The sequence below is a fragment of the Carcharhinus amblyrhynchos genome, chromosome 30 (assembly GCF_965287045.1).
Source record: "Carcharhinus amblyrhynchos chromosome 30, sCarAmb.v2.hapA, whole genome shotgun sequence".
NCBI lineage: Eukaryota > Metazoa > Chordata > Chondrichthyes > Carcharhiniformes > Carcharhinidae > Carcharhinus > Carcharhinus amblyrhynchos.
Window position 1 is genome coordinate 30,917,721 of NC_137353.1, and position 72,089 is coordinate 30,989,809.

Genomic DNA, 72,089 nt, shown 5'->3' on the forward strand with positions numbered 1-72,089 from the left:
CTCTCACCCACACAAACACACACTCACCCACTCCCATACACTCACCTACACACACCCACACACACACCCACACAGACACACACATACACACACCCACTCACTCCCATACACTCATTCCCACACATACGCACACACACACAGACAGACACACACACACACACACACACACTCCCACACACACAGTCACCGAGTTCCACACTCACCCACTCACATACACTTACCCACACACAAACAGTCACCCACTCCCATATACTCACCCACATACACGCACACACACACACACACAATCACCCACTCACACACACACAATCACCCACTCTCTCTCTCTCACACACACACACACACACACACACACACACACAAACACACTCATTCCTACACACAGTCACATACACACACACAGACTCACCCACCTCCACCCCATCCCCACACACATACACTCACCCACTCTTACACACACACACTCACACACTTCCACAACATAACAACTCATTCTCTCTCTCATACCCCTGGGCAATGAATTTTTACATCCATACCCCTGCCAACATGACTGCATCCAGCCTCTTCTGGCCTGGAACAACTCTCTGTTTCCCTTAACTGCTCAACCTAGAACAGGTCTCTCGATCCTTGGCCCAAGTCAGAGTGGACCTCTCTCTCCTCCACTCCTCTCTCTTCTTCTCCTGCTTTCTTCCTATCACCTCTGCTCCTGGAATCCACTTGTTACCACCAGTTCTTTCAATCACAGACTGATTCCCTTCCATATGTGTTGCTGACAGACTTGTCCATGAGTCTATCAGGCGGGAGAGGAACAGCCTGTAATTGGAGAAGCACTTTCTTTAAGAATCTTCCACTGCAAGCTATAGGCAGATTGAAAAATACCTCCAAAAGGCCGCATTGGGTGACTTTGCAGGTCGCCTCCAGCCTCTGGGCCAGAGGGTGGACAAGCTAGAAGGTCAAGGGCAGCAGATACCTGAGAATATCACGATCTGGAGGTTCCCTTCTGAGACACTCGCCATGCTGACTTGAAAATATCTCGCCGTTCCTTCACTGGGTCAAAAATCCTGGAACTCCACCCCTAACAGCACTGTGGGTGTACCTACACCACATGGACTGCAATGGTTCAAGAAGGCAGCTCACCTCCACCTTCTCAAGGGGCAATTAGGGATGGATAATAAATGCTGGCCTAGCCAGCGACATACCATGAGTGAATTAAAAAAAATAGATTTTACCTGCGGAGCTTGGAGGAAGAAGAATGGAATAAATAAAGGCAAAATATTGCAGATGCTGGAAAAAACAGAAAATGCTGGAAAATCTCAGCAGGTCTGTAGAGGGAGAATACAGCCGACGTTTCGAGTCAGGATGACCTTGCTCAATGAAATGGAATAAAATTGCTTCACTCCATTAACTGCTTGATCATCCTAGGGAAATATATTTGGATGTGGAGGCCAAAAACCTTCCACTTCGCCTGCTCCCAGAATGGAAATCTTCATTGGCCTTTAGCGGGATTTTGCCATCGCCCTCAAGCGAGGCCATAAAACCCCGCCCGTTGGGTCCAATTCTTAGCACCGACCGTCCCACGACTCCCCATTGTTTAGTGACAGTTGAGATCAACAGGCTAGTTGCATTGTAAGAGATCGGAGTACTGCTAGACACATGTCAGTATTGATACTGTAAGGTTTGCTTGAGATGGGCAGGGCACAGTTTGGAGACAATGTGCAGGTTAGGTTGATTGGTCAGGCTAAGAAATTGCCCCTTCGTGTCCGGGGTAGCCTATGTTAGAGGGGATTAGTGGGTATAATATGTAGGGATATGGGGGTAGGGCCTGGGTGGGATTGTGTTCGGTGCAGACACGATGGGCCGAAGGGCCTCTTTCTGCACTGTAGGGTTCTGTGATTCTATGAAAATTGAACAGTGGCCAGAATTTTATGAGCCCCCCCCGGCCAGTTCCGGGGGCGGGTGAGGCTCGGAGAGCAGCGTTCTCTGTTGGCCTGAGGCGGGACCGTGCGATCCTCGGGTGGACGAGCCAGTAAAATTCCGCCCAGTGTGTTAACTGTACCATGCACAAGCTGTACACAATGTCACTTGTATCTTAATGCAATGAATGTGGAAAAGCACTTGATCACAGCACGGAAAATACTATCAGTGGACTAGATCATTCTTTATTACAAAGGATAAGGCAAAGTGCTTAATATCATTACTGAGGGAAAGATAACAGCACCATCTAGTGAATGCTAATTACTTTATTTAAGGGATGATATCCCTGGAGCGCAGGAATGTTGTATTAATTGGCCTCTCTGAATGACAACTTTATATTATTTGGGCTGAATTAGGCCGGGAGATTACCCGAGGTTGAATACACAAACTGGCTAATATCAATCACTCGCAGATCCTCGAAAGTAAACAACATGTCCGCGTTGACAGCACCATCACTCTTTCAAGGTGATCTCCTCTGCGAAAGAACCCTCCTCGCGTCTCTCTCTCTCTCGACCTGACGTGAAGCGTGCCGCCACTCTCTCAAATTTACCCTGATGTGACAGGGTCAAGTTATTAAAATTCAAAGTGAACCAGAACTGGGCCAGCTGCGAGGGTAGCCCACCCCTTCCAAGCCCCAGTTCCCTCTCTCCCTACCTTTTCTACTAATTTTCCTCAACTTTATTTCAACACGGCAAGAGACAGCACATAGCAGAGTGGTTAGCACTGCTGCCTCACCACGCTGGGGACCCGGGTTCGATTCCCGGCTTGGGTCACTGTGTCTGCAGAGTCTGCGCTCTCTCCCCGTGTCTGCGTGGGTTTCCTCCGGGTGCTCCGGTTTCCTCCCACACTCCAAAGATGCGCGGGTTAGGTTTATTGGCCGTGATAAATTGCCCCTCAGGGTCAGGTGGATAGCAGGGTTAAAACATGGGGATGTGGGGATAGGGGTGGCTGGGGTTGTGGTTGGTGCAGGCTCGATGACCAAATGGCCTCCTCCTGCACTGTAGGGTTTCTATGATACTATGGAATTAGGTTTCCTCTTGTTCTAATAAGCACACACACTCTGCACACACCGTTTCTCTACCCTGCAGCCTCACTTTATTTAGGTCAAGGGGTAGATTCGCAATTCAGATTGGTGCTATCAATCATCCAAACATACAGGAGCAGAAGTAGGCCATTCAGCCCCTCGAGCCTGCTGTGCCATTCAACAAGATCACGGCTGATCTATTGGTGCTCAGTTCTACACTCCCAATCTGCACCCCTCCCCCCTCCACCCCGATAACCTTTGCATTCCCTTGCCTGATGGGAACGGATCGCCAATTTTCACGTCCAGTCTATCAGTCCCGCCTGATCCCAGTTCGCAAGTTGAAAGCGCACTCTCAAGATTCTTCGACGTGGTGGTTAGCACTGCTGCCTCACCGCCCCAGGGACCCAGGTTCGATTCCAGCCTTGGGTGACTGTTTGTGTGGTGCTTGCTAATTCTCCCTGCGTCTGAGTCGATTTCCTCCGGGTGCTCTGGTTTCCTCCCACAGTCCAAAAGATACGCAATTGGCCGTGCTAAATTGCCCCTTTGTGTCCCAAGATGTATCAGTTGGGGGCATAGTGGGGTAAATACATGGGGTTAGGGCCTGGGTAAGATGCTCTGTCAGAGAGTCAGTGCAGACTGGATGTGCCGAATAGCCTCCTTCAGCACTGTAGGGTTCCATGATTTTCACTTTCACCACCGCACGGAGATCTTTGCCCCTTCACCCCGTCACCCCTTCAGTCAATGGGAGTTTAAACCAAAGCATGGTGTTGCCCTCACTCTTCCCAGCAATTTGTGGAGTGAAGCTCCGACCTCACGCGGGGCTGGGATTCTCCAGTGGAGCGAACGGAACGGCAAATTCTCCGTTCCCGCCTGCAGCGGGCCATCCACGGATGAGACCGGAGGATCTCGCCCGAGATACTCACAGCCACACAAACGCGGCTCCCTCTACACTTCTCGTTAAGAGCTGTTTCCACTCTGTGTTGGTACATTCCAGGGCTACAAGAACACATGGGGCTGTTAAGGTGGGCAAGGATCCCTCGTGCAAAGCAGTTGGCCACCGCCGCAGAAAGTTTGCAGCAACTTTTAAATGCGGAAGGCAGAAATAGACTTTCACAGTAGCCGATAATCGTGATAATGTAGGCAGCAAAATGAAAGCAGGCACAAAAGTATTAGCACTCACATCACAGCACCAAGAAAGGAGGTGATAACACCACAGTCAACACTGGGTTGGGAAGATAGCATTGAATGAATATTTCATCAGTGTATTTTGTGATTTCCTCCCTTTAGCAGCTTTTCATTTGATCATTTTATTTTATATCCTATTCACCAGGTATTCAAATGCATAATGCTCAGTTGAAACTGAAAATTTTGATCCTTGGCGTAGTTTATTCCACGCACGAGAAAAGGCAGATTATCTAACACTGGGCCCCCGATGTGAGGAAATTGGCTGCCATTTTCCTGTTACTGCGGCTGTGAGTGTATTTCAAGAGCACTTCATTGGTTTCGAAGAGATATTAGAGCGTTTGGGGAAAGGGATAAGACGTGTACCAGCTTCCTTCATTCTTCAATGCCTGGATTACAAACAAATGCCTTTTAAAGTGCCATAAACCCACCAAACACTATTACTGTTCTTCTTAAAGTTAATAAGTTTATTTATTAGTTATAAGTAGGCTTACGTTCACACTGCAATGAAGGTACTGTGAAAATCCCCTCATTAATAATCCCAAACTTTCACCTGGTCAAACACTGTCTTTCTTTATTTGCTCTGTTCAAATCTAGCATTTAGATTTCGGAGAGTTCAGCTGAATGAGTCATGAGACCACACGATGAGCACTAGTGATTGTTGTGTCTGAACTCCAAATTGTTCATAACTTTTTTGCTCTGGACCATTGTTACCTTGTGTACACTGAAGTCAGGAGCCGAGAAACAAAGTTTAAGTTTAAAGTTACACATCAATATCACAAGTTATATTAGCACTTGCAATGAAGTGAGAATCCTCTAGTTGCCACATTCTGGCATCTGTTTGGGTACACTGCAGGAGAATTTAGCATAGCCAATGCACCTAACCAGCACATCTTTTAGACCACGGGAGGAAATCGGAGCACCCGGAGGAAACCCATGCCAGGAATTGAACTCAAGTCCCTGGCGCCTTGAGCAATGGGCAGAATTTTACATTCCCGCCCGTCTAGAGACAGGAAATCGCCGTCGGAGGTTACCAGGCCTTTTGATGGTCCGTTAAATTGTCTATCCCACCGGCAGTGATTCCCGCAGTGAGCGGGATGGGAAAATCTACCCCATTATTTTTCTGTCATCCCCAGGACTTTCCCAGAGTCCTTCACAGCCAATGGGTCTCTCTGAAAGGGGATCCAGTGTTGTCATTACAGAGGCAAAGGAAACAGGTCCGTCATGCACAGGATGATCCCGCCAACAGTAAATTAATGAATGGTCAGGAATTTCCACAAGGCAGAAGCAGCTCACCTTGAACTGCTGGTGGGATCTTCTGGTCCCACCGCAGTCAATGGGATTTTCTATTAATTCCCACTGATAAGATCCACGTTGGGGGTACTCCATTAGTGGGACAAGAGGACCCGTCGGCATAACCGGCAGGAGAATTCAGGCCGATACTTCTGACAATTCAGACCCGCATTGATTGCGTTTAACACAGCCTAGATTATGCACAGAATTCATTATTAAGCTTCAGTGAAGAAATGTTTGGAGCAATGTTAATGTGTGGCTGTTTGTTTTCAACAAGATTTGTATCTAATTCAGTTTTGAAAGCTGCAATTGAATCTGCCTCCACCATGTTCTCAGGCAATGCATTCCAGACCTTGACCACTCACTGCGTAGAAACATCGTTCCTCATGTCACCTTTAGTTCATCTGTCAGTCACTTTAATTCACTGTCCTTTGGTTCTTGTTCCTTCCGCCAATGGGAACAGTTTCACTCGAACTAGTCCCATGATGTTGAACTCCAACAATACTCGAGAACCTTGACACCATCCAGCCCACTTGATTGTTACCCCTTCCACGAACGTTCACTCCCGTTACCACCCACAAACAGTGGCAGCAGTGTGTACCATCTACAAGATGCACTGCAGGAACTCACCAAGATTCCTTTGGCAACACCTTCCAAATGCATGACCATAAGGTGGAGCGGCCATGCCAAATTGTACCTTAGTGTCAAGGGGACTAGCTAGGGTAAATGCATGGGATAGGGCCTGGGTGGGATTGTGGCCAGTACGGGCTCGATGAGCCGAATGGCATCCTTCGGCACTGTAGGATTCTATGATACCATCTAGAAAGACAAGAACAGTACATAGGAACACCACCACCTGGAGTTTCCCCACCAAGTCATTACCAATCCTGACTTGGAAATTTATTACCGTTTCTTCATTGTCGCTGGGTCAAAATCCTGGAACTCCCTTCCTAATAGCATTGTGGATGTACCTACATCTTAGACACTGCAGCAGATCAAGAATGCAGCTCACCACTATCTTCTCAAGGGCAGTTAAGCATGGGCAAAAAATATGGGCCTAGCCACCAACACCCATAGCCTATAAATGAACAATAGAAGATGCCCTCCCTCAATACTGCATTGGACTGTAGGCTTCGGTGAGGCAGAGCAGACTTGATGGACTGAATGGCCTAATTTTGCTCCTATATCTTATGGTCTTAAGTTAAGAGCTAGCAAGTGAGTGTGCGACCAACCATTCCAAGCTAATACTTGCCACAGTAATGAGAGGGAATGCTCCACACATAAGCTTCACCACTGAGGGAGATTCTGTTTGTGATTCAAAGGGGTGGAAATCAGGCAGGACAGGGGTTTACCTTTGAGGTAACATTGTTAAATTGTCAGTGGGGGGAGAAGGGGGTGACAGTGAGTTCCAGATCTATGGTCACTGGGGTGCAAAGTGTCTGAGGGTGAGAGTTCCACAGTGAGCATCAAGACTGCAAGAAACTACAAAAAGGTCATGAATGTAGCCCATTCCATCACGCAAACCAGCCTCCCATCCATTGATTCTTTCTACACTTCCACTGCCTCGGAAAAGCAGTCAGCATAATTAAGGACCCCCACTCACTCTGGACATTCTGTCTTCAGCCTTCTTCCATCGGGAAAAAGATACAAAAGTCTGATATTACGTACTAACCGACTCAAGAACAGCTCCTTCCCTACTGCTGTCAGGTTTTTAAATGGACTTACCTCACATTAAGTTGATCTTTCTCTATAGCCTAGCTATGACTGTAACACTACATTCTGCACACTCTCCTTTCCTTCTCTATGAATGGTATGCTTTGTACAGCACACAAGAAACAATACTTTTCACTGTATATCAATACATGTGACAATAATAAATCAAATCAAATCAAATCAAGAAGATGGAAGGTAAACTGTAGACAACCAGAGAATTTTAGGCTGATATTTTATCATTGCCATACCAGCCATCCATTGACCTCAGTGAGATTAGTCAACTCATTGGGCACTAATTGGCCCTGGATTAATGGGCAGTTCCCTCGTCAGGCCTAGGGCTGACCAGAAACTGACTGCAACATGCACACCCAAGGCCATCCAAAGAATTTCACCATCTGAAAACCATCAGCTCCCTGTTGTCAGGTACAGCTGAGCAATAAATAGCCCTTTGAGATGGTCACATGCTGTAAATGGAGCAGCAACTTTAATAAATGGCCAAGACTTTCTGTAGTTTACTTTGAGCTCGATGTCAGAGGGTGTCTGTTTTAGCATTAACCTTGATTGGATGGGGTTAGTGTGTGACATGCGTAATGATCCTGCCGTCTGGTTTGATGGATGGTCTGGCTTGCCCTTGTGCATCCTGATGAAGTACTTTGTCACCACCGCTCCATCAGCACATTGAACACTCCCCATGTTGTTCACTGTCCCTCTAACAGAGCAGCAAGGTTCTTTCTCTACTTTGCCAGATCCGTTAGCTTAAAAGTTTAAAGTTTACTTATTAGTGTCACAAGTTGGCTTACATTAACACCACAATGAAATTACTGTGAAAATCCTCTAGTCGCCACGCTCCGGCGCCTGTTCGGGTACACTGAGGGAGAGTTTAGCATGGCTAATGAACTTAACCAGCACATCTTTTGGAGAGTAGGAGAAAACCAGAGCACCCGGAGGAAACCCACGCAGACACGGAGAGAAGGTGCAGTGTCTGCACAGACAGTGACCCAAGGCGGGAATCGAACCCGGGTCCCTGGGGCTGCGAGGCAGCAATGCTAATCACTGTGCCACCGTGGTCCCACTGTGTCACTCCACCCAACAGCTGATGGTACAGCCAGCTATCAGGCTGCAGTGGTTCAAGAGGGCAACTCACCCCCACCTTCTCAAGGGAAATTAGGGACAGGCAATAAATGTCAGCTTCGTCAGCGACACCAACAACCCGTCAGAGAAGGGGGAAAGTCACCAATTACAATAGAAAAATGGCTTCATTTATGTTTGACTTGGTACATTGGGAAGGAAATGAAGAAATCGTCATCTGATAATGGCCTCAGCACCCTCTCTGTTACGGAGGTGAAGATCACTATCCAGGGGGAATCAGTATGTTGAATTTGATGATCATAATGAATGGCGGAGCAGGCTCGAAGGGCCAGGTGGCCTACTCCTGCTTCGAGTTTCTATGTTTCGGTGTGATAACTGACAGCGGACAAACCTGTCGCTGAGGTTCCCTCTTCCACGTCACAAATTGCAGTGAATCTAAGGTCACGGAGTTCCAATGGCCCTGTACAAAGTAATGCTTCCAGCTCTGGAGTGTGTGGGAGGGAAGTATTAAAAAAAAATTGCTGGAAATGCACAAGGCGAGGGAAGCAGACTGACACTGAGGTAAAACCTCCGAGAAAGATCGACATGGAGATCGAATGCTGCACTTCAGACAGATAAGGCTGCTCAAAAAACAAATCAAATTCTAAATTTCATTACAAGAGGTATGGAACATTAAATCCACAGCGGCTACGAGGAACGATACAAAGGAAGGCTTGAAAAATGGAATCTATTAGCTAGAACATCACAGATTATGGAATGATTGAATGGAAGGATTTTGAATGAAGAAAGAATGGAATAGGTTAGATAGGAACAGACTGTTTCCAGTAGTTAATATGACAAGAAGGAGAGGCTGGATAGAGTGGGACTTCTTTCTTTGGAGCTTAGGGGTTATCTTATAGAGGTCAATAAAATAATGCGGGGTATAAATCAACTAGATAATAACATCTTTTCCCAAAGGTAGGGGAGTCTGAAACTAGGGGATATAGATTAAAGGTGGAAGGAGGTAGATACAAAAGGGTCCAAAAGGGCAATTTTTTCACACAGAGGGTGGTGAGTGTCTAGAATGAGCTGCCAGAGGTAGTAGTAGAGGCGGACACAATTTTGTCTTATAAAAAGCATTTAGACAGTTAGTATCATAGAAACCCTACAGTACAGAAAGAGCCATTTGGCCCATCGAGTCTGCACCGACTGCAATCCCACCCAGGCCCTACCCCCCTATCCCTATATATTTACCCACTAATCCCTCTAACCTGTGCACCTCAGGACACTGAGGGTAATTTTAGTATGGCCAATCAACCTAGCCCACACATCTTTTGGACGGTGGGGGGAAACCGGAGCACCCGGAGGAAACCCACGCAGACATGAGGAGAATGTGCAAACTCCACACAGACAGTGACCCAAGCCGGGAATCGAACCGGGGTCCCCGGAGCTGTGAAGCAGCAGTGTTAACCATTGTGCTACCGTGCTGCCCCTTAGTTAGATTGTTAGATGGGTAAGATGGGTATAGAGGGAAATGGGCCAAATGTGGGCAACTGGGACTAGCTTAGTGGTTAAAAAAAAGGGCAGCATGGGCAAGTTGGGTCGAAGGGCCTGTTGCCATGCTGTAAACTTCTATAACTCTATGACTCTATTAAATGTGAACAATTTAGAACAGAAAGTGAGAGAAACATCTTTACACAGAGGGATGAGAGATGGTGGAATTCACTTTGGGTTAATATTAACTCTGGGTTAACTATTTATCTATTGAGGCTAGGTTGGGAAGGTGGAAGAAGGAAGAGAGGGGTCAAGGAGTATTGGAGCAGCGTAATTAGAGAGAGCGTGCACAGATCCCAGAGAGAGATTTAGAGAAAATGGACCACCCAGAATCAGACAGGATTCAACTTCACGCAGTTAGATAACTCCTCGCTGCGGACACTAATGGGAAAACCTTACTCCTCTGTCATAGACAGCTGAGAGCCACAACGTGCCGACATAGCCGAGGAAAGAGGGGGCCTCTGAGCCCAGAGGAGATAGAAAGATCAGAGATTACAAAGACATTACACTTATAAGTACGCGATTATTATCAGCGTGGAAAGGCAAGGTCCCTGCGGTCCGACAATGATGTATTAAAATTTAACATCTGGAATTCCAGCTGATCTCTCTCTCTCTTCCAGAATGTGAGCAGAATGTAGGCTTGAGTGCCAGGCTGCCCGCCTGCGGGTAGAAGTGACTTTTGGAAGGCAATGCTTGCGAACACAATGTGAGGATGAAGACCCGCCCAAGATATGTGGGTTAGGTTGATTGGCTATGCTAAATTAACCCAAGTGTCGGGGGTAAGTATGGGGGGTTATGGGAATAGGGCAGGATTGTGCTTAATGTAGACTCAATGGGCCGAATGGCCCTCCTTCTGCACTGTAGGGATTCTATGATTCTATAATTCTATAACTATTGAAGATAAAATTTACCCATCTCGCCTGCCCCGGCAAGCTTGGCGGGTGGGACAGAAATTTGGTGGACCATTCAAAGGTCTGTTGAGTTGAGGTGGGTATTTCCTACTTTGGGGCAGAGAATCCCACCCAATGATGTCTTCATGAACATATTAATGAGGAGCAGGAATAAACCACTGGTTCCCTTGGACCTGCTCCAGTCACCTGGAGCTTATGTGTTTCTTTAGGTCACCTGAGGCTTTGGGCTGTGTTCTGTTTAGCAGGAAGAAATTCCAATTGTCAAATAATAAGGCGACAGACCAAAAAAATGTTGATGAGGAAATGGGGTGCAAAAGACTCACAAGGCCTGAGAGAGAAGAAAGAAATTTTGCATCTCAGAAACACATTGAAATTTATTTTAGAACAGCAGTCTCCAAACTCCGACCGGGATGTGGTCACTGCAGGCCAGGTGTGGTCCACAGGCCATAGTTTGGAGACCCCTGTTTTAGAATATTAATTACTTTGAAGTGTAACCATTGTTATGTAGAAGGCCTGGGGAAGAAATTCTAAAAGAATTACTCCCCGGGCTCAGTTTCTATCTGAGAACTCCTGTCAAAGTTATGTTGTGGAGGTATCGTTGTGTGAGGGTGTGTCTATTAACATATTGCATCAAATTGGCCTTCCAGTTTAGGCTGGCATTCCGATCCTGTGCCATGAAGGTTGGTTTGGAAAATAATCCTTTATTTTATTTGATTTGATTTATTATTGTCACGTGTATTAATGTGAAGTATTGTTTCTTGCTCACTATATAGACAAAAGATACTGTTCATAGAGAAGGAAAGGAGAAAGTGCAGAATGTAGTCTTACTGTCATAGCTAGGATGTAGAGAAAGATCAACTTATTGTGAGGTAGGTCCGTTCAAAAGTCTGGCGGCAACAGGGCAGAAGCTATTCTTGAGTTAGTTAATATGCGATCTCAGACTTTTGTATCTTTTTCCCTACAGAAGGAAGTGGAAGAGAGAATGTCAGGGGTGCTTGGAGACCTTAATTATGCTGGCTGTTTTTCTGAGGCAGCGGGAAGTTTAGACAGAGTCAATGGGTGGGAGGCTGTTTTGAGTGATGGATTGGGCTTCATTTACAACCCCTTGTAGTTTCTTGCAATCGTGGATAGAGCAGGAGTCATACCAAGCTGTGATACAACCAGAAAGTCTACACTTCCCGCTACCTCAGCAAAGCAACCAGCATAATTAAGGATCCCAGGCACCCTGGGCATTCTCTCTTCCACCTTCTTCTGTCAGGAAAAAGATACAAAAGTCTGAGGTCACGTACCAACCGACTCAAGAACAGCTTCTTCCTCGCTGCTGTCAGACTTTTGAATGGACTTACCTTGCATCAAGTTGATCTTTCTCTACACCCTAGCTGTGACTCTAACAGTACATTTTGCACTCTCTCCTTTTCTTCTCAATGAACGGTTTGCTTAGTCTGTGTAGCATGCAAGAAACAATACTTTTCACTGTATGTTAATACATCTGACAATGATAAATCAAATCAAATCAAAAACAGTACTAGTTATGGTCCATCTGTAAAAGTTGGTGAGCTGTAGTGGGCATACCAAAATTTTTTAGTCCTCTGAGAAAGTAGAGGCATTGGTGGACTTTCTTAATTATCGTGTCGAACTTGAGGGATCTGGACAGGTTGTTGTTGATCTGGACACCTAAGAACTTGAAACTCTCGATCATTTCCACTTTGTCCCCATTGATGTTGACAGGGACATGTTCTCCTGAAGTTGATGACTATCTCCTTTGTTTTGTTGACATTATCTAAACTCATTCCATGTTTTCCGCACCAACAGTAAATCCTACCTTGCATTCTGGATACAGGAAACAGATAGAAACGGAGTCAAACCTAGTCCCACTTGTCTTCAATATATACCCATTTGATGTTTCTCTGCTGGCTCGGTGGAAGAATGCATGATTGTGTCTGGTGATAGATTAAGTGAATTAGGAAAAGCCCAGGCTCCATTCGGGCCTGTGGTGAGTTACCTATCTCAGTCAAAGCCGCAGTCAGAGCATCTCGAATGGGTCTGTGCTTTCCCAAGCTAAAAAGGGGAAAACGGAAATCTGGCAGGTCTCCGATTCCCAGAGTGCTTTTGGTTTCACACCATTCCCGAGGGAATGCATGTGGTTGAGTGTCGGTTGAGAACATAAGAAATAAGAGCAGGAGTAGGCCACCTAGCCCTTCGAGCCTGCCCCGCCATTCAATAAGATCATGGCTGATCTGAAGTGGATCAGTTCCACTTTTCCGCTTTCTCCCCATAACCCTTAATTCCCCTGTCTATCAGAAATCTATCAACCCGTGACTTAAATATATTCAGCGAGGCAGCCTCCACCACTTCAACAGGCAGAGAATTCCAGAGATTCACCACCCTTTGAGTGAAGAAGTTCCTCCTCAACTCTGATCTAAACTGCCCCCCCCCCCCTTATCTTGAGGCTGTGTCCTCTAGTCCTGCTATCCTTTCTAAGCAGGAAGATTCTCTCTACCTCTACCCTATCCATCCCCTTCATTATCTTATATGTCTCTATAAGATCCCCCCTCATCCTTCTAAGCTCCAGCGAGTACAGACCCAGGATAAGATGGGCCTTGCCCATTGGTCAACAAAGTGCTAATTCTGTCACTGTCTGGACTCATACATGAGAAATGACCATTGTGGACCCTAAAACCTGACATCCTCTACTCTGGACCATAGGAGTGGGTGGAGTAGTGTTTAATTAAATCATGTTTGATCAGTTCTTCAATTTCCCTTGGGGTGGCACGGTGTCAGAGTCATTAGCACTGCTGCCTCACAGTGCTAGGAACCCGGGTTCAATTCCTGCCTTGGGTCACTGTCTGCGTGGATTTGCATATTCTCCCTGTGTCTGCGTGGATTTCCTCCGGGTGCTCTGATTTCCTCCCATAGCGCAAAGATACGTGTGTTAGGTGGCTTGACCATGGTAAATGCGGAAGAGGGTCTGGGTGAGATGCTCTTTCGGAGAATGTGTGCAGACTTGATGGGCCCTCTTCTGCACTGTGGGGATTCTATAGGAGAAAATATTTTGTACTTGAGGGGGAATAATGCAAATTCACCAGAATAATACCAATCTTCAAAGGTCAGGGCAGCACAGTGGCACAGTGGTTAGCACTGCTGCCTCACAGTGCCAAGGATCCGGGTCACTATCTGTCTGCACATTCTCCTTGTGTCTGCGTGGGTTTCCTTTGGGTGCTCCAGTTTCCTCCCACAGCCCAATGATGTGTGAGTTAGGCTGATTGGCCATGGTAAATTATAAAAGTAGGGAGGTCTTGCTGCAGCTGTATAGGGCATTGGTGAGGCCGCAGCTGGAGTACTGTGTGCAGTTTTGGTCGCCGCACTTAGGCAAGGATATTTTGGCCTTGGAGGGAGTGCAGAGGAGGTTTACTAGGCTGATACCGGAGTTGAGGGGGTTGAGCTATAAGGAGAGGCTGAATAAACTAGGCTTGTACTCGTTAGAGTTTAGAAGAATGAGGGGAGATCTCATTGAGATGTATAAGAAGATGAATGGGATGGATAGGATAGAGGTGGAGAGACTCTTCCCGCTCAGAAAGGACAGTAGGACTAGAGGGCACAGCCTCAAGATAAAGGGGGGGCGGTTTAGAACGGAGTTGAGGAGGAACTTCTTCACTCAAAGGGTGGTGAATCTCTGGAATTCTCTGCCCGTTGAAGTGGTGGAGGCTGCCTCACTAAATATTTTTAAGACGCGGGTTGATGGGTTTTTGATTGGCAAGGGGATTAAGGGTTATGGGGAGAGGGCGGGAAGGTGGAACTGAGACACGACAGATCAGCCATGATCTTATTGAACGGCGGGGCAGGCTCGAAGGGCGAGATGGCCTACTCCTGCTCCTATTTCTTATGTTCTTATGCTCTAAATTGCCCCTTAGTGCCGGAGGATTAGTAGGGTAAATAAGGAGGATTATGGGGCTAGATCCTGGGTGGGGCTGTGCTCAGCAGACTCAATGGGACGAATGGCCTCCTTCTGCACTGCGTGGATTCTATGAGCTCCCTGTGTTTGCATGGGTTTCCTCTGGGTGCTCCGGTTTCCTCCCACAGTCGTGCTGGTTAGGTGCATTGGTCATGCTAAATTCTCTCTCAGTGTACCCGAACAGGCACCGGAATGTGGCAACTAGGGGATTTTCACAGTAACTTCATCGCAGCGATAATGTAAGCCTACTTGTGACTCTAATAAATAAACTTAAACTTAAACTTAGCTCTCTCGGTCTACAAAACGTGTCCCAAAAGCACAACACTGAGAAACAGTGGAACCTTTGTCAGAACTAAAAACCTGAAGCTAAAGGAACATAACTGAAGGAGAGGCGGAGGAAGAGAGGTCACCTGGGTCATTCTCAATTGATCGCTTTGAAGGAAAAGTGCAGATGAAATTAAGCAGGTTACGACATAAAATCCAGAACAAGTGGGAAGCTTAATGACAACTCACCCATTGGGAAATCAAGCTCACATCCTCCTTGGAGGGATGATGTGCTTTCTCATTGTGACTCTCGCTGACTTCTCACTGTGAATCAGACTGATTGCCTTGTGGTGATAAGAAGACAGGAGTGCATGTTAGTCACACATTAACCCCTTTCCTGTGGGAGCAATATGGCCATTGACTTGGAGGTCTATGGAGGGAAATTAGCCATGATGTGGAGATGTCAGCGTTGGACTGGGATAAACACAGTAAGAAGTCTCACAACACCAGGTTAAAGTCCAACAGGTTTACCTGGTAGCAAAATCCACTAGCTTTTCCACAGTGCTCCGAAAGCTAGTGGATTTTGCTACCAAATAAACCTGTTGGACTTTAACCTGGTGTTATGAAGCTTCTTACGGAGAAATTAGCCACCAGCAGAATCTTGTTCCTTCTTGTATTGCCATGGGAAAGTATGTGTTTATGGAAAGCACGAGAGACCACAATTAGACCAGGGTGTAATGCCTCATGTAGTTGCATATCTTATTCCCATTCAATGTGAACAATAGATGTTGGATTGAGTTCAACTGTTGGTTGGTAATGTAATGGTGCTGTGGAGGTTGGAGTTTGAGCTGTCTATGCCTCCACCTCGCATTCATGCAATCATAGATTAATGGTCCCATTAGTGTCTATTAGTGCCTATGGCTCCTGCTCTGTCCAAGATCACAAGAAATTACAAAAGGTTGTGAATAAAGCCCAGTCGATCATTCAAACCAGCCTCCCATCCATTAACTCTGCCTACCCTCCTCGGAAAAGCAGACAGCATAATCAGGGACTCTGCACACCCCAGACATACTCCCTTCCACCTTCTTCCTTTGGGAAAAAGATACAAATGTCTGAGGACATGTACAAACTGCTTCAAGAACAGCTTCTTCCCTGCTGCCATCAGACTTTTGAATGGACCTACCTTATAATAAGTTGGGACATAGACACTATTCCATAAAAAAAAATCATTTATGGGATATGGGTGACTCTGGCTGGGTCAACATTGATTGCCCATTCCTAGTTGCCCTTCAGAAGGAGGTGGTAAAGCTGTCATCTTGAACTGTTGCATTCCATGACATGTAGATACATCCACAGCGCTGTTAGGGAGGAAGTTCCAAGATTTTGACTCAGTGACAGTATCAGAGCAGCAATTGCAGGGTAGGCACTGGACTGGTAATCCAAAGACCCAAGGGAATGCTCTGGGGACCTGGGTTCGAATCCCACCACGACATATGTTGAAATTTGAACTCAATAAAATCTAGAATTAGAAGTTTAACAATGACCATGATTGTCTTAAAGTCATTCACTAATGTCCTTTAGGGAAGGAAATCTGCTGTCCTCACCCGGTCTGGCCTACATGTGACTCCAGAGCCACAACAATGTGGTTGACTCTTAAACACCCTTAAAATGGCCTAGCCAACCATTCAGTTCAAGGGCAATTAGAGATGGGCAACAAATGCTGATCCAGCCAGTGTCGTGCACACCCTATGAATGAATAAAAAATAAATATATATTTCCAAGTGATTTGGAAACGAACTTCCAGCTGGTTTGGTATTCCCAGGTCTATGCTACCTCTGTCCTTCTAGCTTAAGACTTAAAGTTTATTAGTGTCACAAATAGGCTTACATTAACACTGCAATGAAGTTACTGTGAAAATTCCCTAGTTGCCACACTCTGGCACCTGTTCAGGTACACTGAGGGAGAATTTAGCCAATGCAACTAATGAACACATCTTTTGGACTGTGGGAGGAAACTGCAGCACCCGTGTTCTCCACGTAGACACAGGGAGAACATGCAGACTCCACACAGTCAGTGACTGAGATGTAGGTACACATGCAGTGCTGTTAGGGAGGGAGATCCATGGTTTTGACCCAATGACTATGAAGGAAGAGCATGGTAGGAAGGGCGACATGGTGGCACAGCGGTTAGCACTGCTGCCTCACAGCGCCAGGGACCTGGGTTCGATTCCCGGCTCAGCTCACCACCTGTGTGGAGTTTGCACATTCTCCCTGTGTCTGCATGGGTTTCCTCCAGGTGCTCTGGTTTCTTTCCACAGTCCAAAGATGTGCTGGTTAGATGGATTGGCCATGCTAAATTGCTCCTTAATATCAGGGGGACTAGCAAGGGTAAATGCATGGGTTATGGGAATAGAGTCTGGGTAGGGTTGTGGTCAGCGCAGACTTGATGGACTGAATGGTCTCCTTCTGCACTGTAGGAATCTATGATTATGCTGGGAATTGAACTCGGGGTATGGTGATAGGTGTTCTTCAGGATTGCTCACTGTCTATCAGCTTTCCAGTCGGAACGAAGCCAATGTGACAACAAAAATAACCATATTGTCGTCACACAGATCATTCCTGCCTTTCCCATCCATACACTATGACCAGAAGGATTTATTTTTCGTGTCCAGTATGGAGTACTCAGAGAGAAGTCGTGTCCCCAATATTCACTGCTTTCCCCAAGGACACATTTTAGCTCAACCACAGAAATATCATTGACTGATTCACTGAGCTACATCCACTCCATGTAACTGGGATCATGCAGGTCTTCTCATTGAAGGCATAAACCCTATATTCTCCAGAGCATTAGGGATAATCCCCAAATTCCACACAGCATCAGGATAGATCCACTTTTTATCGCACAACAAGAACTAACTTAATGTTGTATGAAATTGATGTCTTTCATCTATGAATCCCTGTGTGCACCTCCTGAATCTCAATGCTTTCTGCAGGAAGTATAGGCCTCTTTATTGTCTTATTATTCTTTTCATTTGAAATGGGCACTGCACTGTGACAAACATTTGTGCGAAATTATGTTTATCCCTCAAGTGTGCCTTTAGCAGCTGCTGACAAGCCAGTTGCGTGCACTCTGTGACCGTAACAATCCTTACGTAGTTAACAGGCTCGATGTACAGACCCTTAGTGTACTGCCCAATTAATCTGCAAGCTCTTTCACCATCAGAATCATGCTCCCTCCCCTCCTTGGTATGGCTCCTGCTCTGACCAAACCGCAAGATACTACGAAGGGACACAAACATAGCCCAGTCCACCACGCAAACCAGCCTCCCATCCATTGACTCCACCTACACTTCCCACTGCCTCGGAAAAGCAACCAGCATAGCCAAGGACCCCACACATCCTGGACGTTCTCTCTTCCACCTTCTTCTGTTGGGAAAATGATATGAAAGTCTGAGGTCACGTACCAACCAACTCAAGAGCAGCCCCTTCCCTGCTGCCATCAGACCTTTGAAAGGATCTTCCTTATATTAAGTTGATCTTTCTCTACACCCGAGCTATAATTGTAACCCGGCATTCTGCACCCTCTGCCTTCCTGCTCTATGAACAGTATTCTTTGCCAGTATAGTGTACAAGAAACAATAGTTTTCACTGTATATTAGTACATGTGACAATAATAAATCAACTCAAATCAATGACAAGATTAATTTTCCTTCCTCACCATTTTGCTTCACCTTCCCCTCCTGCTCCCAACCTGTCCTGGTCATTGTGACTGCTATTTCACAGGTATTGGTTCTCTTACAGCTGCCTAATCCAACAGGCCTTTGGTTAAGCTCCAGTTGATCATGTGGCCTCATTAATGCCCCACTTGACCCTCCTTGAATTATGGCCAATCACAGTCACCTCCAAGCAGAATGGTGGTCAGCAACAGGAACCCTGCCCAACTGCCCCCTTCAACAGCCACCCACCCACCATCTCAAACCCAACTCCAGCTCTGCGGCCCTCATGGTGTCAGCTCAAGGTGAGGCCAACAGACGGAATATGAACCCACAACAGAAATGGGAACTTTGTGTTCAAACTCCTGAAGACATCTCGGGGAAGGGGATGGGCAGTCAGACAGAATGATGTTCCCTTTATTCATTCAACAGATGTAGGCATCACTGGATAGACCAGCATTCATTATCCATCACTAATTGCCCCTTGAGAAGATAGTGGTGAGCTGCCTTCTTGAACGACTGCAGTCTGTGTGCTGCAGGTACACCCGCAGTACCGCTCAGGAAGGGAGTTCTTGGATTTTGATCAAATGGCAGTGAAGAAGTGGCGATATATTTCTAAATCAGGATGGTTGGTGGCTTGGAGGGAAACTTGAAGGTGGAGGTGTTCCCATGCATCTGCTGCCCTTGGATATTGAGGTGATAGGGGCTGCCAATTTGTAATGTGTTGTCAAAGGAGCCTTGGAGGGAATTTCAGGATTTTGACTCAGCGACAGTGAAGGGGTGGTGATATATTTCCAAGTCAGGATGGTGAGTGGCTTGGAGGAGAATGCAATTCCCATGTATCCACTATCCTTGGCCTTCTAGAGGATTCAATTTAATTTGTTACTGTCACATGTATTAGCATATGGTGAAAAGTATTGCTTCTTGCACGCTACACAGACAAAGCATACCGTTCATAGAGAAGGAAGGGAGAGAGTGCAGAATGTAGTGTTGCAGTCATAGCTCAGGTGTCGAGAAAGAGTAACTTAGTGTGAGTAGGTTCATTCAAAAGCCTGATGGCAGCAGGGAAGAAACTGTTTTTGAGTCAGTTGGTCAGGCTTTTGTATCTTTTTCCCGATGGAAGAAAGTGGAAGAGAGAATGTCCAGGGTGCGTGGTGTCCTTAATTATGCTGGCTGCTTTGCCAAGGCAGCAGGAAGTGTAGACAGAGTCAATGGATGGGAGGCTGGTTTTGTGTGACGGACTGGACTGGTAGCTGTCATTGGTTTGGAAGGTGCTGTCTAACAAACCTTACTCAAGGCAGGGTTCCAAGCCCCTGCCCTGCTTTGGTAGTTGAAGTATTTATCTGTCTATTCCAGTTAAATTTCTGGCCAAGGGTAACCCTCAGTATGTTGATAGTGGGGAATTCAGTGAGGGTAATACCATTGAATGTCAAGGGGGCAATGGTTAGTTTCTCTCGTGTTGGAGATGGTCATGGCTGGGCACTTGTGTGGCACAAATGTTACTTGCCACTTGTCAGTCTAAGCCTTGGACAGTGCCTAGATCTTGTCATAGACCTCTTGGACTGTGAGGAGTCACAAATGGTGCTTAGTGAGTTGTGGCGGGTTTATCTTTTTATCTATTAGTGTCACAAGTAGGCTTACATTAACACTGCAATGAAGTTACTGTGAAAATCCCCGAGTCACCACACTCCGGCCCCTGTTCGGGTACACTGAGAATTTAGTACAGCCAATGCACCTAACCAGCATGTCTTTCAGGAAACTGGAGCACCTGGAGGAAACCCACACAGACACGGGGAGAATGTGCAGATTCTGCATGGACAGTGACCCAAGGCAGGAATCGGATCCGGGTGCTTGGAGCTGTGAGGCAGCAGTGCTAACCACCATGCCACCTTGCTGCCCCGGAAATGCTGACTAAGTGATACTTTATCCAAATACATCTGATCATTTGGATCACTGAGAATGAAACCTGAAGCAGGGAACCAGAATGAGAGCTGTTCTTACTGGGAGTTCACACTGAACAGCAAGTGGCAGCATTTTATTTTGTCATCTCAAAAGCGCTTGTATAACTAAAGCACTTCAGAGTGGGTGGATTCTCGATTTCCTTCCAGTCAACTCGAGAGACTTTTTGGGGGTATTTGAATATGTGTTTGTTACTCATTCCCTATCTCGATTTAACAGCTGCCCACAAACACGTCAAATAATGTTTTCTCACTCGATGTGAGGTGTGGCGTTAAGATCGGATGTAACAGCCTGGGAGGAATCGAGCTCAGTGCTGTGATTCTCTGAATGATATCAGGAGGAAGCCTTTAAAAAAACACTTGCTTCAGCAGGTATGCTTGAATGGAACCACAGCTCCCACCCCTGCGCTCCCCACCCCGCTCCCCCCACCCCCACCACCCCCAGCCACCCCTCCCCGCCCAGAGCGTAAGAACTTTTCAATATGAAGAATAATCCTTTTTTTTGGTTCTAATTTCTCCAGCCACCTCCTGAACAGCACAGCCCCGGGCACACGTCCTGCTAAGGTTATCATTCTCCACGTCCGCACACTGTGGATTTGTACACTGCCAACTCCTCAACTCCAAGGGTATGATTCCCCTTTGCCATGCTGTGGATAAGTTCAGGCTGTGGGGCACTCCCGATAACCCTTCCCCCCACCAACCCCATCTCCACCACCTCAATGCCCAACCAAGACTGGCATTGCCCATTCCATCCCCACTCACCAAATGTAAGATGGCATTCAGCCTCTTCCGGTGCTGCCAAAATACCCAAATGCCACGAGAGCGTCCTTTTCTTTATTCCGATGGCCACAAACAATTACTTGCAAAAGCCATTGGTCTCAGCTGCCCTCCAGAGTACCTTTTCAAACACCGGTTTGGATACCCAGTTCCTTCAGCATATTCCTCGGTGTAACCCCGGTTGGCACTGGCAGGCTCGCTGCTGACGGCGGGAGTCCCGTCGAGAGTCCACCATGCATCTCTGGTGTGCCCTGTCTCAGCAACATGGGTCAGAGCTGGCAGGAACAGAGAGGCCAGATTACTGTGCTCGTAATGGAGTTAGCCTAGCACAGAAATTATAAATAGTCAGCATGGACAGTGTGGGCGGAATGGCCTTGTGCTGTGCCACAACTGTTCTAAGGGCGAAGCTTGAAGTGGAGACAAGGGTTAGCTTTCTTTGTCAGGATGTGCCAGTCTCCACCTGGACGCCAGACCCTCCATTACATTGGGGTGAGATCTCTGCCCCCACCCGTTACTCAGGAAGTTACAACGGGACATTTGGAAAGTCAGAACGCAATCCGTCAGAGTCAGCACGGTTTTACTCATGGTAAATCATGTTTGACTAATTTACTACAGTCCTTCAAAGATGTGCGCAGAGGAGGTTTACTAGGCTGATGCCGGAGTTGAGGGGGTTGAGCTATGAGGAGAGGCTGAATAAATTAGGCTTGTACTCGTTAGAGTTTAGAAGAATGAGGGGAGATCTCATTGAGACGTATAAGATGATGAATGGGATGGATAGGATAGAGGTGGAGAGACTCTTCCCGCTCAAAAAAGACAGTAGGACTAGGGGGCATAGCCTCAAGATAAAGGGGGGGCGGTTTAAAACGGAGTTGAGGAGGAACTTCTTCACTCAAAGGGTGGTGAATCTCTGGAATTCTCTGCCCGTTGAAGTGGTGGAGGCTGCCTCGCTAAATATTTTTAAGACGCGGGTTGATGGGTTTTTGATAAGAGAGGGGATTAAGGGTTATGGGGAGAGGGCGGGAATGTGGAACTGAGCCACGACAGATCAGCCATTATCTTATTGAATCGCGAGGCAGGCTCGAAGGGCTAGATGGCCTACTCCTGCTCCTATTTCTTATGTTCTTATGTAACAAGCCAAATGGATGATGGGGATCCTGTAGATGTCATATATCTGGACCTCAGGAAGGCGTTTGATAAGGTGCCACACAAAAGATTAATGAACAAGGTGAGATCACATCACATGAGTTTAGGGGTCATTAATAGCTTGGATAGAAGGCTGGCTAACTGACAGGAGGCAGAGAGTTGGGAGAAATGAGTGTTTTTCTGGTTGACAAGATGTAACTAGTGGGGTGCCAGTGGGTCTGATCCTCGGGCCCCAACCACTTACAATCTATATTAGTGACTTGAATATAGGGATAATAGGTAAATTTGCAGATGACACTAAAATTGGTGGGATAGTAAGCTGCAATGAGGAAATAAGAAACTTACAAATGGATATGGATAGGAATTTGGCGGATGGAATTTAACATGGGTAAGTGTGAAGTTATCCATTTTGACAGGAAAAATACGAAAGCAAGTTATTACCTGAATGGAGAGAAGCTTCAGAGGGCTTCAGAGGGCAAGTGGATTTGGGTGTCCTCGTGCATGCACCACAGAGAACTAGTATGCGGCTACAGCAGGTAATAAGGAAGGCAAATGGAATCTTGGCATATATTAGAACCATAGAAAAATACAGCTCAGAAACAGGCCTTTTGGCCCTTCTTGTCTGTGGCGAACCATTTTTCTGCCTAGTCCCACTGACCTGCACTTGGACCATATCCCTCCACACCCCTCTCACCCATGAACCCGTCCAAGTTTTTCTTAAATGTTAAAAGTGACCCCGCATTTACGACTTTATCCGGCAGCTCATTCCACACTCCCACCACTCTCTGCGTGAAGAAGCCCCCCCCCAATATTCCCTTTAAACTTTTCTCCTTTCACCCTTAACCCATGCCCTCTGTTTTTTTTCTCCCCTAGCCTCAGTGGAAAAAGCCTGCTTGCATTCACTCTATCTATACCCATCAAAATCGAATACACCTCTATCAAATCTCCCCTCATTCTTCTACGCTCCAGGGAATAAAGTCCTAATCTATTCAATCTCTCTCTGTAACTCAGCTTCTCAAGTCCCGGCAACATCCTTGTGAACCTTCTCTGCACTCCTTCCTGTAACTAGGGGACCAAAAGTGTACACAATATTCTAAATTTGGCCTCACCAATGCCTTATATAACCTTACCATAACACTCCAACTTTTATACTCAATACTCTGATTTATAAAGGCCAATGTACCAAAAGCACTCTTTACGACCCTATCCACCTGTGACATCACTTTTAGGGAAGTGGATCTTGTTAAAGGATAGAGTATAAAAATAGAGAAGTATTGATGCAACTGTACAAAGCATTAGTGAAACTCCACCTGGAGTATTGTATACTGTTTTAGTTAGTCCCCTACAACTCTCACCAAAACGAATTGAGAGATTGCTTCAGAGAGGAGGGATTCCACTTGGGTCAAAATTGTGTTGAATATACCATACTGAGGTTTGTAAAAGAGTAATAGAGAATCAAATGGTTCAAATTTGGGATTTAGTGGCCAGTTGCTAGAGGAATACCCACATATTTCTGATGATAAAATGCAGCAAGTTGAGATGTGCCTACTGTGAACACTAGGCTGCAATAGCACAAGTTAGTAGCATCAGGCACCCTAAACCAAACAGATTCATTCTGAAATAAATACTCCCAAGCCGCAAAGTATCAGAACTCCAGTATAAACACAGGACTTTTAAGGAAAGAGAGGTTTTTAAATTACATTGCAAGAGTGGCCACACTTTAAAATTCATTAGCTGTAAAGAGCTGGAGGTTATGGGTGCCGTGGTAGCACAGTGGTTAGCACTTCTGACTCACTGGCCTCAGATGACTGTCTGTGTGGAGTTTGCACATTCTACCCACGTGGGTGTAGGGACTGTTCCCTTCTTTAGCAGACTTAGGCACAACCGGTTCGAAGTAGAACTTCTTTATTGAGCATCATTTAAAATTAGTATTTACAGAAAGTGAAAGGTATTAATTTACTGGCAAAAGAGAAAAGAGAGAGCGAGAGAGAGAGATGGAGTTGGGGACTGGCTTCGCAGTCAGGTTCTGTGGGTGGCACAGTGGCACAATGATTATCTCTGCTGCCTCACAGTGCCAGGTACCTGGGTTTGATTCCTGGCTTGGATCACTGTCTGTGTGGACTCTGCACATTCTCCCATGTCTGTGTGGGTTTCCTCCGGGTGCTCCAGTTTTCTCCCACATTCTGAAAGATTTGCTGGTTAGGTGAATTGACCCAAACAGGTGCCGGACTGTGGCGACTAGGAGAATTTCACAGTAACTTCACTGCAGTGTTAATGTAAGCCTTACTTGTGACTAATGAATAAACTTTACAGGTTTGAATTCAAAACCTTGCAGGCTTCAACTGAACTAAAAACAGATAGCTGTTACCAACAATATGTGAGTTCTTTGTCGATATTATGAAATAGCTGGGTACACACTGTCTCTAACTTGCATAAATAATTGACAGCTGTGACTATGAGGCATTCTTTATTATAACTTTGCTTGCCTTGTACTTTCAAAGAATGTAGCCAATTTCTAAACTCAAAACCCAGAATTCCCAGCTGACTTTTAAAATGTGATCGAGTTAACTTAAGTCAGTTTTAAAGCTTAGCATAATTAGTTACATAGGCAGAAATACCTTAAAATGAAGTCTTTAAATCTTACAGTGGATCTCGCAGTGGGTTTCTTCAAGATGCTCCACACTGCAAAGATATACAGGGGTAGGTGGATTAGCCATGGGAAATGCATGAGGTTACAGGGCTGGGGCAGAGCGGTGAGTTTCCTCTGGGTGTTCTGGTTTGCTCCCACAGTCCAAAAATGTGCAGGTTAGATTGATTGGCCATGCTAAATTGCCCCTTAGTGTCCCAGGATTTGTAGGTTGGATGGATTAACCATGGTAGATGTGTGGGGATATGGGCACAGGGCAAGGGAAAGGACTGGGGTAAGATACTCTGACAGAGAGTCAATGCAGACTTCATCATCCAAATATCATCCTCATCGTGCTACAAAAATATAAGCCTCATTTTTTTGCTTTTGTCTAAGGTTTCAATGTCTAAATACAATCCAATGCCTTGTGAACATAATTCTCCTCCAGTGGTTATCTCACTTACCATTGCACCTTACTTTATTCTGCAAACAATCACCAAAAATAAGACATCTTTCCTGCTCTCTGGAGTTGGTCAAAACCTGATGGAATCCCACACCCTGGACATAATCTTTTCCACCTTCTATCATCAGGAAAATAATGCAAAATTCTCAGAAAATGGACCAACCGACTCAAGAACGGCTTCTTCCCTGCTGCCATCAGACTTTTGAATGGACCTACCTTATATTAAGTTGATCTTTCTTTACACCCGAGCTACGACTGTAACATTACATTCTGCACTCTCTCCTTCTCTATAAACGGGGTGGTTTGCCTGTATAACACACAAGAAATAATACTTCCATTGTATACCAATACATACGACAATAATTGTAGAATCACAGAATCTCTATAGTGCAGAACAAAGAACAACACAGCACAGGAAACAGGCCCTTTGGCCCAACAAGCCCACGCCGCCTTTTTAACATTGTGAGTGCCTCACTCCAATCCTTCTTCTACCTATGACTTTTGCCTACACCTCTTGGACTCCACAATAAAGGGGTGCAAATTTAGAGAATCATATATGTGCGCCAGATTAAGGGAGGTCTAATTTAGGGACAATTTGTTAACACCAATCAGCCTAAAAGCACGTTTTTGGGGTGTGGGACGAAACCGGAGCACCAGGAGAAAACCCATGCAAGCACAGGGAGAATGTGCAAACTCCCACAGACACCGACCCAAGTCGGAGATCCTCAGAAGGAGCCTCAATCAGGTCTGCACTGACCACAATCCCACCCAGGCCTGGGTAACCCCATGCATTTACCCTGCTGGACGCCCTGACACTAAGGAGCGATTTAGCATAACCAATCCACCTAAGCGGCACACCTTTGGACTGTGGGAGGAAACCGGAGCACCCGGAGGAAACCCACACAGGCACGGGGAGAAAGTGCAAACTCCACCAAGTTGCCCAAGGTTGGAATCAAACCTGTGTCCCTGGCATTGTGAAGCAGCAGCGCCAACCACTGTGCCACCATGCTGCCCAACTAATAAATCAAATCAAATCTTTTTCTTTCAATGAGTGGCAGCAATACCATTGTGGAGAAACAAGAAAAAAAAATGCTCCAAAGCACCTTTATTTCTAACTGGCAACCAGCATGCTTGCAGTTGCATCGTAGTATGTCTTTATTAGAATGCTGGCGCAGGCAGCAACAAAAGTCTTAATGATTTCTTGCACTGTTGTCACAACACAGCGTTCTTCAGGAACAATTATTGTATCATACGGGCTTCACAGCCGGATAAGCTGATCATCTCACCTCTCACTGTATGCTTGGAATGCCAAAACTGCTGTTGGCACATCTGTTCTTCCAAAGTGCTGTCAGATCTCTGAGTGGATAGTGCTTTATCCCTGGTGCATCATAGCCAGATGATGTAGCAGGAGGGGGGATGTGGTCTTGCCCAACCCATCGCATTATTGGTGGACAGATAATCATCACCATCTCTTAGCTGCTGTACAGGAGAGACTAGGAGCTGGGAGCGTCAGGCATACACACCTCCGGAAGAAGGTAATAGTGCCCACACAGCTTCTTTTTCTTGCCCGTCCATGGCATGAGGGTTTTGCGGGCTTGGCCAGCACTTACTGTCCATCCCTAACTGCCCTTGAATTGAGTGCACTTCAGAGGGCATTTCAGATTCAACCACATTGTTGTGGCTCCAGAATCACATGTAGGCCAGACCAGGTAAGGGCGGCAGATTTCCTTCCCTCAAGCACATTAGCAAACCAGACAGGTTTTTATGTCAATTATTTAATGGTTTTCATTAGACTTTTCATTCCACATTTTTATTGAATTCAAGTTTTACCACCTGTCATGGTGGGATTCGAACCCGGGGGATTGAGGTGATGTCTCTTTCAACATTTACCACCGTATCACAAAGAACTTGACCTCCAAATTGGGCAAGGTGGCATGATGCTGCCCCCTTGGACCTGAGGGAAGCAGGGTGAGGGGAGGACCTGGATGGAATGCTTTTTCAGAGAGTGGGTGCTGGCTAGATGGACCAAATGGCCTCCTCCTGCATTGCTAGACTCTATGGATCTAATGTTGACATGCCAACTCTCAAGGAATGATCACAAGAGATGTGATTTGTCAGTGAAATTAAGGCCCTGATTTTACCATCACGGCTGCCCTGAAATTGGGGCGGGCAAGGCTCGCAGATTGGCATTCCCTGTTGGTCTTGGGCGTGATTTTACAAGCTTTGGATGGGCAAGGCAATAAAATTCGGGTCTGCCTTTCAACCAACCTTGCGAAAGAGAGACTTCCAAAACGTCGGGATTTTTGAGAAGTGTGTCCTCCGTGGTGTGTAAGGCCTAAAGCTGGCCTGTTTTCTTCTTGTTAGCATATTGGGCTGAGTGTGAGACAGCTACAGGGCCCAATCAGCCAATTAATCTGGTTGCAGGGAGAAAATGGAGTGACTGCAATGCACATTTAAACATCCCAAACCCTGCTGCCTCATAATCCAGGGGACAAGCTCGTAATAATCAAACATTTAATTACCTGATCACCAACAATCAAGTAAATTGGAAAAAAAATGCATGCACACCTGAAGTTATCAGTCTAAGGTTGAAATTTCCCCATCCCGCCCGCTGTGGGAATCGTAGCAGGCGGGATGCGGACCATGCAGAAGCCCATTGATCTCAGATGGGACTTCCCCACATTGGGGTGAGCGCGGCCTATGTTTCAGACTAGGTTCCCCAATGAGATCCTGCCACCAGCAAGTGACACGCTGCCACCTAACATGCCACACAGAGGGAGAAAAATCTCACCCTTGAATCACTTGCTCTGTAAGCATCACACTTCCAGGTGCTTAAAAAAAGACCCTTGTCAGACCCCACTTGGAGCACTGTGCGCAGTTCTGGTCGCCTCACTACAAGAAGGATGTGGAAGCTATTGGGAGGGTGCAGAGGAGATTTACAAGGATGTTGCCTGGATTGGGAGGCATGCCTTATGAGGATAGGTTGAGGGAGCTGGGTCTTTTCTCCCTGGAGAGACGAAGGATGAGAGGCGACCTGATAGAAGTTTATAAAATGTTGAGAGGTATAGATAGGGTGGATTCTCAGAGGCTATTTCCCAGGGCTGAAGTGGTCACTACGAGAGGACACAGGTTTAAGGTGCTGGGGCGTAGGTGCAGAGGAGATGTCAGGGTAAGTTTTTCACTCAGAGGGTGGTGAGTGAGTGGAATTGGCTGCCGTCGGTGGTGGTAGAGGCGAACTCGCTGGGATCTTTTAAGAGACTCCTGGATGAGTACATGGGATTTAATGGGATTGAGGGTTATAGATAGGCCTGGTAGGTGGGGATATGATCTGCGCAACTTGTGGGCCGAAGGGCCTGTTTGTGCTGTAGTTTTCTATGTTCTATGCTCTAAAAGATTTTAACAACCGCAGGCTGCATTTTCTTCTGAGGCAGAACTAAATTAAAGAGTTTTACAAACAATCCACGAAGGAGGCAAAGTTTCCTCGCAATTAACCTCTAACTGACCTCAGAGCGTCCTATTGGAGGAAATATTAGCCGGAAAAGGCATTGACCCCGATTAAACACAAGTACAACACGACGTGTTGCAAAGTGCAACACTCCCCTCATTATAAAACAAGCCTTCCTCCAAATTAGTGTCAGTACCAACACAGATGATCCAGCCATTTTGTTTTTAATGGATATCCATTTTCATTGTTATGGCTCCAATCACACTAATCAGCAATTCTGCGATGTTGACATACTGAGATTGACCCACGGTGACCCTAATTAGTAGCGGAGGCACACTCAGCGAGTTTATTGAAGAGATTGCTGCAATAATTCACCACACCAACCTCCGTAACCTAACATGGGTTGCCAACTGCGATTAACTGCATCCCTGGAGGTTTCATCACATGACTTGTCCCTTGCTTCAGCCATTAGTTGGCCAACACATCCATCCTGGTGCTTTGCTAAGCCAATTAAAAGCAAAACAGACTAATTACCCATGTCTGACTGTCAAACAAACACCCTTCTATCTGTCGCCACCATTTGCAAGATGTTTATGTTTGCGAAAGAGAAATGTTTAAAGAAAATAACAAAATAAAGACAACCTTTTTTAATTTCCCAATGATTTTTCACCAGGGTTGCACAGAGTATTGCCCTTTAGATTGTTCCCAATTCCTGGGGATTCCAGGCCAATCATGGAGAGTTGACCATATAATCCATAGAAGCATAGAATCCCTACTGTACAGCAAGAGGTCATTCGGCCCATTGAGTCTGCACTGATTCTCCAAATGAGGATCCCACCCTCCCCTCCAGTTTATCTTCATAATGCCATGCTTTTAACATGGCTAATCCACCTAACCTACACATGATTGGACATTAAGGAACAACTTAAAATGGCCAAGTTCATCTAACCTGCACAGCTTTGGACACTAGGGGCAACCTAGCATGGCCAATCCATCTAATCAGCGTCTTTCGGACTGTGGGAGAAACCGGAGCCCCCGAAGGAAACCCACGCAGACACGGGAAGAACATGCAGTCTCCACACAGTCACTCAAGGCCAGAATCGAATACAGGTCCCTGGCACGGTGAGGCAGCTGTACTACCTCAGCAGTTGGTAACTCAAACTTAGCCCACAATATTGAGACTGAAGCTTCTCGTGACGGCTGGGACCCAAAGTGAGTTGAGATTGTTGTGTGTCAGTTTAGTTCCTCAATGAACATGAATGTAGGGCACAGAGCCCATTATCTGGCACTAAATTGGCCACCACACTCAGAGAGGGAACACCAAAGTGGGAGGTGAAGGAAATAGTTAAACATGCTGGGGTGCTCTTCAGACTTTGGGCTTCAGATATATTGTCGGTATATAATGTCAGTAGGGTCCCTCCTTGCATTGCTGGCGTTGCACAGTGACACAGTGGTTAGCTCTGCTGCCTCACAGTGCTAGATAACCGGGGTTGAGTCCCGGCTTGGGTCACTTTCTGTGCAGAGTCTGCACATTCTCCCTGTGTCTGCGTGAGTTTCCTCCAGGTGCTCCGGTTTCCTCCCACAGCCCGAAAGACGTTCTGGTTAGGGTGCATTGGCCATGCTAAATTCTCCCTCAGTGTACCCGAACAGGCGCCAGAGTGTGGTGGCTAGGTGATTTTCACAGTAACTTAATTGCAGTGTTAATGTAAGCCTACTTGTGACACTAATAAATAAAAAATAAAAATGAATAAAAACCACACCTGATCTGGGCTTGGCACAAATAGAAGTTTACTGAAAGAATAAGTGATATTGTCACAGCGCAGGAGAAAGTTACATAGAGATAAACAGCTAAAAAGGTGTTAGAGATCTGAAACTATATCAGGGCTGCACTGAGGTTCGGCCCTGTTACAAATATTTGTTCTGGCAATTCTTTGAGTGTTTGGACAATTTTGTTTTGTACACACGCTACTAAGGCTGGGATTTTTCAGCCCTTCTGTGGCGAGCCAGCCAAAAGACCATCATCTTTGGTCAGAGTGGAGGACCCAATGGATGGGCCTAAGACACAGTTTGAATCCTTGATCAAATTAAGCCTTTGATTTAACAAATTCACCTTTTTGCATTACTGCTATTTCGATAAGTGCGAGGCTTGTTAAAATTAGAAAAAAACATGAAAATACCTATAACTCTGCCAAGAGACAGTGCGATAACATTAGTGAGAAGTAATCAGATAAGTAGAGAATCTCTACAGCAATGATGGAGGCCATTTGGCCCATCGAGCCTGCACCAGCAACAATCCCACCTTGGCCTTATCCCTGTATCCCCACATATTTACCCTACTAGACTTCCTGACACTAAGGAGCAATGTAGCATCGCCAGTCAACCTACCCACACATCTTTTGAGTGCAGGAGGAAACTGGAGCACACGGAGGAAACCCATGCAGACATGGGGAGAATGTACAAACTCCACTCGGGCACTCACCCGAGGCCGGATTCAAACTCAGGTCCCTGGTGCTGTGAGGCAGCACTGTTAACCACAGCGTCACTGTGCCGTAATGGTTGGCACAGTAAGAAGTCTCACAACACCCAGGTTAAAGTCCAACAGGTTTATTTGGTAGCACTAGCTTTTGGAGTCTTGCTCCCTCTTCAGGTGTGTGAGGGGTTGTGTTCACAAACAGGGCATATACAGGCACAAACTCAATTCACAAAATAATGGTTGGAATGTGAGTCTCAGAGGCTGGCCTGGTTTGAAGATGTGGAAAGGGAGGAACGCTCAAAGAAGGGAAGGAGAAATAGATGTTCGACCACTCAGAGAAATATTTGGTAGCCACCTTATATCAAGCACAGAACGGGACCGAGGAAATTTAGTGTTAGGGCGGCAAGGTGAGTACAATGCTCTTTCAGAGTCGATGCAGACTAGATGGGCCTAACAACCTCCTTCTGCACTGTCAGGATTCCATGTTTAGGTGGCATGGATCCTACTTTGAGCTTTGACTAATTCTTTTAATTCTGTGACTACTGCCCCACAGAGTCAGATGTGGAATTGAGTAAAGGTTGGCCATTATTTTGCTCCATTTTAGTTCAGAAATTTGCAGATAGTGCGTTCAAAAGTTCAAAACTTGCTTGGGTTCAGACCTGAGACAGAAATGGAAACTGTACCATCAGTCTTCATTCTAACACGGCAAATTTGGAAAGGAGAAGATCCCATCAATGTGGTCTGTTGACAACTCCAAGCTAAGGTTATAAATGGGTTTTCTCCACACTAACACCTATCTCAGGTTTCAACATATCCTTTGATCACCCATGGCCAAAAGAATCTATGATAAAACTGAATCTGGGAGCTCAATCTTGCCCAATTATTGTACTTTCAAGTGTAGACCTTCAAATAATGGTGTAACCAATTGCCAAATGGAATTAACAAGGAAGTGAAAATGATTTGGTGGCACCGTGGTGCAGTGGTTAGCACTGCTGCCTCACAGCGCCAGGGACCAGGGTTCGATTCCCGACTTGGGTGGCTGTCTGGTGTTTGCACATTCCCCTCGTGTCTGTGTGGGTTTCCTCAGGGTGCTCTGGTTTCCTCCCCCAGTCCAAAGATGCATAGGTTTGATGGATTAGCCATGCTAAGTGGGGCGGCACGGTAGCACAGTTGGTTAGCACTGCTGCTTCACAGCTCCAGTGACCTGGGTTTGATTCCTGGCTTGGGTCACTGTCTGTGTGGAGTTTGCACATTCTCCATGCGTCTACGTGGGTTTCCTCCGGGTACTCCGGTTTCCTCCCACAGTCCAAAAATGTGTGGGTTAGGTTGATTGGCCATGCTAAAATTGCCCCTGAGTGTCCTGAGATGTATAGGTTAGAGGGATTAGTGGGTAAATATGTCGAGGTATGGGGGTAGGACCGGGGTGGGATTGTGGTCGGTGCAGACTCGATGGGCTGAATGGCCTCTTTCTGTACTGTAGGGATTCTAAATTGCCCCCTTGGGTGAAATTTTCCCATCCCGCCCACCACAGGAAGTGTAGCAGGTGGAGGTGGACCATCCAAAGGTCCGTTGACCTCAGGCAGGATTTTCCAATCTTGGGGTGAGTGCGGCGGACAAACCCTGCCCTTAGTATCCCAAGTTAGGTGGATTAGCTGTGGTAAGTGTCTAGGGTTACAGGGATAGTGTGGAGAAGAGGGCCTGGGTAAGATACTCTGTCAGAGAGTGGGTGCAGATAAAGGACAAATTAGCCGCCTTCTGCGTGGCAGAGATTCTAAGTGAATGAACTTTCTTAGTTAAGTGCAACGGAAATCTGAATCTGTATTCACTCAAAGATTTAAAGTGTGCTGAATAACCTCAATGATGTCAGCTGTGGCAGAGTGGTAGCATTCACATCAGAGGATCAGAAGTTTGTGGGTTTAAATCGCTGAGGAGGTGATGGCCTAATGGTATAATCACTGGACTATTAAATTCAGAAACGCAGCTAATATCCTGGGGACCCGAGTTTGAATCCCGCTACAGCAGATGGTGGAATTTGAATTCAATAAAAAAAAATCTGGAATTAAAAATCGACTGGTGACCATGAAACGAAAAATCCATCTGGTTTCCCTTCAGGGAAACAATCTGCCATCCTTACCTGGTCTGGTCTACCACGTGATTCTAGAGACACAACAATGTGTTTGACTCTTAAATGCCCTCTGAACAAGACCAAGGGATGGGCAATAAATGCTGGCTAACCAGTGATGCCCCTGTCGCACAAATAAAAAGAAAATCATGCCCCAGAGATTTTCCCTGCAAACCTCTGACCTTGTCTGTGGCTGGGATCCTCTGGAACGGCTGCAGTGAATGGAGTTTGGGATGAGTGTAGCCCAGGCTGGTAACGGGTGGGAATGGATCGGAGAATCCCGCCCACGACTTGTAAGTCCAGGCTGGCATTTCGGTGCAGCTCTGAGGGAGTGGATAGAGGTGGAGAGACTCTTCCCGCTCAGAAAGGACAGCAGGACTAGAGGGCACAGCCTCAAGATAAAGGCGGGGGCGGTTTAGAACGGAGTTGAGGAGGAACTTCTTCACTCAAAGGGTGGTGAATCTCTGGAATTCTCTGCCCGTTGAAGTGGTGGAGGCTGCCTCGCTAAATATTTTTAAGACTCGGGTTGATGGGTTTTTGATAGGCAAGGGGATTAAGGGTTATGGGGAGAGGGCGGGAAAGTGGAACTGAGCCACGACAGATCAGCCATGATCTTATTGAATGGCGGGGCAGGCTCAAAGGGCTAGATGGCCTACTCCTGCTCCTATTTCTTATGTTCTTATGAGTGCTTCACGGAGGGTAGGGTCATCATTCAGATAAGACGTTAAACTTGCCATTCCTTCTGCTCCCTCAGGTGGATGCGGACAAGCCCGTAGGACAATTTGAATGAGGGATGGGCCGCTCTACTAACTCCGCAATCAATGCAGAAAACAGGTCATTTAATTAATTGCTGTTTGCAGAAACTTGTCTTTGCACAGATGGCTTGCTGCTTTTTCTACAAGAGTGACTACATTTCAGAAGTACTTTATAGAGTGCTTTGAGACGAGCTCAGGTGATGAAAGGTGCTTTGTAACAGTAAGTTCTCTCTCTTCTGAATATAATTAAATTTGTCTTTCCAGAAGAGATTGCAATGCAATGAAATATCTGACCCTGTTTCAATTTCAGTCAGACACTGTGACAGTCTCGCCTTGGGTTTGCTGTGAGTTAGGTCAATGTTGTGACCAGCACAGTGAAGAGAGTAATCATTCACTTACATAACACTGCCTACCTTAACTCAGCACATACAAAAATAATTATATTGTTTCAGGGGTTCCCCGTGCCGGTGACCTGTGTAGGTGTGGGAGGTGACAATGCCATCAGTGATGAAGGTGGGGGTGGGGGGTGGGGGGTGGGGGGGGGGGGGGGGGGGGGGGGGGGGGAGGTGGGGGGGGGGAGCTGTCCGATGTTCATTGAGGGAGGGGAGGGGCAGTGGCACGAGGTCTCCCAGTTCACTGGGCGATCGGGGCACATTGCGCATTAGAGTCATAGAAACATTACAGTGCAGAAAGAGGCCATTCGGCCCATCGAGCGTGCAGCGGCGGCAATCCCACCCAGATCCTATCCCTTAAACCCCACAAATTTACCCTTCTCATCTCCCTGACACTCAGGGGCAATTTAGCATGACCAATTAACCTAACCCGCACATCGTTGGAGTGTGGGAGGAAACCGGAGCACCCGGAGGAAATCCACACAGACACATGGAGAGCATGCAAGCTCCACACAGACAGTGACCCGAGGCCAGGAATCGAACCCAGGTACCTGGAGCTGTGAGGCAGCAGTGCCAACCATTGCGCCACCGTGCCACTTGAACACGTTGCAGCCATCTTCACCAGCACAATTCATCTCCAGCTCCCCAACCAGCGTATATCTCTTGGCTGTCAGACAAATGGCGAATACCTTTCGATTTGACAAATTTTTGAAGCTCTCCCACCGTAACTGATGTGTCATTATCTGACACATGATTATCTGAGTTTTTACACTCATTATCTGGGTTTTTTGAGGAGGTGACAAAAGTGATTGGTGACGGATGGGGTGTGGATGTTGTCTACATGGACTTTTGTAAAACATTCGACAAGGTCCCTCATGGCAGAGTGGTGCAAAAGATTAAATCTCACAGGACGGGGGTCAACTGGCTAGTTAGATTCAGAACTGGCTTGGCCATAGAAGACAGAAGGTAGCAGTGGAAGGATGTTTTTCTGAATGGAGATCTGTTACTAGTGGTGTTCCGCAGGGATCAGCGCTGGAATCTCTGCTGTTTGTAATATATATAAAATGACTTGGAAGAAAATGTAGCTGGTCTGATTAACAAGTTTGCGGATGATACTAAGATTGGCAGAGTTGCAGATAGTGATGAAGGTTGTCAGGGATTACAGAAGGATATTGATAGGCTAGAAAAATGGGTGGAGAACTGGCAGATGGAATTTAATCTGGACAAGGGTGATGTGATGCGTGATCCAATTCAGGTGGGAGCTGTAAAATAAATGGCAGAACCATCAGGAGCATAGACACACAGAGAGACCTGGGAGTACAAGCCCATAGATCCTTAAAATTGGCAGCACAGGTGGAAAAGGTGGTGAAGAAAGCATATGGCATGCTTGCTTTCATTGGATGGGGCATCGAGTATAAAAGTTGGCATATTACGTTACAAAACGTTGGAAAGGCCACATTTGGAATATTGTGTCCAATTCTGGTCACCACACTACCAGAAGGACATGGAGGCTTTGGGGAAAGTACAAAAGGTTTACTAGGATGTTGTCTGGTGTGGAGGGTATTAGCTATGAGGAGAGACTGAATAAACTGGAGTTGTTCACCCTAGAAAGACGGAGGCTGAGGGGCAACCTGATAGAAGTTTATAAAATTATGAGGGGTATAGGGAGGGTGAACAGTTGGAAACATTTTCCCAGGGCAGAAATGACAATTACAAGGGGCCACAAGTTCAATTTATCCTTACGATGAAGTGCATGGGGCAGTGGGTTGTCCTGAAAAAATGTAGGCACTGCGATTGGATTCAGATGGATTTTGGCTTTAGCTCCCCTTATACATCCCAGATCCTTTTGGAAAACACCGGAATATTTACACAGCAGCTCCTGATAACCTCCATCCCGTAGATATAATATTCCCTATCAACTTAATTTTATCTGCTTGAGGCAATCACAGCCCATTTGGCAAGGAATGTAATCTTCAGTGACCAGAATGGGTAGCTGTGCTGTTTGGATTCTGGTAATTGTTCCTCCCCTACTGTCTTCAGTGTCTCTCCCTGTGGACAATATGGCTCCTGACTTACTCAATCCCCATGGTCGGGGCCTCTTTGAAGGTAACAGAATGTCTACTCCGCTAAGACTGAGACTGCAGCCCCCGTGCCGACTTCCATTTTGAGGGATCTGCCATTTATTGTCAAGGCTAACCTCAGTAAGGGGCACTTCACTTTGTTGGACCTGGTTTAGGGTGAGTGATTTGGGTCCCTTCTTAGACTCCTCATCCAGTTTTTTGAAGGAGTTAAACTAACCGTTGCGGGTTTTATTTTTGCACCTTCCGCCTGGATTGCTTCAGTCTGCAACACACTTGTATGTGACCCTTCTTATTGCGCCTGTAACATTTTTTTTTCATTCATTTGTGGGACATGGCGCCTTGCTGGCTGGCCACGTTTATGGCCCATCCCTAGTTGCCGTCGGAGTGCAACTGAGAGTCAACCACATTGCTGTGGCTCTGGAGTCACATGTAGGCCAGACCAGGTAAGGACAGCAGACTTCCTTCCCTAAAGGACATTAGCGAACCGGAGGGGTTTTTAACGACAATCAAGGACGGTTTCATGGTCAATTATAGATTCTTAATTCCAGATATTTTTATTGAATTCAAATTTCATCAGTTGCTGCGGCGGGATTCGAACCCAGGTGCCCAGCTGAGTTTCTGGATTAATAGTCTAGTGATTATACCACTAGGACCTCACCTCCTCATACAAGCAATAGTTCTGCATCGGTGAGCTTCTTGGGAGTGTACAATGTGTGAGTACACATCGGAAACAAGCTTCCGCCCTCATTGCTGTACCTCTCTCCCTCCCCCACCCCCCCCCCCCCCCCCACCCCCGTCCTTCCCCCACCCCCCCCGGCCCACTTTTCGAGCTTTGCTGCACCCGCACTCACAGCAGCCATTTCCTACCACAAATGTTTCACCTCATTGGGCAGGCCTGTAACTCACTGACACCCTGCTTGGCACATTCAGGCCCCTGAGCCAATTCCACAGCCAGTGTAATAACTTCAAAGGCAATGCATTGTGGCCTAAACGTGTAAGGAGCTTGTCAACAATGGTAAATAGATATGTACAAAAAGTGTCTGATAGAACTGAACACATGACTATTCTCCTCTTCGCCCGGCTCCACCTGAGGATCCTCTTCGAGCCCAGGATGCACGTACTTGCACCTGATTCACTCAGTTTCCTATACTGCCTCTCCATGGGGGGGAGAGTCCAGCCCAATCGAGTGGTCCTCAGGGATCTCCCCCTTAAAGGGACCCGCTACCACTAACCTCTTAGTTTCCAAAAGTCACCACACATATCTTTCCAAGGATTTCCCCCAAAAGCCCTTCTGCACCACTTCCTGCAGGGGTCAAGAGAACATAGTAACACAACAGAGAGTCACAGTTTAGAAGCATAGAATCCCTACAGTGCAGATGGAGGCCATTTGATCCATCGAGCCTACAACAATCCCACCCTATCCCCGTAACTCCACATACTCACCCTGCTAATTCCCCCAAAACTAGGATCAATTTAACATGGCCAATCAATCTAACCCACACACCTTTGATTTGATTTGGTTTGATTTACTATTGTCACATGTATTAGTGTACGGTGAAAAGTATTGTTTTTTGCATGCTATACAGACAAAGCATTCTGTTCATAGAGAAGGAAATGAGAGATTGCAGAATGCAGTGTTACAGTCAAAACTAGGGTGTAGAGAAAGATCAACTTAATGTGAGGTAGGTTCATTCAGAAGTCTGATGTCAGCAGGGAAGAAGCTGTTCTTGAATCGGTTGGTACATGACCTCAGACTTTTGTATCTTTTTCCCGACGGAAGAAGGTGGAAGAGAGAATGTCTGGATGCATGGAATCCTTAATTGTGCTGGCTGCTTTGCCGAGGCAGTGGGAAGTGTAGACAGAGTCAATGGATGGGAGGCTGATTTGTGTGATGGACTGGGCTTCTTTTGGATTGTTGGAGGAAATCGGAGGCCCAGAGGAACCCTACGCAGAGGAGAATGTGCAAACTCCACTCAGACAGTGGCCCAAGCCAGGAATCGAATCTGGGTTCCTGGCGCAGTGAGGCATCAGCTCTAAGCACTGTGCCACAATGCCACCCTGATTTCTTTAATGTCAGTCCAAGGAATGAAAAGTTGAATCCCATAAAAGAACTCAGGGCTGTTAATGGGGACTGGGGATCTAAATCAATTGACCAGGCCTGAAAGTAACTGTTCATTCAATCACTGAATTACATACCTGTCAGCGATGATGTACAGGAAGTAAATTGTGATCATCAGACTCTCTCGAAGTGGGGAGGACACTTTTTCAAGTGTCCATTTCACCTATTGATTTTTGGCTGATTCAGAACGCTGCAGCAATGTTACCGACATTCTTCCAACTAACTGACCATTATTCGTGTTCATTGAATCATAGAATCCCGACAGAAGGAGGCCATCGGCCCATCGAGTCTGCACTGACCACAATCCCACCCAGGCCCTGTCTCCGTAACCCCATGTATTTACCCTTAGCTAATCCCCCTGACACTAAGGTGCAATTTTAGCACGGCCAATCAGCCTAATCTGCACATCTTTGGACTGTGGGAGGAAACCGGAGCACCCGGAGGAAACCCATGCAGACCCGGATAGAACAGGAATACTGCTGAACCAGCCAGCACATTTAGTAACATTTGAAATTATGGAATGATACATTCCATTTCCTTTTTCCCTGTTCCTGAAATATGTTGGGAGTGTGCGTGATTTTTTTTTTCCATTCGGCCCAGAACATTCGGAACTTTAGCAAGTCAGGAACACTGGCACCTCCCAACCCCCCCACCCAACCCCCTGCCCCATACTGAGCTGTTACCCTCCTCTGGCCAATTTCTTGGTAAGAAGTCTCACGACACCAGGTTAAAGTCCAACAGGTTTATTTGGTAGCCAACACCACTAGCTTTCGGGGCTTTTCTCCTTTGTCAGGTGAGTGGAGAGTTCTGATCACAAACAGGGCATATAAAGGCACACACTCAGTTTACAGAATACTGATTAGAATGTGAGTGTGTGCCTTTATATGCCCCATTTGTGACCAAAGAAACCTAGAACTATAGAACCATAGGAAATTACGGCTCAGAAACAGGCCTTTTTGCCCTTCTTGTCTGTACCGAACCATTTTTTTGCCTAGTCCCACTGACCTGCACTTGGACCACATCCCTCCATACCCCTCTCACCCATGAGCCCGTCTAAAATTTCTTAAATGTTAAAAGTGAGCCCGTATTTACCACCTTATCCAGCAGCTCATTCCACACTCCCACCACTCTCTGCGTGAAGAAGCCCCCCCCAAATATTCCCTTTAAACTTTTCTCCTTTCACCCTTAACCCATGCCCTCTGGTTTTTTTCCTCCCCTAGCCTCCTTTAAACCTGTTGGACTTTAACCTGGCGCTGTGAGACTTCTTATTGTGTTTACCCCAGTCCGACACCAGCATCTCCACATCAATTTCTTGGGGTCAGAGTCAGTCGACTGTGTTGGCCAAAATGCTTGCCGGATTGTCAAATGCTCAAGATGCTCGCCGGATTGTCAAATGTCATTCCACGTCAAGTGAGAGGGGAAAATTACTCCTGCAGATCCGAGGGCTCTCTACATTCAAAAAAGAAATTTGTGTAATAGAATTTTGAATTATATTCTCAATGAACGGTGACACACCCTCTTTCTCTTCATCTGTTACACTCCTGTCATGTGTTGATTCAAATCACTCATTGCAAGGCCCACCATGCCTCACATGTATAAAGAGAATGTCGTATTTTGTATACAAGTACACAGTTATCTTTTTTATTCATTCATGGTCAACATTTATTGCCCATCCCTAGCTGCCCAAGGGCAGTCAACCACATTGCTGTGGCTCTGGCGTCACATGTAGGCCAGACCAAGTAAGAACAGCAGATTTCCTTCCCCAAAGGATATTAATGGCCAGATGGCTTTTTCTAACAATCGACAATGATTTCATGATCATCAGCAGATTCTTAACTCCAGATATTTTTAATTGAATTCAAATTCCCCCATCTGCCTTGGAGGGATTCGAACCCAGGTTCCCAGAGTATTAGCTGAGTCCCTGGATTAATAGTCTAGCGGTAATACCACCAGGCCATTCCCTATATACAGCACATGTCATCGAAAGGATTTATCCCAGTTGTAAGAGTTCAAGAGTAAGGGCGGCCCAGTGGCACAGCTATTAGCACTGCTGCCTCACTGCTCCAGGGACCCAAGTTCGATTCCGGCTTTGGACTGTGGAAGGAAACTCAGAGGAAATCAACGCAGACACGGGGAGAATGTGGAAACTCCAGATAGACAGTCGCCCAAAGCCGGAATCGAACCTGGGTCCCTAGCAATGCAAGATAGCAGTGCTAAGCACTGTGCTGCTCTATCATAGCATGTTTCTATTCCTGAACCATCATCATTACATCAGCAGGTGATCTGACTCATTATCACATCAGTTGTGTGTGTGTGAGCTTGCTGTGTACAAACTGGCAGCTGCAAATCCTACATTAAAACAGGGAGCACAACTCAAAAGTACCACACTGGCTGTAAAGAGACATCGCAAGGTTATAAACATTCTTTCTTTATTTAAGGTTCTTTTGGAGGAGAACATAGCATCTGAAAAGGCAAATTAACCGGCATGCTGATGATGTTGCTGAGAGCTTAGATCAGCTGGATGGATCAGCTTTTCCAGACGGATGACACCAATCTCCCTAAGAGTGCTCCGTACAACAAGTTTAAATGTATCAGGGAGTCGCGGGGGAGACCTTTCAAAGATATATAGAGGCGAAACCCAGTGTGCGTGGCATTTATCCAAACAAACAGCTCCCTGCAGTCAAATGACTCGGATGGTTTTCGGGACGAGGATATTGAATGAACGGCACCTAAATACATCACAAAGGCAGCTATGAATGAGAGAAGAAGGTTTTACACAGTCATTGTGAACTGCCTTTGCACATCATGCATTCGATAAACTCCGGAATGACCCAAAAACCACTTGTGATTGGAGAGCAGTGGCAGCAATTGAGTAACTTCCTGCGTTGTTTATACTTCCGCTGCTTGGGATTAAAGTTGTTATGTTAAAATAATCCCATATTCAGTCTGTGACCAGTGCATGAAACCAGCGTACTTGTCCCTCAAATTGAACTGACTGCTGTCTATCGACTGATCCAGCACCATGGGTCTTGTGTTTTAAGTTTACGTTTATTGATGAGTGTCACAATTAGACTTACATTAACAATGCAATGAAGTTACTATGAAATTCCCTGGTCACCACACTCCAGTGCCTGTGTGGGCACGTGAGGGAGAATTTAGCAGGGCCAACTCACCTAACCAGCATGTCTTTCGGACTGTAGGAGGAAACCCACGCAGACATGGGGAGAATGGGAAGCCTCTGCATAGACAGTGACCCAAACTGGGAATCGAACCTAGGTCTCCTTGCCCTGCGAGGCAGCTGTGCTAACTGTGTGGGTTAGCATCCCTGCCACTGAGCTGGAAGCTCCGGGTTTGAGTCTCATCCCAGGATCTGGTGGCCAAGGACGGTGTGTTCAAAACGCGGTCAAACAGATTGAGTGTCAACCTGCAAATCCTTCCAAACACACCAATGGTTAAGAGCAGGAGACACTCCTGGTCAGCTATGCTTGATGTGGAGTGGTGCCCCTCAAACTCTCAGCTCCTGGAGATAAATGAGCCATCTGTTCTGGGAATTACTATCTGCGGAAACATTTAGATATTTCATAGAACACCTATAGTGCAGAAGGAGGCCATTTGATCCAAGTATCTGTACCAATTCTCCAACATAGCATCTTACACAGACTCTCACCCATTTACCCCACCCCTTTACCCCACCCATTTACCCCACTAATCCGCCAAACCTGCACATCTTTGGAAACCCAAGGGGCAATCTAGCATGGCCAATCCACCTAACCCGCACATCCAGGAAATTGGAATGCCCGGAGGAAACTTACACAGATGTGGCTAGAACATGCCATCTCCACACAGATAGCCACCCAAGGCCAGAACCTGAACCTGATCCCTAGCACTGCGAGGCGGCAGTGCTAAGCACTGTGCCACCGTGCCACCAAACCACCCTTTACTTCTGTTAATTATAAAATATTGCAGTTAATCGATCAAAGGAAGCTTGTTTGTTTTCTGATTTCTGCTACTTGCTACCATGTCGGGACATCTGTTCCCTTCATCGAAAGCAGCCAGCATAATTAAGGATCTCACACACCCTGGAGATTCTGTCTTCCACCTTCTTCCATCAGGAAAAAGATACAAAAGTCTGAGTACACGTACCAACCAACTAAAGAACAGCTTCTTCCATGTTGCAGTCAGGCTATTAAATGGACCTACCTTGCATTAAGCTGATCTTTCTCTGCACCCTAGCTGTGACTGTAACATTACATTCTGTACCCTCTCCTTTCCTTCTTCCCAATGGACCGTATGCTTTGTCTGTATAGAGTGCATGAAACAACACTTTTCACTGCCTCCCAATACATGTGACAATAATAAATCAATTCAATTCAAATGGTAATGTACAAAGGACATTGGGGGCATGCTTTCCTGTCCCGCCGGCCACGGGAATCGTAGTGGGCAAGGGGCGGACAATAGAAAGGTCTGTTGACCTCGGGATGGGGGGATATTCTGGGCGGAATTTTCTGGCCATGAAATGGTGAGATTTATCAATGGAGAATGCTGTCAAGAGAGGCAGGCCCCTCAGAAAGAAATTAGTGATGGCTTTTGTGGAGATTGTGTGGTTCGAAATGTTGGAACCATGAGGTTCAAAGCTGGCCCCCTGGCACTGCCCAGGGGACAAACTGGCAATGCCCGAGAGGTACCTTGGCACTGCTGTTGCAAGCGAGTATAGAGAAATTGGCACACGGTCGGAAAACTCTGGCCAAGGATTCGAGTTCCAAATGCCCCCTTTATCTTATTAAACTATTGAAACCATACGGATATTCTACACACCAATTAATTAATCTTGCAATCCAGCGAGGCTCATGCTGGGATTCTTCCAAAAAGATTTTAAGTGTCAAATTCTCATTAAAATGGGAGTAACCCCGACTATTTTTTTAGTGGGATTTATTGTGGTTTCTTTAGAATTAGAATCATAGAATCCCTACAGCACAGGAGGAGGCCAATCGGCCCATCAAACCTGCACTGACTCTCTCCAAAAGTGCATCTTACCCAGGCCCTATCCCCCGTGGCACCCGTCTAATTTTAGATTGTGTGGTATTGGTGATTTTAAATGTCTTGACGATACAATAAAATCTTAACGAAGGAATTTGTACGTAATTTCTCATAAATCCTAAGTGAAACAATCATCAAAGAATACCGACAGTGCGGAAGAAGGCCATTCAGCCCATCGAGTCTGCATCAACCACAATCCCACCCTCGCCCCATTCCCATAACCCCACATATTTACCCCACTAATTTATCTGACACTAGGGTCAACTTAGTATTGGCCAATCAACTTAACCTGTACATCTTTGGACTATGGGAGGAAACCGGAGCACCCGGAGGAAACCCACGCAGGCGCAGGGAGAATGTGCAAACTCCATACCGACAGTGACCCAAGCCAGGAATCGAACCTGCGTCCCTAGCACTGTGAGGCAGCAGCGCCAACCACCGTGCCACCGTGTCGTCAATTATAACCCTGTTGGCTCCAAGGTTAAGATCTTATCTATCCGTAAATAAGGTGATCCACTGACATAGTGAAACATGGTGTGTTCTTTATTTTATACCATGACACAAAGATAGATCATAAATTACGTGAGTTTGATTTAAATTGTGGATCTAAACACATTCACACCTTTATAAAATGAAGCAGTGAGGATATACGGCCAACCTTATTTGAAGGGAGGATTAATGTGCAGAGTGGGAGACAGTACTGCTCAGCCATGCTGACTCTGCAGTAGTGCCCATCAAGCTATAAGCCTCTGGTGACAGATTGCAGGCAAACATTGCTACAGGAAGAGTTGAAAGTCTGCCTTGTCCACCACTAGGTACGGGAAGAGAAACGAACAAAGCAATGTAAGGCAAGCATCTCTGAAAGGTTCACATAGCCATTCACTTCCAACATATCCCTAGTAATACTGCTGGGAGCAAAATTCCATTAACCTGTGGAGTAATTCCCCAAACGTCCCCAAATAGGAGCAGCAATGGTTAGTATTGCTGCCTCACAGCTCCAGGGATCCGGGTTCAATTCCCGGCTTTGATCTTACGATCCTATTGTCTGTTTGCACATTCTCCCCATGTCTGCACAGGTTTCCTCTAGGTGCTCTGGTTTCCTCTCACAGTCCGAAAGATGTGCTGGTTACCTGCATTGGCCGCGCTCAATTCTCCCTCAGTGTACCCAAACAGGAACCGGAGTGTGGCGACTAGGGGATTATCACAGTAACTTCATTGCAGTGTTAATGTAAGCCTACTTGTGACACTAATAAATAAGCTCTAAACCCAACCTCAGAAGGGTAATCTGTGCTGCACTAATGCAAGATTAAACTTCTCTGAGTCAATCGAAGTATCAACTCACAGCATTTTTAAACTAATTATTGGGTTGATGTCAAGACCCCCAAGGAAACATGGAGTCCCTGCCAGTTGGTCCGTATAATTGTAGGGAACCCCAAGTAAAACTGCAGAGCAGAGGAGCCCAGAATCTTCTTGGTACTTAAGAGTCCCAGGAATTCTTGACTTGGAATAGCTTTGTTCCAGCAGTTGTTTATTTGATCCATATTCGTAAACTTGAAGGAGCACATGACATGTGCACAGGAAGATCCCAAAATCTGGCTGAATGGATGATTCGTCTGGTACTGCGAACGTTGATTGATGGAAAGTATTGATAGGAGAACTTGATAGGAGAGCCACCCTCATTGTATAAATCTCGGCTGACTCTCTTTCCTCTCAGCTCTGACGAAGGGTCACCCAGGCTCAAAATGTTGGCTCTATTCTCTCCCCACAGATGCTGTCAGACCTGCTGAGATTTTCCTTCATGTTTCTCTTTTTTGTAGGAGAACGTGCCTACCCCTTTTTGAGCAGTACCTTGTGTGATCTCTACCTGAATCGATGCACGGGTCCTTAGCCAGAAGATACAATAGTCCCTCCGTGCAGCATTGAACACTCCCGGGAATTAAAGCTGCAGTCTTCAAGTTTAGGTTCATGAGCTGAACCTACATGAACTGCATGTCAACTTGATGTAAATCATGGATAATGAGGTATTGTGGATTTGTACTAATCAAAACCTTTGTTCAAACTTCGCTATCAACGTTACAATTAAAACAAGACCAAAAATGCAAACAGAATTCATAATTAGCAGACCAATGAACGCACGGACAAAGAAAATGTTACATAAAATCAATGAGAACTTATTCTCAAGGAAGTATTTTTTTCCTTTTCCAGTTCCCTCATAAGGAATCTTATTATACCGATGGATATAATAAGAGGTAAAACTGCACATTAATTTGAATAGCAATATCTTTGAGGCTGAATCTTCACAGACTATTCAAGTATTGTAGGAATATCTAAGTAGGTATTCATGACACTATATAATTGCAGCAGGGCATGCTTGATAGGTTAGGTGAGGCACACTACAATTCCAAATACAGTAGAACATCTTATTAATCACATGCAAATCATTATCTTTAGCTGAGTATCTGCTTGAATTTCCATTGGACAAGATTTTGTGAGCTTCTTCAAAAGAACCTTTCTTTTATCTGTTTGACTTGAGTTCATTCCATCCCTGAGGAAATTGCTGCCTCATTCACGGCTCTCAGTTAACCACTGTTCCATATGCAGAGCGTAGCCCCTTTAAGAGGATGGGTCAGGCAACCCAGGGCATGTCCCCAAGAAACCGCCCCTCTGAATGGAGAGGACCACCAACCTCTCTGATTGACAGTAGAAATTGGCAGTGGTTAAGCCTGAGACTTGGGGGGGAAGGTGCCTGTAAAGAAGTCACACAGTAAAGGCAAGCCACAGGAACAACCAACCCCATTCAGCGGGTTCATGTTGCGAAGTCACACCAACAGTGCGGGGTCAATTCTCATACCAGCTGAGGTTATTCACCAAGGCCCCCACTTCTCAACCGTGCCCCTTGCCTGAGGGGTGTTAACCCTCAGGTTAAAATCTCCACTAGTCAGTTCTCCCCCTGAAAAGGGAAAGCAGCCAATGGTCACCTGGGACTTTGTTGACTTTCAGGAGACAATGGAATTCCATGCTCCATGCTTCAGGACTATAGGAGAGGAACTTAAACTTAACAAATTCAAAGCAAGGCCCGGCACTCGCAATTATACCCCAACAGAGCAGGGAATTTGTGAAGCAGATTCAGAGAAAGTCACATAATACTGATCAACGACTTCTAAGAAGGAGTTTGCAAATTGGAAGAATTTTCCTGGTGGCCTGAACACAGCAACTGAATGAGACTGGGTGGCACAGTGGTATAGTGGTTAGCACTGCTGCCTCACAGCGCCAGAGACCCGGGTTCAATTCCTCGGGTCACTGTCTGTGTGGAGTCTGCATGTTCTCCTCGTGTCTGTGTGGGTTTCCTCCAGGTGTTCTGGTTTCCTCCCATAGTTCCAAGAATTGGATGGATTAGCGATGGTAAATTGACACTTAGCGTCAGGGAATTAGCAGGGTAAATACATGGGGTTATGAAGATAGGGTCTGAGTGGGATTGTTGTCGATGCAGGCTTGATGGGCCAAATGGCCTCCTTCTGCACTGTAGGGATTCTATGATTTTATGAGATGACCACGTAGGGCATGATGGTTAATGATGGGCAAACAGATTTAAAATACAGATTGGCCATGCTGTAATTGAATGGTGGAACAGACTAAAGGGGCTGAATGTCCCCCTCTTGTCCCTTTGATTCAATGTGCTGGTTGGGACCGTGCAGAATCAAATCAGAAAGGAAGGAATTTTAAATCAGATTGATAAAGTTTTGTTAACTAAAGGGCCGGAATTCATAAAATCATAGAAACCCTACAGTGCAGAAAGAGGCCCTTCGGCCCATCGAGTCTGCACTGAACACAATCCCACCCAGGCCCTACACCCATATCCAGACATATTTTACCTGCTAATCCTTCTAACCTACGCACACTAAGGGGCAATTTTAGCACAGCCAATCAACATAACCCACACATTTTTGGACTGTGGGAGGAAACCGGAGTACCTGGAGGAAACCCACACAGACATGAGGAGAATGTGCAAACTCCACACAGACAGTGACCCAAGCCGGGAATCGAACCCTGGAGCTGTGAAGCAGCTGTGCTAACCACTGTGCTACCGTGCCGCCCCAATTCTCTGGTTGTTCACATCCCACTGCCACTGCCAGCGAGGGCAGAGAATTTGGCGACCAACCAAATCTCCATTCACATGCAGCGGGACTGGAGAATTCTGCTGGCGTGAATGGCTGGAGAATGCCGCCCACGATATCAAAAGGACATGGGCAGAGGCCGGTTATTGGATTAGATCACAGGCCAGCTGTGCATGGTAGAACAGGCTGCAGGGTTCCTACCAGAGCCTGATTTAGAATTACTGAGACCCTGTGCTCATCTTCATTTCTGGGCTCTCCCCCACCTCTCCCCACCCCTCCCTGCCGTCCCTTACACTCTCGCTCCCCCTACCTCCTCACATTCTCCCCCCAAACCGGGGAGATTGGTGAAACCATCACAACACTTATCTCTGTAAACCGAAGATGAAAGCAGAGATTTTGGTGGGGGTAGGGGGAAGGGGTGGGGGGTGGGGAGGAAATGTAGGACAGTGTAAATAGCATTACTGAATCACAGATTTGATGGGTATAAGGGGTTAATATAGAACATGTAAATATACTAGTGACTCAGCATAGAGAGATATCACTCCATGTAGAACGTCGTATAGAGATTACACACTGACTATGTTAAAATATAGAACTTGCTAACAGTATCACCTCCAGACTTATCTGTATGTTCAGATCCAGGACTACTGCATACCACACCGTAGACACCACCAAAGGTGCCAATTTCCCACTGTTCACTTTCACTTAGTTTTGAACTTTTATCTATTCTATCTCTTCCAGCTGAATTGCTCTTACAGATTGACTAGTTTAAACCCGTTCTGATGAAAGCCCTGTTCATCCTTTCACCTGGAACATAGGGCCCAGCCTGGTTCATGGGGGCCATCTCACCGATAGAATGCTTTCCTGGTGCCTGAATCCCATGAAATACAATCCCTCTAAACCACATCATTCCTTCAGTCGCATCATTCTGAGCTGTTTATCCCAAAGCCAATTTACACATGGTTCCGGGAATGGATGGCACGGTGGCACAATAGTTAGCACTGCTGCCTCACGGTGCCAGGGACCTGGGTTCGATTTCCAGCTTGTGTCACTGTAAGTGTGGAGTTCTCCCCACGTCAGCTTGGGTTTCCTCCGGGTGCTCCGGTTTCCTCCCACACTCCAAAGATGTGCAGGTTAAATGAATGGGTCTTGCTAAATTGCTCCTTAGTGACTAAAGATGTGCAGGTTAGGGGGATCATCCATGGTGAATGTGTGGGTTTACGGGGATAGGGTGGTGGGAATGGACATCAGTAAGATGCTCTTCTGGAGAGTGGGTGCATATTTGATGGGCCGAATGGCCTCCTTCTGCACTGTAGGGGATCTGTGGCTGTCCTGTTGAATAATTCAGAGATTATCACCCTTTGATGGCTAGCAGTGTTGCCTCACAGCACCAGGGACCGGGTTCAATTCCAGCCTTGGGTGACTGACCAGTTCTTTAATTTTGTTTCTGTTCAGCTGTGTTTGCTGATAGTGTCTGCTGAAGAAATAATTGATATGGAGATGCCAGCGTTGGACTGGGGTAAACACAGTAAGAAGTCTCACAACACCAGGTTAAAGTCTAACAGGTTTATTTGGTAGCAAACCAAATTATCTCCACTCACATTGTCTGCACCTTTAAGACTTGATTAGCTGTAAAGACTCGCATTCTAGTCAGTATTCTGTAAACTGAATGTGTGCCGTGTTTGTGATCAGAACTCCCCACTCACCTGACGAAGGGACAGAGCCCCAGAAGCTAGTGGCATTTGCTACCAAATAAACCTGTTGGACTTTAACCTGGTGTTGAGAGACTTCTTACTAAAGAAGTAATTGGCAGGATATGTCTGTGACACCTTTAGTATGCGAGGGTCTGTACATAAGACTTTCATTTACGCAGCTGGTGTGTCAGATGTCCATTATGTGTCTTCAGACTGAAATAGTATGGAACTTTACCACTTCCGATGGATTTGTATTTATGAGGAGTGGGATTGAGATGACAGAAACATATTCCAATTACAGCTCTTAATATCGCTCAGGTTGTAGTAACACTGAAACCCAGAAGTCAGAGATTGTTCCAGTTCACTATGTCACAAGTACCCCATTTATCATTCTTTCAGAGCAAGAAATGGATAAAAAAAAATAATGCCCTCCATTCATCACATTTCGCACTACCCATATTGTGTTAGCTCCATCAAAGCTATCAAAAATGTTCGGTGCCTCATACGACGACAACCGAAGATGTGTAAGGTGAATTAAGAAGCTCGGGCATTCAGAATGAGATGACAAGGATTGTATTGTACACAGGACGACAGAGGATTGGTAATGACTTTTAAATAGCTACACAGAGGTTAGCACTGCTGCCTCACAGCGCCAGGGACCCGGATTCAATTCCAGCCTCGGGTCACTGTCTGTGCGGAGTCTGCAGGTTCTCCCCGTATCTGTGTGGGTTTCCTCTGGCTGTCCTGGTTTCCTTCCACAGTCCAAAAGAGGTGCTGGTCAGGTGCATTGGCCATGCTAAATTCTCCCCCAGTGTACCTGAACAGTGTGGCAGCTAGGGGATTTTCACAGTAACTTCATTGCAGTGTTAATGTAAGCCTACTTGTGACGCTAATTAATAAACTTTAAGAATTTTAAGCTTCTTCCAGTGAATTCTCCTCTAATTCTTCACTCAATTCCGTTTAGAATACTGGTTGAGCCATTGGGTATTTCGGAGTCCCGAGTTATTGGGTATTGTAATATTCCCCAATGATATTGTTCTGTGAATACCATGCCAGCACTTTCATCCCATTTTTATTGTTTCCCAGTGACCAAAGAACAATGAGCAATGCACCATGCTTGATGTAATCACTCAACGCTGTAAACAGCCCATAATAAAGTCATGATAAACAATGTGTGTCTCACTGGAGACCACTGACTACATTGTGACTCTGAATAATGGATGGATGTTCCTTGTATAATGTATCAACAACAGGACTGCAAAACATGACTTCAGATTGAATTCGCTCTTTTATTACTAACTTTGAACTCCAAGCTTATCTGGGGACTTGGGAATTATTAAATGAAAAACGTCCAGAGTTTATCCAGTTTGCTTTCTGCTGTTCCGTCGATCCCGTGATACATGGATAAGGGAGATGACGGCCAATTAATGATATCCTTCTTGGTCAATTCACCATCAGCAAACATGATGGGAAAAAAACCCAGTAAGAAGTTTCACAATGCCAGGTTAAAGTCCAACAGGTTTATTTGGTAGTAAATGCCACTGTGGCATTTGCTACCAAGTAAACCTGTCGCACTTTAACCTGGTGTTGAGTGACTTCTTACTGTGTTTACCCCAGTCCAACGCCGGCATCTCCATATCGGAAAGAAAACCCCCAGTGGTGGAGAGCTTTGGGAATCAAATGTCCCAAATTTCATGGTGCACCCATACCTGATGTTGCTGTTATCCCGTATCCCCAAAATATACTGGCAGGGAAACAGCTGGAAATATCTCTATGGTGTGGTTATTATTGTCCATTTGACCAGTCTTCACTGTGACTCTTGCTGAAGAGGTCAATTGCTAACTTAGTAGCTAGTTTGTTGAGAGGAACCGGGTGTTGCAACAGAGGCAGCACGATGGCACAGTGGTTAGCACTGCTTCCTCACAGCGCCAGGGACCCAGGCTCAGTTCCAGCCTTGGGTAACTATCTGTGTGGAGTTTGCACATTAACATAGAAACATAGAAGATAGGAGCAGGAGGAGGAGGTCATTTGGCCCTTCGAGCCTGCTTCCCCATTCATCATGATCTTGGTTGATTATCCAACTCAGTAACCTAATCCTGCTTTCTCCCCATGACTTTTGATTCCATTTGCCTCAAGTGCCTCTTGAATACATTCAATAATAATAACAGTATTCTCTCCGTGTCTGCACAGGTTTCCTCCGGGTGCTCCGGTTTCCTCCCACAGCCCTTACCTGTTCTGGCCTACATGTGACTCCAGATTCCTTAAATGCCCGGCTAGCTCAGTTGGTAGATCGTGAGGCTCTTACGCACACTGCCTGCAATAATATCAGTGATTCCGAATCGCGCTGCACAAGCCTGTGAGCGGAGCTTAATGTTCCCAAAATCCTGCAGCTCCGATCGGCACCTCCAACTGTGCATGTGGCTCCCCTACCACATCCCTTCCGGGCCAAATAATGCCTCCCCACATAGAAATTGCCTCACTGCACGCCCCCCACCCCCAACATTACTGATCCCCTTATTTCCCCCAATCCCCCAACACCCAGACCCCACCTCCCTTCCCTCCAGAGTGACCCACCCTCCCCCTTTCACCCCCACCGATCTTGGGCAGAGCGGCAGCGGACTCCCCTTTCCCCCCTGTCGGTCTGAGGCAGCGGACCCACTCCCCACCCCCCCATCGTGTCCCCTCCACCCCTCCCCCCACCGCACCCCCCCTCCCCCTCACCCCCTTACCTCACCCCCCCCACCGCGATCTCAAGCAGGGAACCATCGACGCGAGGCAGTTGCCCCCTCGCTAATCCTCATTGATGGAGTGTTCGAATGGGACTTAGATGGAGCATGTCTGTTTTGCGTCGATTCCAGATGAGTGAACACGGTGGTAAAGGGTGAAGTGCCTGGGAGGTTGGACGGGCAGCCCATTAAGTCAACTTAAATGCAAGCAAATGCATTTAAATGGCCGCTGTGCCCATTTCAGGCTCAGTCCCGATCGTGGCCATTTTCGGGCCTTGGTAAAGAGGGAATCAGTGTGAATGCAGGCGCGGATCACGCTACTGACTTCATGCCCGACTTTACCAAGTTTTCATGACCAAATACGGGCGCAATGCGATGGTAAAATTGGGCCCTTAATCTCAGGGTCGTGGGTTCAAGCCCCACATTAATTGGGCATCATTGTTTGGGGTAGGCACAATGGCAAAGTGGTCAGCACTGCTGCCTCACAGCTCCAGGGACCTGGAGTTCAATTCTGGCCTCGGGTCACTGTTTGTGTGGAGTTTGCACATTCTCAACGTGTCTGCATGGGTTTCCTCCGGGTGCTCCGGTTTCCTCCCACAGTCCAAGGGTGTGTGGTTAGGTTGATTGGCCGTGCTAAATTGCCCTTTAGTGTACCAAGATGTATAGGTCAGAGGGATTAGTGGAGCAAGTACGTGAGGTGAGGGGAATAGGGACTAGGTGGAATTGTTGGCACAGACGCAATGGGCCAAATGGCCTCCTTCTGCACTGTGGGGTTTCTATGGCTCTACGAAGAGCAATCAGGGATGGGGGCCACATCCTATTAAAGAATCAATTAAAACCTCACCAGCGATCATTGGACAGCCTCTACCAACCTAGTACCAGTACCACCTAGTCAGAGAATGGGCAGCAGAGATGCGTGAACACCACCACCTCCAAGACCCTCCCTAAGCCACTCACCATCCTGACTTGGAAATATATCACCGTCCCTTCACTGTCACTGAGTCCAAATCCTGGAACTCCCTCTCTAACAGCACAGTGGCTGTCTCCACACCTCAGCGACTGCAGCGGTTCAAGGATACAATTTGCCACCACCTTCTTCAGGACAGTTAGAGAGGAGGCTCGTCAGCAAAGCCCGTGTCCTGTGAACAAATAAATTAAGAAAAACTGCTTTAAACACGAATATCAGCTGTTGTAAAATCAATTAGCTCAATGGGTGTAGCACATATCTTAGACATGGCATCTCCAGGCAATGATGAACATCATTGTAGAATGCAAACTTCTATATGAAGCCCACACTGTTAAAATATGTCAAAAAGCATTACCATTAAAAAGGTTATCACTGTGTTGAGTGTTCCTGGTTTTAACTGTAACATTTAATAATAATGACTTGCTCCTTTAAGGCATCATTTTTTAAAAATTAATTTATGATTTGTGACCTTTGCGTGCAAGGCCAGCATTTATTGCCCATCCCTAATTGCCTTTGAGAAGGTGGTGATGCCTTGTTGAACTGCTGCGTTCCATGTGGTGTGTGGAGCACATGGTCCACGTGGTCCCTACACAGTGGACCCACAGTGCTGTGAAGTAGAGAGCTCTAGGATTTTGACCCAGCCACAGGGGATGAACAGTATATTTCAAGTCAGGATGGCTAGCGGCTTGCAGGAAACTTGCATCCCATCTGCTGTCCCGGTCCTTCTATGTGGTAGTGGTCTTGGGTTTGGAAAGCGCTGCCTTTAGGAGCTTTGACAAGTTCCTGTAGATGGTACACATTACTGCCACTCTGCATCATTGGTGGATGGGTTGAATATTTGTGGAAGAGGTGCCAATCAAGCAGGTTGCTTTGGTGTCAGGAGGCGAGTTACTCGCCACTGGATTCCCAGCCTCTGAGCTGCTCTGGTAGCCACAGTATTTATATGGCTAGTCCGGTTCAGTTTCTAGTCAATAACAGCCCCCAGGATGAGGGAATCAGTGATTGCAATGCCATTGAACGTCAAGAGTGAGCATGTCAACAAAATAAACATTCTGAAGACGCTTTACAAGTGTAATCAAGCAGGATCTGACACTGAGCCACGTGTAGAGATAAAGAGGTCAAGCGACCAAAAGTTTGGCCAAAGAGGAAGGTTTTAAGTAGTGACTACTAGGTAGGATGTGGGGTAAAGAGGTGAAGAGGTACACGGAAAGAATTCCAGAGTCTAGGACCCAGGCAACTGAACGGGGTGCACCAATGGGGTACAAATAAAATCAGGAATGGCCAAAAGGCCAGAATTGGCTGAGTGCAAATATTTGGTTGGGGGGGGGTGGTTGCAGGGGCGGGGGGGAGGTGGTGGGTAAGGGGTTGGGGGGGGGGCGGTGGTTGGTAAGGCTGGAGAAGATCGCAAGATTAGGGAGGAATGAGAAGATGCAGGGACTCGGGTGTGAATTCACACAGACAAAAGCAAAATAGCCAAATACTGCCAAAGCTGGAAATCAGGAATTAAACAAAAGTGCTGGAAATAATAGTTCAGGCAGGAGGAAGAAACAGAGTTAATCTGTGGATGATCTGCTGCCTGGGCTGCATGGTGGCACAGTAGTTAGCACTGCTGCCTCACAGCGTCAGGGATCCAGGTTCGATTCCCGACTTGGGTCACTGTTTATGCAGAGTTTGCCTGTTCTCCTTGTGTCTGCGTGGGTTTCCTCCGGGTACTCCGATTTCCTCCCGCAATCCAAAGATGTGTGGATTACGTGGATTGGCCATGCTTAAATTGCCACTTAGTGTCAGGGGGACTATCTAGGGTATATAGTTATGGATATGGAGCCTGGGTGGGATTGCGGTCGGTGCCAACCCAAATGGGCAGAATGGCTCTTCCTGCACTGCAAGAAGTCTCACAACATCAGGCTAAAGTCCAACAGGTTTATTCGGTAGTAAACGCCACTAGCTTTCGGAACGCTGTTCCTTCGTCAGGTCAATGGACAGCGTTATGAAAGCTAGTGGCGTTTACTACCAAATAAACCTGTTGGACTTTAACCTGGCGTTGTGAGACTTCTTACTGTGTTTACCCCAGTCCGACGCCGGCATCTCCACATCATCGCTTCCTGCACTGTCAAGTTCTATGATTCTGCGCATACCAGCACCCACATACTCCATCCTCGGAGTGAGACAGCAGAGAACACATTGGCAATGAGTTCTTGTACCCAGCACTGGTCAGGAGATGGAAACACTCCATCAGAATCAGGAGGGTTTACAGTTTGCATTGTCTGCCAATTGTATCTAACCGACCAAAGCTGCAGTGTACAAATAATGAAACAGCACTGTTACTGCAAGTCACGCACGCAAGCTAGCAGGATAAATAGGCTATTGGACCATCGGCACTAACACAACTGAGAAAGATATCATTGTGCCTGATGAATAAAGGGTCTGTTTCTGCTTAGTTGTGCAAGTAGTCATTAGTGTTGTTGTCTCCCAGACAATTACACCCAGTTGAGAGAGGAAATTTTTGTTGTAAATATTGTGCTGTCGACAGTTTTCTTTTTAAATTGTTAGTAGCAGAAGACAAGCTTTATTGTTCTACATCATATAATCACAGACTATCGTCGTCAGGATCATTTGTCAATATTTTGGAGATTCTCTGCTGTTACCTGCTAATCTTTTCATTTTACAGACAATTAAGTGTGAACATCCAAGCAATTTCAGCCTCTTTTTTTCCCAGATGCAATGAACCCACAGAAAAAAAAAATGGCTATCAGAATATACACGAACACTGGTAGAGACGGGATTCCCTCGCATCCTTTGAAAAGTGCCTGGATAAGAGCTTGGCACGCCGTGACATTCAAGGCTGTGGGCCAAGTGCTGGCAAGTGGGATTAGGTGGGAAGGTCAGGCCCTTTAATGCGTCGGTGTGGACTCGATGGGCCGAAGGGCCTCTTCTGCACTGTAGTATTCTGTGATTCTGTGACTCTGCTGCCTCAAAGAGCCAGGGACCCAGCTTCGATTCCCGAATTGGGTCACTGTCTGTGTGGAGGTTGCACATTCTCCCCGTGTCTGCATGGGTTTCCTCTGAGTGCTCTGGTTTCCTCACACAGTCCGAAGATGTGCGGGTTAGGCTGATTGGCCGTGCTAAATTGACCGTAGATGCGTAGGTTAGAGGATTAGTGGGTAAATTGTGTACGGATATAGGGTTAGGGCCTGGGTGTGACTGTGGTCGGTGCAGACTCGATGGGCCGAATGGCCTCTTTCTGCACTGTAGGGTTTCTATTTCTATAAGTGTGGCGACTAGGGGGTTTTCACAGTAACTTTATGGCAGTGCTAATTTAAGCCTGCTTGTGAGACTAATATATAAATTTAAACTTAATAAACCTAAACTTGAACATTTTGTGGTTCACTTCATGGCTTGTTTACAACTGATTTGCTGCTTCAATGTTTTGTCCTGTAGACCGTTCTTTCAAGCTGAAAACTGTTGTTCCTTTCTCCGCTTTGGAAACAGCCATCGTTGTCTTAACATGAGACAGAGTTTAAAATAAGCTGTGGGGAGTGTGTTGTGCTTGGCTTGGCTTGATTGGAACTACTGGCTCAGGAACCAAAGGATTTCAGCATCAATACCCTGCAGAGGGAACTAGAGCAAAAAAAAACCTCTCATATTCTTCAACAGAATGGAGCGAGATGGAGATCAGAGTGTGGAATATCAAATAAACAAAATTATCACCTCATGCTGAGAAGGCATGTTTCGAATTGATAATAACCCATCCATTCAAGTGAGAAACACGTACAACAAGATAGATGACATGGTGGCACAACGGTTAGCACTGCTGTCTCACAGAGCCAGGGACGTGAGTTCGATTCCCGGCTTGGGTCACTGTCTGCGCAGAATCTGCACATTCTCCCCGTGTCTGCGTGGGTTTCCTCCGGGTGCTCTGGTTTCCTCCCAGACCCTGAAGGTGGACAATATTTGCAAAGAAGAAGAGTTAAGCTAAGATAAAGGCAAAATATTGCGGATGTGGGAATCTGAAGCAAAAACAGAAAATGCTGGAAAATCTCAGCGGGTCTGGCAGTGTCTGTGGGGAGAGAACAGCGACAATATTTTGAGTCTAGATGACCCTTCATCAGACCTTGAAAAATTAGAGTTCAGCTAAGGCTCAAGTGACAATGTCTTCACAAAATGTTAACATCAAGGAGCCTCCACCAATCCTTTGAGTAGGCCTCTGTTGGGTTACAGCACCATGGAAAATATTCACGACGTCAACTGGATCCAATGGCCTCTTCCAGAATGAGTTTGGGTGAAGCATCCCGAAAGTCAATGTCTTTTCACATCCTCATGTGTCCAGCTGTGTCCCCAAATCCAGGCTTCAGGTAGGACTTTTCCCTGGACAAAGCAAATTTATTCATTTCCTGAATACAGCCATGTGGAAGTTGATGTTTGTGTAGAGCGTGAATTAAAAGCTATTGGAAAGCAGAATTGTATCGGAGACCATGGGAGAACCATCCCAACTCCACGGCATTCTTAGACAATGTGAGACAGTGCTATGCTCAAGTTCCAGTTCTAGCGTGGTAATCACAAGCCAGAAATACAGGGATTCTTTAACCTCACTCGCAGCCAGGATACTCCAGATCCCGCCGCAGTGAACAGAGATTTGGCTAAGTTCTCCATCCTTGTTGGCAGTGGCAGTGGGGTGTGAAAAACCAGAGAATTCTGGCCAGAATGTTCTTATTGCAAAGATCAGCCTCTGTACATGCCATGTTCCAACGTAGAATAAATGCATTGGTTTAAATCAGGATTTGATGATAAAAGGTGAGCCTGACAATATATCTTTATTTGATTTGATTTGATTTATTATTGTCACATGTGTTAACATACAGTGAAAAATCTTGTTACTTGCACGCGACACAGACAAAGCATGCTGTTCATAGAGAAGGAAAGGAGAAGGTGCAGAATGTAGTGTTATAGCTCATAGCTAGGGTGTGAAGAAATGTGAGGTAGGTCCATTCAAAAGTCTGATGGCAGCAGGAAAGAAGCTGTTGTTGAGTTGGTTGGTATGTGACCTCAAACTTTTGTACTTTTTTTTCCCGATGGAAGAAAATATATCCAGGGTGCACGGGGTCCCTAATTATACTGATTGCCTTTCTGAGGCAGTGGAAAGTCATAGAAACCCTACAGCACAGAAGGAGGCCATTTGGCCCATCAAGTCTGCACTGATCACAATCCCTACCAAGATCTATCCCCATAACTCCACATATTTACTCTGCTAAATCCCTCTAACTTAACCTAACCTTAGACACTAAGTGGCAATTTAACATGGCCAATCAACCTAAACCACACATCTTTGGACTGTGGGAGGAAACCGAAGCCCCTGGAGGAAACTCACGCAGACACGGGGAGAATGTGCAAATTCCACACAGACAGTGACCCAAGTTGGGGATCGAACCCAGGACCCTGGAGCTGTGAGGCAGCAGTGCTAACCATTGTGCCACCGCACTGCCCACTGTGTAGACAGTGTCAATGGATGGGAGGCTGGTTTGTGTGATGGGCTGGGCTTTGTTCACAACCCTTTATATTTTTTTAATGTAATAATTTTTAAAAATTATTTCATGAGATATGGGCATCGCTGGCTAGGCCAGCATTTGTTCACCCATCCCTAATTGCCCTTGAGAAGATGGGTGTGAGCTGCCTTCTTAGAAAACTGCAGTGCTGTAGGTACACCCACTGTGCTGTTAGGAAGGGAGATCCTGGAGTTTGACCTAGCGATAGTGAAGGAACGACAATATATTTTCAAGTCAGGATGCTGGGTGGCTTGGAAGTGGACTTGCAGATAGGGGTGTTCCCATGTCCTTGTCACTGATAGTGGTTGTGGGTTTGGAAGGCACCGTTGGGTTACTTGGTGAGTTATTGCAGTGAATCTTATGGATGATACACACTGCTGGTGGAGGGAATGGATGTTTGTGGATGTTGTGATAATCAAGCGGGGCTGCTTTGTCCTGGATGGTGTTGAGCTTCTTGAGTGTTGTTGGAGCTGCGCCCATCCAGGCAAGTGGACAGTATTCCATCACACTCCTAACTTGTGCCTTGTAGATGATGGACAGGCTTTGGGCGGAAGGTGAGTTACTCACTGCAGGATTCCCAGCCTCTGACCTGCACTGGTAGTCACAGTATTTATATGGCTGTTCTGTTCAATTTCAACAGTAACCCCCAGGATGATGATAGGGATTGAGTGCTGGTTAATGCCATTGAATCTCAAGGGGGACATGGTTAGAGTCTCTCTCGTTGGAGATGGTCACTTGTATAACTTGCCCCATATCAGCCTGAATGCTACACAGACCTTGTTACACATGGATACAGACTGCTTTGGTAATTAAACATGAATAATTAACAGCAACACAATGTACAAAATAAAACAATAGTAGCAATACATCACCGAGCAGAATTATTAATTGAACGCTTGCCGAAGTTTCTTAACTGTAAGATAATTATTCATTTCCAACACATGGCTGATCGCAGACAAAATGGTTCATTGAATTAACAATAATTGCTTGCGGAAAGGAATAGATTTGTGGAAGCATTGAGGATCAATCACGAGCTTTTTAACACGGTTTTCGATGCATAAAACCTCGAGTGTTGGGTACACCCCAGCAATCAGCTGGAAGGATGGTGGATAATTGTGTGAGAAGCGTACAAAGACCTGGAACGGAAATGAACGTGGGAAGGGAAAAGGAAGTGCATGAACGGGATTCGGAAGAGGCCACACAGGCCACAGACCAAACGATGAATTTTCCAGTCCCGCCGGCAGCACAATCCCATCCGCGGGTTTCCTGCCAGCGTGGGAGTGACGTCAACTAGAGCGCAGTGGCAGGATGGGGGGGGGGGGCGAGTGGGGAAGGGGCAAGATCTCTGCCCCTGCTGGGGCAAGTCTTGGAGTTAACCATTCCCTCCATGGAGTTGGGAGAAGCAGGGTACCCCACCGCCCACCGGGGATATGATTCACTCAAGGGTCCCAGAGATCGGGTTGTCAGCGTGTGTCCAGTTTCTGTGGAGCTGCTTCATTAAGTTTTGTCTTTCAATGCACGTTTCCTGGCCATTTTCTGTCATTCCCTCATTCCAATAATCTCGGCAATAAATTATTACGATTCTCAATGGCTTTTTACTCGATAATACTGGTTGTCAGGTTGTTTGATGTATGCGTAGAATGACATCATAATCATGGAAACCTGACAGTGCCGGAGAGGCCACTCGATCCATCTAGTCTGTACTGATTCTCTGACAGAGTGTCTTACGCAGGCCCCCTTCCCCACCCTATCCACATAACCCCACACATTTATCATGGCTAAACCAGCTAACCTGCACATCCTGGGACTGTGGAAAGGAACCGGAGCACCCGGAGGGAACACACAGTGAGAACATGCAAACTTCGCACAGACAGTGACCCAAGGCTGGAATCAAATCTGGGTCCCTGGCGCTGTGAGGCTGATAGCCAGAGATTGATAGCCAAGTTCCGCACACATGAGGATGGCCTCAACTGGGATCTGGGGTTCATGTCGCACTATCTGTAACCCCCATGACTTGCCTGGGTTTGTAAAATCTCACTTACTGTCCTGTCTGGAGACAAAACACATCTCTTTAACCTATGCTAATACTATCTCCACTCACGTTGTCTGCATCTTTAAGACTTGAATAGCAGGTTAGCTGTAAAGACTTGCATTCTAATCAGTATTCTGTAAACTGTGTGTGTCTTTATATGCCCTTCTCTGATCAGAACCTTCCACACACCTGACAAAGGAACTCCGTTTCCGAAAGCTTGCGAGTTTACTATCAAATAAACTGGTTGGACTTAAACCTGGGGTTGTGAGACTTCTTGCTGTGAGGCAGCAATGCTGACCACCATGCCACCCTACTGTACGACGTTTACTCCCCATATAATCAAAAGTTACGAGTAAAGAGTTTATTTTCTAAATTATAATTCAGGAATAAGAGATCTGCATGCCAGGCCTCAGACAGAGGCCGGAATTCTCCAGCTGTTTGCTGGCGTGGATTCCCTTGTCCCACATTCCTGCCATGGTTTTCCCGACAGTGTGGGGTGGCTTCGATGGGAAATCCCATTGACAGCGCCAGGATAAGAAGATCCTGCCGTGAATGAACAGTGCACGACCTCCCACTGCCAAGGGTCCCGCTGATGGGAGGCTGGAGAATTTTGGTCACTTTTTCCATTGATCAATTTGGTGCAATTTCTATCAACCTTCAAAAATAAGCTGATCACCTCTTACATTTTACATCAGGGTTATTTATTATCAGAGTGGCTGAATACAGACAAAGAATTGTCATTTAAATATGATGGCCTATAGTTTGCTGAGACAAGGACTTTAAACTTAAAGTTTATTTATTACAAGTAGGCTTACATTAACACTGCAGTGAAGTTACTGTGAAAATCCCTGAGTCGCCACACTCTGGCCCCTGTCTGGGTACACTGAGGGAGAATTTAGCACGGCCGATGCACCTAACTGGACTGTGGGATGAAACCAGAGCACCTGGAGGAAACCCATGCAGATACAGAGAGAACGTGCAGACTCCACACAGACAGTGACCCAAGCCAGGAATCGAACCCGGGTCCCTAGCACTGCGAGGCAGCAGTGCTAACCACTGTGCCACCGTGCCGCCCTAGCTTGATGGGATGCTCGATGGAGAATTGTCAGCGCTCGTTGTCAATCTCCCTCTGAAACTGACCATAAGTTAGATATGTCAGGCTTACACAGGCTAGTGCGGAGATCCTGAAATTGCAGTCATCTGTCTGTCAGGATTCCATTCCAGACTGCACTGTGAATCTGCCAGAACCTGCACTCACTCAGATCAATAAGGATTTCAGCATTGCTGCTCCAACATGGAAATCCATTAACAAGTTATACTTTGTTCAATCAGGAATAATTGGGTTTTTAATTATGCTGTGATTAATAACATTTTATGAGCAATAAAACCGACCCTTAAAATACCTTTATAATCGCAAACTGCTGTTGGATATTCATTCCCTCCACTACCAACGCACAATGGCAGTAGTATGTCCGATTTGCAAAATGCATCACAGCGGCTCACCAAGGCTCCTTTGACAGCACCTTCCAAACCCGTGACCTCTACCATCTAGAAAGGCAACAGCAGCAGGCGTATGAGAACACCACCACCTACAAGTTCCCCTCCAAGTCAGGCAGCACGGTGGTGCAGTGGTTAGCACTGTTGCCTCACAGTGCGAGGGAACCGGGTTCGATTCCGGACTAGGGTGACTGTCTGTGTGGAGTCTGCACATTCTCCCCATATCTGTGTGGGTTTCCTCCGGGTGTTCTGGTTTCCCCCCACAGTCCAAAGATGTGCAGGTTAGGGTGGATTGGCCATGGTAAATGTGTGGGGTTACGAGTATAGGGCGCAGGTGAGGGTCTGGATGGAATACTCTTTCAGACAACTGAGGCAAACTCAATAGGCTAAATAGCCTCCTTCTGCATTGTAGGGATTCCAAGATTATGGAAGCAGCAGGGAAGACAGTGGTGTTGTGATTGACCTTGCTAAATTAACCCTAACTGTCCCAGGATGTGTGGGTTATGGGTATTAGTGGGGTAAATACAAGGGGTTACCTGGATATTGTCTGAATGGGATGCTCAGAGAGTCACTGTAGACTCAATAGGCCAAGTGGTTTGCTTCTGCACTGCAGAGAATCTATGATTCTATTCACAGGATTATAAAAACCTTATTCATTTCAAAACTGCAAAATCCCACCCAAGGTCAGCGGACATTTCCATTGTCCGCCCTTCGCCTGCTCTGATTCCCATTGTGGGCGGGGCAGTAAAATTCCGGTGTATAAGTAATTCACCATCCTGATTTGGGACTATTTCACTGTTCCTTCACTGGTCAAAATCCTGGAACTCCCTTTTTAACAGCACTGTGGGTGTTAATATAGGAATCATGCAACAATGAAGTGCTTGCGTTAGTATCGAAGTGAGATCAGCAATTACTAATTGGAAAAAAGATTAGGGATTCAGTCTTAACTATATATGAATTGTTTTTTACCTGTAGAGGTGGAGGCTATGTGCTTGTGAAAAACTGACTCCATATTTCTCCTTTACTCCAAGTACGAACAGTGACTTGATAGTTTGAGTTATAAGGAGAAGCTGGATAGATTGGGATTTTATTCCCTGCAGCGTAGGAGGCTTAGGAGTGGTCTTATAGATTTCTATGAAATAATGAATGGCATAGATCACTAGATAGTCAACATCTTTCCCCAAAGGTAAGGGAGTCTAAAACTAGAGGGCATAGATTTAAGATGAGAGGGGAGAGATATAAAAAAGATCCAGAAGGGCAATTTTCTCACTCAGAGGGTGATGAGTGCTCAAGGCAGTAGTAGAGACAGGTACAATTTTGACTCTTAAAAAGCATTTAGACAGTTACATAGGTAAGATTGATATAGAGAGATATGGGCCAAGTGCAGACAATTGGGACTACAGTCCAATTAAGGGCAGAAGGTTTTTTTTAGTTTTGTTAGGGCATAATGATTGGCACAGGCTCAGAGGGCCAAAGGGCCTGTTCCTGGGCTGTACTTTGTTCTTTATTCTTTAATTTGACTGATCCAAAGATGTGTAGGTTGGGTGGATTGGCCATGCTAAATTGCCCCTTAGTGTCCCAAGATGTGTAGGTTAGATGGATTAACATGGTAAATGTCCAGGATTATGAGAGGGGGTGGATTGGTGTGGGCCTGGGTGAGATGCTCGGTCAGAGAGTCGGTGCACACTTGATGGGCTGAATGGCCTCCTTCTGCACTGTAGGGAATCGATGATGTAAAAGTGCTTTTATTTGCAATCTGAATTTCCTATTTGACTGTCTGTTAAAATTCTTGAATATGATTGGCTGTTGGGATAGTCCGAAGACAAAAATGCCTACTCCACTCTGAGAATTCCCAGTAAGGAACACTGCAGCCAGTAGATGTTGATACCATTGGAATTCTTGATGGAGAGATCGCTTGACCTATCAGTCATTCTTATCAAAGCTAAGCACCCTCGCTCCGTCACTGATGGTAAGATTTCTTTCAACATTTGGTAAATTTTCCTGTTCCACCTACCACAGGAATCGTAGCGGGCGAGGGGCGGGTCACTGACATCGAGTGGGATTTTCTGGTTTCGGGGCAAGTGCAGTTCGAAAATTACACCCGCCAAGTTCTTAATACATCAACCACCCATCTTCCAGCTCCAATGCATCCAATATGAAAATAGAACTTGGGAAGGTGGATTTTACTTGAGAAATCTGTGGCGTTTGCCAAGTAATGATTACCTGTCAAATAATGACTACTCAAGATATGTTCAGGGACAGTCCTGACAGGAAGGCTTAACCCTGACCAAAAAATAAATGGTCTCATTCAGTGTTTCAACAACATCTTTGGGATAATATTTGGCCATCAAAAATGCATAATAATGACTATGATAATGGCTCAAGAGGGAGAAGTAGGCCTTTTTGATTTGATTTATTATTGTCACATGTGTTGTTACACACGAAAAGTATTGTTCTTGCACGCTGTACAGACAAAGCATACCATTCATAGAGAAGGAAAGGAGAGAATGCAGATTGTAGTGTTACAGTCTGGTGAATTGGTGTGACAACAGTAATCTCTCCCTCAATGTCAACAAAATGAAGGAGATTGTCATTGACTTCAGGAAGCGTAAGGGAGAACATGCCCCTGTCTACATCAACGGGGACAAAGTGGAAATGGTCGAGAGCTTCTAGAAATCCAGATCACCAACACTCTGTCCTGGTCCCTCCACGTTAAGAAAGCCCACCAACACCTCTCCTTTCTCAGAAGACTAAGGAAATTTGGCTTCTCTGCTACGGCTCTCACCAACTTTTACAGATGCACCATAGAAAGCATCCTTTCTGGTTGTATCACAGCCTGGTATGGCTCCTGCTCTGCCCAAGTCGGCAAGGGACTACAAAGGGTCGTGAATGAAGCCCAGTCCATCATGCAAACCAGCCTCCCATCCACTGACTCCATCTACATTTCCCTCTGCGTTGGCAAAGCAGCCAGCATAATCAAGGACCTCACGCACGCCTGGACAATCTGCAAAAGATGATGCAATTTACTTAGAATACATCAGGAGTCCTCAGTATTTTGTTTAAAACAAAACGGTTGGTTCCAACCATAAAACCGGCCACACCTCCACATCGAATGAGCCATTATTGCGATGGATGTGTTCATTTCTCAGCCTCGAAGAATGTCCTTTCTGTTAAGCATGCTCCTCTGGGCACCAGGCACATTATAAAACCTTTTGCCTTTTCTTCTAATTTACTAAGAAAAGTTCATCTAGTACAGCAACATAGCTAATAAATTGCACCCCATAGATTCTTTTTTGAAGTAATTTTGAGGAATTGAAAATTGAGCCCCTCACTGGTGGGAGATGATGAGTGTCTATTTATTGTGATAAACCCATTTTTTTGGCCACGTTAATAAAACTGCACCAAATTACCGCTCTTCAGGGGATACTTTTAAAAGCAAATTTAAATTAAATGATATTCTAAAACGTTATCCCATGCCAGATTCTGCTTTCCACAAATGAGTTTGAGCAGAAGAATGAGAGGGGAGAAATTTCTTCTCCAGAATGAGTGCAGTTTTGGTCATAATTTGTGCCTGGATTGCCAATTGTAGCCACATCAAGACTTTCCCTCATCATACTGGGAGTTTTGTTGCTGTTAGACCCATGGAAATGAGAGATTTTAGACTCAGAAACTGGTTTCACATTCCAGCAACAACAAACAGCTCCAAAGGAACTTATCTTCACAAGTTTCAAAAATTTAGTTTCTATGGGCAGAAACCATGGTTTTTCATGTTGGATGCAGACTTTAGGTCACCTTTGACGATGGATGATGTGGACGAAGAAACCACATTTAAGAATGGATGCACTTGCTTTAGGAAGAGAGGAACAGGAAGCAGCCATTCGGCCCATCAAGCTCGCACCACCATCCAATCAGATCATGGCCGATCATCTAACTTCACCAATGGAAACTGAGAGTGAGTGATCAGCCCAGAGTTCTCTCTCGGGCAGAATCATTGAGGCACCATGGAGTAAGCAGGGGAAAACTGGAGTCCTGCTCCAGGGTAGCTGGAGTGGTAAATCTCCTGGAACCTAAGTTCCTTTTATCAATCCTTGGGCACGATCTTACCTGCCGTTCACCTTCCCGCTGCAATGAGGCCGGAGAATTTGGCGGCCAGCCAAATTTCCACTCACTGCAGTAGGATGGGAAAATCCCACTGGTGCGAACGGTGTTAAGATTCCAGCCCTTGTATTCCAGCAAAGCTTCAAGTCGCTTGATGACACGAGAAAGCTGTAACATCGCACTCTCTGATCCATTCATGTGTTTGAACCAGTTCACGATGTGATGCCTCTATGGTGTAGGCTGCGATTCTCCCATTTTGGGACCTGGAGGATTCCCCGTTGGCCTTAGCAACGTCAATTATGTGGGATTCTCCTGCCCCGCTGGAAGCTAAATTATTCATATGGCAAAACCCACCCCAGCCAGCCCCGCTGTTCTGAAACTGGGCCGCCATTTTTAAACGGTGCCCCCATCTCCACACTTGTTTACCATCAACCCCCCCCTTTCCTCCACTGACCAGGGGAGCACCACATATCCCTCACCAAAGGGAGGCACCTTCTCCCCCTTACCTACAAATAATGTGTAACCGCGCCTCCCCCCTCACACCATGCCGGATTGAGGATGAACCAACACAAGCCCCTGCCCCCCCCCACTCCCACTCAGGCCCCCCTTACCCTTCAAACCCCTCATTCAGCATCCCACCCCTGCTCAAACCCCCACTCAGGCCCTTTCCTCCCCCATATCTCCCCGGACCTCCTCCTTCTCAGATTCCCCTACTCAGCTCCCCTCCCCCTCAGACCCCCCCCCGACTCAAAGATCCTCCATCCTCAGACCCTACACTCCCTCCTCCCCTCCCGACTCAGCCTGCCTTCAGCCAAGTGTGGTGGCAGCGCCAACAGTGCACTGACCTCCAGTCCTGGCCTTGGCACCCTGACACCCTGGCCTGTTGTCTTGGGCCGTGAGGGGCCCTCGAGGAGATAGCTCCAGTGGCCATTTTCCTCTCTGCCCCTGCCAGACTGAATAGTTGGGTCCCTGAGGAATCCTGGGGATTGGGTGTGCTCGGGCTGGGGGCACGGGATTGACCTCACCACTCTCTGCTGGGATGGAGTCCTGTGGCTGGGCTGCTCCTTCTAGCTCTGGCAGGCCTGATGATCACCCCTGGCATGGTGATTTCAGGAAGCCCTTTATCATAGAATCCCTACAGTACAGAAAGAGGCCATTCGGCCCATTGTGTCCGCAACAACCACAATCCCACCCAGGCCCTACCCCCATATCCCTACATATTTACCCGCTAATCCCTCTAACCTACGCATCTCAGGACTCTAAGGGGCAATTTTAGCATGGCCAATCAACCTAAACCCACACATCTTTGGACTGTGGGAGGAAACCAGAGCACCCAGAGGAAACCCATGTAGACACGGGGAGAATGTGCAAACTCCACACAGACAGTGACCCGAGCTGGGAATCGAAACCAGATCCCTGGAGCTGTAAAGCAGCAGTGCTAACCACTGTGCCATTGTGTGATCAACATCTGCATTCCTGCCTGGCAGCTATTCTGAATCGGTCAGATCACTTTAACCTCCATATCCCCCGGTCACCCAGCAGGATTTTAAATCACTGCGGCACTCCATTCTGCAGCAGAGAATTCCCTTTCCCCCTGTCAGAAGCTGCAGGTGTGAGCAGACTCCTTTGAAGTTCTCTGACAGAAAAGAGGTGTTAATTACATCTTAGTGGAGGGTCTGAGGGCAAGGGGGATTGCGTGGAAGGCAGAGGGGTGTTTAGGGTTGGATAAAGCTCATGCCCGTGTGGCCTGTTGGGTGGGGAGAGTGCCTTTCATTGCTGAGGAGTTGATGGTGCTTCCTCAAGCCTTGGGGTCAAACATGCCAGATCCTCACTTGTGAGGACCCATACCTAAGCCCACTGGGGAGGCTGGTGAATATTGAGGGCTATTTGGCTCGGGCTGCATGCCCGCTAATTATATTGAAATGTCTGGGTTTGAATAGGCATTGGATTCCTGCCCGCTATGACTGGGAGCCCGATCGGGGTGGGCGGAATGGCCTGGGAGGGTTTGGTGCCAGTCGCAAACCCGTTTTCCCACCGACTCCCGATTCATCCTGGTTCACCATCGGAGCTAGCGGGTCTGGAGAATCCCCACCTTCGTAATCTCCAGCCAAGAACTGCTCGCGGTTGAACTGGCGCAGTCAGCACCAGTCTCGCCACTGCCGGCGCGGTGGCACAGTGGTTAGCATTGCTGTCTCACAGCACCAGGGACCAGAGTTCGATTCCCACTTTGGGTCACTGTCTGTGCAGAGTCTGCACATTCTCCCCGTGTCTGTGTGGGTTTCTTCCGGGTGCTCTGGTTTCTTCCCATGATCCGAAAAACGTGCTGATTAGGCGCAATGGCCATGCTAAATTCTCCCTCGGTTTGCCTGAACTGGAGAGTGGCAACTAGGGGAATTACACAGTAACATCATTGCAATGTTAATATAAGCCTACTTGTGACACTAATAAATAAACTTCAACTTTAAGCTGGCAATGCATTCCTGATCTAATGGGAACTCTACCAGCTATTGAGAAAGAAACAGTACTGAGATCAGTGCAGAACGACAGTTTAAACAAGTAAATCTCATTCTGATGTGCATCTCCAATCAGCCTTAGGCCAAATCAATGGAGCAACTGCTTCTCTCATCCCTGTTAAACTGGTTATCGATCTCGAGAGAATCTCCAATTAAAGTCATTAGTGTTTTCCCTCAAATCACTGGCTCCCACTTTCTCCCTCTGCTCCGTTTCTGATTAATCTCATTTATCAGAATTCCGTCAGCATTGACTAAATTATCCCCCACCCTTGGATTGATGTTTCCTCCGATTCCCACTAATTAATCACCAAAATCAAATTGCCAGTCAGCCGACCTGGCCCATAGCTGTGAACAACGCAATTAGTACTGAATATTCTGCCTTCTATCCAAATACATCAACTATACAGTTCCTAATCCATCCTTCTCGACTATAAATCTGGAAATGCCGCAAACACCTATCCCTTGCCTTCCCATCTATTGTTCGTTATTTCAAGTGAAAGGGTCGAGTTTATCTTTTGTTTCTGTTGTTTTCTCGTTCCCTCTCTCTGTTACCTTCTCCTCACCTCCCAATGTCCAGCCGCTACTCAAAGAAAAATTTCCCTTTGAGAAGGTGTACTTTATAGGAAGTTTTCATGCAACCGTTACAACATGGAATCCTTACAGTGCAGAAGGAGGCCATTCAGCCCATTGACTGACACTAACTCTCAGATGGAACATCCTACCCAGGCCCAGCCACCCCCGATCCATGTAACCCCACGCATTTACCATGGATAATCCACCTAACCCACACATCTTGGGATACTAAAGGGCAAGTTAGCATGGCCAATCCACCTAACCTGCACATCTTGGGATACTAAAGGGCAAGTTAGCATGGCCAATCCACCTAACCTGCACATCTTGGGATGCTAAGGGGCAAGTTAGCATGGCCAATCCACCTAACCTGCACATCTTGGGACACTAAGGGGCTATTTAGCATGACCAATCAACCTAGCCTGTACATAGTGGGGTGGGGGCATGGTAGCACAGTGGTTAGCACTGCTGCTTCACAGACCCAAGGACCTGGGTTCAATTCCCAACTTGGGTCACTGTCTGTGTGGAGTTTGCACATTCTCCCCATGTCTGCATGGGCTTCCTTCGAGTTAGGTGGATTGGCCATGTTAAATTGCTCCTTAGTGTCAGAGGAATTAGCAGGGTAAGTGTCTGCAGATCCCAAACAGATGGGCAACCAAAGCCAGAATCGGCTGTGAGATTCATTAGTCAATGACACTTTAAGGGATGGATGGGTTCTAATTCTACACCCCGCGTCCCCCTCCACACCTCCTCCACAATCTCATTCATGTTTAGCTTGTCGCTTTTTTTCTGCTTTAGATCCCAGCCAATAAGTGCTTTGTGTGGTAAACTGCAACAGAAGGACTACCTGACTTGAAGCGTTAGATGGATTTACATGTGGCATCGCTTCTCCGACTAAACACTTCTAATTAAATCTGCCAGACTGGAAACAACTTGCAGCCTCTCTGAAACACAACACTTTGAATTTTTTATGGCGCACATTTGGAATTATTCAGCCAAGAGCGTTGGATCCCAGGGGACACCTTCACCACTGAGCTGCCTCACCTGTAACAGATAGATGACCCTCTCCGCAATGTCATCTGTCATGGTCTACCTGTACCCAAAAAGTGAACTTGGTGTTTTAGAATTAAATAAGGAATGGACAAATGCTGATAAGGGTTTAATGTAGAGGGGGCTTATGCGGAGTGCAAACACCAACTGGGCCAAGAGGCCTGATTCCGTGCTGCACTAACCTCACCGCCAATGACTAAGAATCATAGAATCCCTACAGTGCACCATTCAGCCCATCGAGTGTGTTAAGCAAGGGAATCGATGGCTTTTGGGGTAGATAGGAATTTGGAACTCCAAAGATCAGCCACGATCTTATTTAATGGCAGTACAGGCTCGAGGGGCTGAATGGCCTACTTCAGCTCCTATTTCATATGTTCTTATGACCCTAGCATCAGGGAAAAGTAGCATTGCAGTGATAGTATACTCATAATCCAGAGACCCACGCTAAGGTTCCAACATAGGTTCGAATTTCACGGCTGTAGCTGGTGGAATTTAAATTTTATGAATAAATCTGGAACATAAAGCTTATCTCAGTCATAGTGATCTTGGCACCTGTCATCGATTGTTGTTAAAAACCCCTTCGGTTCACTAATGTCCTTCAGGGAAGGAAATCTGCTGTTCTTACCTGGTCTGGCCTACATGTGACTGCAGACCCACAGCAATGGGGTGGCACAGTGACGTGGTGGTTAGCACTGCTGCTTCACAGCATCAGGAACCTGGGTTCAATTCTGGCCTTGGGTCACTGTCTCGGTGCGGAGTCTGCACGTTCTCTCCGTGTCTGTGTGCACTTCCTCCAAGTGCTCCGGTTTCCTCCCACAGTGTGCAAGGCGTGCTGTGTTAGGTGCATTGGCTATGCTGAATTCTTCCTCAGTGTACCCGAACAGGCGCCGTAGTGTGGCGACTAAGGGATTTTCACAGTAACTTCATTGCAGTGTTATTGTACGCCTACTTGTGCCACTAATAAAGAAACTTTACAGGCTTTAAAAACTTATGCAGTTAACTCTTAACTGCCCTCTGAAATGGCTTAGCAAGCCACTCAGTTCAAGGGCAATTAGGAATGGACAACAAATGCTGGCTCTGTAGTGAGACTCACCTCTCATTAAAGAATAAAGAATTTCTGGTTCCCAAAACTTGCACAGGTATTTGACGCCAGCTGTGATTTTTTTTAAGGGCTGAAGCTAAGGGCTACCCCTTAGTATCCAGTTGTAAATAAAGTGGCAATAGGAGGTGTTCCAACTCAGATCAGCAG